Source organism: Schistocerca americana, chromosome 8, assembly GCF_021461395.2.
Source record: "Schistocerca americana isolate TAMUIC-IGC-003095 chromosome 8, iqSchAmer2.1, whole genome shotgun sequence".
Classification (NCBI taxonomy): domain Eukaryota; kingdom Metazoa; phylum Arthropoda; class Insecta; order Orthoptera; family Acrididae; genus Schistocerca; species Schistocerca americana.
The window spans coordinates 395,506,931-395,569,827 of NC_060126.1; the positions used below are offsets into that span (position 1 = coordinate 395,506,931).

General features: G+C 39.4%; 1 protein-coding gene across 2 annotated transcripts; it reads left to right on the forward strand.

Moving 5' to 3' along the window:
* The first annotated feature begins 918 nt into the window (after positions 1–918).
* LOC124544596 (prenylated Rab acceptor protein 1) lies at positions 919–53,956 on the forward strand. 2 transcript variants are annotated; one of them, XM_047123188.1, is made up of 4 exons: positions 919–1,113; positions 1,354–1,575; positions 27,706–27,908; positions 51,004–53,956. In XM_047123188.1, the coding sequence occupies exons 1-4, from the start codon at positions 1,046–1,048 to the stop codon at positions 51,105–51,107; spliced, it is 597 nt and encodes a 198-aa protein (XP_046979144.1). In that variant the 5' UTR covers positions 919–1,045; the 3' UTR covers positions 51,108–53,956. The 2 variants fall into 2 exon arrangements, with proteins under 2 accessions (XP_046979144.1, XP_046979145.1); XM_047123189.1 differs by having other exon boundaries at positions 959–1,113; positions 1,364–1,575.
* Positions 53,957–62,897: the final 8,941 nt, after the last annotated feature.

Consider the following 62,897-nt stretch of genomic DNA (forward strand, 5'->3'; position numbering starts at 1 on the left):
TTAATGACGTCACACACCATACCACCCTTACGTTATGGGTCAAAGCAGACGGGTGGAATCGTACGCTTCCGTTGACCCCTTTTACTTGAATGGGTCCCTTTCTGGCACAAGGCCCACTCGCTGTGAACTTCATTATACATGTCATTTACACTATCACAATATACTAATTGTCACCGAGGCCAAAACGAGACAGAATGGTATAATTACAGAACTTCATTTTACAAACTCCGATTGCTTATTTTATTTTAAGCTAATTCTCCTTATGCATAAGAATGATACTATTACATTATATTATGATCTGAAATGTTCAGTAACTTGTGAGAAAGTTCAAACGCACACCTAACAGACCTCAAGCAGACAGCATGTTATTATATGGCACTCCTACCGATTAAACTGTTTGTAAGTTTTAATGATTTCGGTTTCTGAATGTATTTGCCAACATGATCTGAATCGCGCTAAACTTCTTTGTATCAAATAGTGTATAGCCGGTCAATATAAAATAAAAATACAATTATCATTTGTGCTCACTTTCTCATTTTCTCTTCAGTTATGACTTACCTCCCCATCACGTGAAGAATATGCATACAGTAATCCTACTACACGGTACAATTTTAGTAACTCAACGCGTTGGTTTCATGGGATTATACTTCCCTTTGGATGATATCCGCTTTTAAGCATTTACTTGGGTGTCACCTAGCCGAAGAGTAGATTGACTAAAGTATTTGACTCGCCTTTCTATTACGTCCCATTGAAACACAGCTTTTCGTTGCAGAATAGTTAGAGTTTTTTTTTTTTTTTTTTTTTTTTTTCCTAAATAAATCTCTTGTCATCCGTGTGCTACGCCTTTTAGTCACTTAGCATTTGCGGTTTTGCGCAGCCGCCATAAAAACTGATTCGCATTTGTCTTAACTCTTGTAAACAATGGTACAAACATTACAACAGTACAAATAATATAAGCCCGAGACAGTCTGCCACATAAATCAACACTACTAAAGGCTTTTGTACGTAAATAGCGCATACGTTTTGTTTAGCTTCTGTCAGCAGTATGAACGAGATGGATATTGAGGTCAGCGGTTTAATTACGACTCAAGAGGAGAAACAGACGGGGAATAAGTACGTGAAAGACAATTTATTAATAAAATGTATGTTAAAATTATAATCAGACAGGTGACGAAATAATATTTTAGTTAAGAAGTGCAAGTTCTTGAGGAAATGTAAAATGCTGGCGGTATAATAAGGGTATGAGTGTAAAATACAGAATTCAGTGACGTGTTATAACAACAGAGCAATCACGAGAAATATATTTTCGTTCCGTTTCACGTCAAAAAATTATTGACAAGACTATGCAATCAGTATGTTCCAGTTGCCAGCCAACATTTTGTTATCCCCACCCGCTGCCCGTGAATGGTTCGGGAAGCGTAAGGAAACTGTTAGACCATGGATGGTTTTCATCAACACATCAAACTTCCAGGCCCCACGGAGCTTGCCGAGACTGACAAGGAGAATTGTGAAGAACATCGAGTATTTTCAAAGCAATTATCTGTTTGTATTCGTTGGTGTTGTCTTATACTGCCTGTAAGTAAATCGAGATATTCGTTTTAGCTACAGACCTTTTAATAATACATAGCTTTTGTACTGTACAATGTTAATCTTGCCCTAGTGTGTACCGAAGATAGCACATTTTTAACAGTTTTTTTGTGTGTGTGTGTGTGTGTGTGTGTGTGTGTGTGTGTGGTGGGGGGTAGCTTAGCACAGATGCCATTAAAAAAGGCCTACTTAGAAGCCATTAAAGCAGGTCTACTTAGAATACACCTGTTATATGTACAGGAGGGTGAGGCTTGAGTGGTCACCTAAAACAGCTCTGAAAGCTACCTGGAATACATAGCTTGGAAACCCATTCATGATGGAAGTATATTGGATCTAATGGCAACAAATAGACCTGCCCTACTTGACAATGCCCACATAAAAACTGGTATCAGTGATCATGAAGTTGTTGTGGCAACAATGATTACGAAAGTACAAAGGGCAACGAAAGCAAGCAGAAAGATATATGTGTTCAGTAAACTGGATCTAAAATGAATAGTGTCATATCTCAATAACGAATTTGAAACCTCCAGCGCAGGCCAGGAGCATGTAGAGGAACTATGGCTCAAGTTTAAAAGAATATTTGATCATGTTATGGATAGATATTTACCCAGAAGAATAGTTCGTAATGGGAGGGACCCTCCACAGTATACAGTCACTGTTAAGAAACTTCTAAAGGAACAGAGACTACTGCATAATAGGTGTAAAACAAAGCACAGAGCTTTAGATAGAGATATGGTGGAAAAAACGTGTTCGGTTGTCAAGATGATGTCAGTGAGTATTGTAGCAGAACATTATCAAATGATCTTTCACAAGAAATTCTGGTGTATGTAAAGGTTATTAGTGGCATCAAAGTTAGTGTCCAGCCTGTAGCAAAGGAGACAGGAACTGAAATTGAGTGTAGCAAAACAGAAGCTGAAATGCTTATCTCTGATTTCAAATGTCCCTTTACAAAGGAAAATCCAAATGAAATGCCCCACCTGAATCCTAGTGCCACTGAAGAGATGAATGAAATTGGTAGTAAGGTCAATAGTGTTGAGAAATAGCTGAAATCATTATAACTGACCAAAGGTCCAGGGCCCAGTGGAATCTCTTTCAGATTATATTCTGAATTTGCGGCCAAGTTAGCCCCTTTTTTAATTACAACCTGTCACAGATTCCTCAAACCAAAAAAACCATGCCCGTTAGTTGGAAGAAAGCACTGGTCACACCCCTCTGCATGGCGGGTAGTAGAAGTGATCCATAAAACTACTGTCCAATATGTTTGACATCAATTTGAGTCTTAGGACATATTCAATTTGAGTCTTAGGACATATTCTGAGCTCAAACATAATGAGGCATCTTGAACAGAATGGCCTCCTGTATGCCAACCGGCTTAGATTCTGAAAACATTGGTCATATGAAACCCAACTTGCACTAGTTAGTAACTTTTCTCACATGACATACTGAAAGTCTTGTATCCATACAGTCGGGTAGATGCAGTATTTCTTGATTTCCGAAAAGCATTTGCCTCAGTACCATACCTATCAAAAGTATGATCACGTTTGTTATCAAGTGAAACTCGTGATTACATTGAGGAGTTTTTGGCAGGGAGAGGGGCAGCATGTTATCTTGAATGGAGAGTCATTAACAGATGGGCAATTCCACAGTTACCGGTGTTACGTGTACACACCTTAAAATTGGGGGGTCGACAGAAGCGTCCGATCCCACGCGTCGGCTTTGACCCGTGACGTAAGGGTGTTGTCGTGTGTGACGTCATGACGGCGCGGAGTTTGGTTTGAGTGTGGCTGTCTCCAGTTCTGTTTTATCTTATTTTATTTACTTTTCTGATCTATTCGTTCTATCTCGTGATATTTTTTTTTTTTAATTTTAAAACACTTATTACTTATGTTAATTATCTGTTTCCTCCAATTTCTGTTTTAGTTTATTATATTTATCTTTGTGATCTGTTCGTTCTATCCCGTGAGATTTTTTTTTTAAAAGACAAAAAACACTAATCAGCTACTGAAGCATCTTTGTCTTATATGGGTTGCAGGGGTTACGACCCCTGGGGAGGTGGGTGGGTATTCATGCATGGCTGTCTTCACTTACACGTTGTAGCTACGCAAGGCGTCTAAATTTGTTTATATTTAGTTTGCCCCCCACCCAAAACACCCCATTTCCTGCGCTTGTCCCGTTAGTGTAATTAGGCTTCTTGTGGAAAGTGTGTGTGTTTGTTTTTGTTTCCGCCATATTTGTGACATCATGGGTCAAAGCAGACGGGCGGGATCGGACGCTTCTGTATTTCCAAATTGGGAAAAATAATGTAAGGAAAAATATTTATTGAATTTAATATTGAAAACTTTTAAGGCTTACGTTATATTTCATCTGAGAAATGTCGATACTGGAATTGTTTTATTGTTCTCCTGGTTATTAATCAAAAAAGTAGTGTTACGGGTGTTACCAAAAGTAGACCTGGCGCCTGTTATGAGTTAAGGAATTCTCTAATTTCTGCAAACTTGATGAAGCTTTTATTCTTGTAAAACAACTGTTAAAAGGTATTGCCCCAAATTTTGTTTTGAAATACACATTTTTATTTTTTTGGACATCATAACTCAGTATATATATATATTTTGCTTTTACGGGTGTTACATTAAATGTTACGGGTGTTACATAGATGCGTCAGATTTGATTCTTGAAGGAAGAAATTTACCTCTCACAATTGCATAAAAAGAAAAGAAGTATTGTAGTTTATTTGGAATAAAACTATGTACTTAAGAAAACATATTTGAAGGATAAAGCTGTTTATTACACAAAAAATTTTGTTACAATTTTATAGTTCAACTAGGCCAAAATATCGTTACTTAACATTTACCTCATTTTGTAGGCCTAATAAATTTATGACAAAAATGTTTTCTTATTATTGATTGGTTTAAAAACTTCATTTAATAATCTTTTTCAGCAACATCCAACTCAAAATTGAACTCTTAGTACAAACGGTTACCTTGTTGTTTGATTTCTGGTGTTGTTACCTTAGATAGTACTTGACTGAATTTCACAAAACAAACATCAGTTTCGTCTAGTTTAAAAAGTGTTTTACTTTTTCCTGCTAACTTCAGGAACATTATTTTCACATCCTCCTCTTCATCAACCTCACTCTGGCAAATTCCCAAGTAACGGTATTGAGTTTTGGATAGGGTTGGCATCTTTTTGTCACTTGGAATGTCAACCAAGACAAATAACCCAAATTTTAAATCTGACTTTTCAATTTTATTAGTTAGGCTTAACTCGCAAGCACTTCCAATATTGTCTTGTGATTCAGATAGTGAAACAGTCTCCTGATCAGAATCATCAGAACCGCACACTTCATAGAAGTTTAGGGTCAACAGAAACCTCCGATCTTACTCGTCGGCTTTGCCCCGTGACGTAAGCGTGTTGTGATGTGTGACGTCATTACGGCGCGGAGTTTGGTTTGTGATTGTGGCGTGTTTGTAGATGTCGTGGGGGTGTTTGTCGTGCCCTCTGGTGGTGTGTTCATGGTTTACGTTTGTTTGGTTTGTTGGGGTCAGTTTGCTGTTGCTCAGTGGTGAGTGCTGTGTTCGTGGTTTTGAAGCGGAATTTGTATTAGTGAGTTAACGGTTTTGTGTGATGGTTAATGTAATGGTAATTGCTGTACGTCGGGTGAGTTTGTTATTGAGTGTATTCGGTTGTGGTTTTTTGTTCAGGAATGGATATGAAAGATTCTGTTGAGCTATATAGGTCAAGGGAAGTGTTCGATCACAATTTATGGGATCGTGAGCTGCTGTAGTTGTATGTAGGTTAAGGGAAGTGTTTGTTTGCTTTGGTTAGTGGTGTTTTTTGAGTTTTGTATTGGGGGATGGGATCGGGAGATTCTGTTGAGCTATATAGGTCAAGGGAAGTGTTCGATCCCAATTTATTGGATCGTGAGCTGCTGTAGATGTAGGTTTAAGGGAAATGTTTGTTTGCTATGGTTTGTGGTTTTTTTTTGATTTTTGTATTGGTGGATGGGATCGGGAGATTCTGTTGAGCTATATAGGTCAAGGGAAGTGTTCGATCCTAATTTATGGGATCGGGAGCTGTTGTAGATGTATGTAGGTTTAAGGGAAGTGTTTTTTGAGTTTTGTATCGGGGGATGTGATCGGGAGGTTCTGTTGGGCTATATAGGTCAAGGGAAGTGTTCGATCCTAATTTATGGGATCGGGAGTTACTGTAGATCTATGTAGGTCAAGGGAAGTGTCTGATTCTGGATAAGAATGTGTTTTTTGGTATTTGGTCAGTTTCGTGATGTTGATTTTTTTCGTTGTTTTGCGTGGTTTTGTATGGCAGTCGGTGGCTACATTTGTGTATATTTAGTTTCTCCCCACCCAAAAACCCCCAATTTCCCACGCTTGTCCCGTTAGAGTCATTAGGCTTTTTGTGAAACCTGTGTATTTCAGTTTTTATGATACGTATGCGATGTTTTTATATCCGCCATATTGGAATTGTCGTTTATGGTCGTTTCCGCCATATTTGTGACGTCATGGGTCAAAGCCGACGGGTAAGATCGGACGCTTCTGTATTTCCGAAGTTTATGTATCTTTTGCATGTAATATTTTAACTATGTCCTCCTCACTAATAAATACTGACATCTTTGTCATTAATGACTCTGCTGTTTTTGAAGCCAGCAAATCAGTAGTGTTATAAGGCCGAAAGTGATGGCAGCCCTGGATTTCAGGAATTGCTTGTGAATTTTTCCACCTTTCATCCAAAATAGGAATGTTATGCTCCACTGTTATCTTATCAACCCATAGTACCTTAATTTTAGAAAAACTCATCAGAGTGTAGTCATAAAAGTCAATTGCGTTGTTGATAATAACTTTCCTAGATCTAACAGCTGTCCATATGCTCTTCTTGAGTGCCCTCCAATGCCATCCATGGCTCCTTTTCCATGTGAACTGGCAAAAAAATTCCACTCAACTGTCAATCCAAAGTCTCTCTCAAAATAACATAGCTTGGACAAAGTATATTTATTTTTGAACTGCCCAGCACAGTTGTCAGAAAATATAAAAACTCTTTTAACTTTAGAAAACGCTTTTTTAATCTCCGTTATAACAGTTTTAAGAAAAGTCCACACAAAATATTTTGTGTGTGAAAGGTCGTTACTGATGACTGCATAGGACCTGACTTCATGGTTTGCAAACTAAATGCAGAAAGTGCAAACAGTTACTTGTGAATGCGCCCAGTGTGCACTCTGTACCTTATCTTGTGAAATTAGAGCATAATTCTCTGCAAAGTCCATTTGAACAACACATTCTTCAACATCAAGGCTGTTTTTCTTTCCTTGGAAGAAATCACTCTGCTTTATCTTCACATAATAATGTTTTTTTAAACTGAGGCAATTTGTCAACCAGTGATGCTAAGGCATCATCGCAGCTCACTGAATGTTCACTAAGACAAGGACGATGTTTCACATCATTTGCCCATTGCTGCCAGACACTTTTTTGTTAAGTCAAAGTCTTCTGGAATAAATTTGCTCAATTTAATTTGACATTCCTGGCATGACCCAAAAACACAGTTTTGTTCTGTGAATTACAACTTAATTCGTTCAATAATTCCTTGTGATTGCTTGGAACAGATGGAATAGCTTTGCTCAAATACTCAAGTATGCTTATGAAATTGTAGGCTCTTATGAATGGCTAGAATTTGCCTCAATAAGCAGTTTACTGGGCCTATATAAAATTTAAAACTGAGGTTACCAATATTGTTGTTCTTGGAAAAGTTAGAATGGAAAACATAAACTATATGTAATCTAATGAATTTTGGGCTTAATTAACTTTTTAGGAGAACGTCAGTTGAGTCAGGTTAATGCCCCAATTAACTTTTATAATGTAGGTGTAGTGCTTAAACAAGTGTATGCAGAGGAATAAAAATTTTTGTTTTCATGCTTAAAACTGTTTTCATATGTAACAAACGTAGTTAAAAAACTTTTTTCATTCATAATAATACCCTTTGGTTATAATTTAAATGTAGGGCCTAGGCCTACTAAAGATGAAGGTGGCATTAAACCTTCCAATTCAAGTTACGGGTGTTACGCATGTGTTAAGTAACATCCGAAACAAAAATTAGTAACACCCGTAACAGCTCTAAGATTGTTAAATAAGATTTCAAAATGCCATGTAATGGTATGATATTGTAAAACATGTGCATAACCTCACTTTTACAGAAAGGTATTGTACAGAACAAATTTACTAGATTACAAATTAAACTTTTGTATCTTTTTTGTTACGGATGTTACAAGCTGCACATATATTATAAAACTAACAAATTAAAGAAATGCAAATAGCTTAGCTCAACAAAACGAATTATTATGAGCTATAACAATGTTGACTTCAATATTCTTTGCAACAATAGAACAATCGGCCATAGATAACACAACTAATACTCGTCTGGAAATAGCATAAAACGTACCTCTCTGTGGCACCATAGAGTAGTGCACTTTAAACACGTAGTGAAGGTAGAAATTTAATTTTTTCATAGTCATGATTATTTTGCAATGAACAAATGTACTTTTAACTTGACATTTTTAAGATTATACTTGAAATATTGTCTTTTTAATTTTTTTGTCACAAAGTCTCTTTAACATGGAATGACCCAGATGCAGGAGTAACTTCAGGTGCGCAAAGGAAGTGCATTTCAACACTTGCTGTTTGTGTTGTATATTAATAACCTTGTGGACAACATTAATAATAACCTCAGACTTTTTACAGGTGATGCAGTCATCTGTATTTAAGTATTGTCTGAATGAAGCTTTGTAAATATTGAGTTAGGCCTTGCTAAGATTTCAAAGTGGTGCAAAGACTGACAATGCATTTTAAGTGTTCAGAAATTTAAAATTGTGCACTTCACAAAACTAAAAAAGTGTAGTATCCTATGACTATAATTCAATGAGTCACAGTTGGGATTTGGCCAACTCATACAAATATCCGGGTGTAACACTTTGTAGGCATATGAAATGGAATGATGACATAGGCTCAGTTGTGAGTAAAGCTGGCGGTAGACTTGTGTTTGTTGGTGGAATACTGGGGAAGTGCAATCAGCCTACAAAGGAGATTGCTTACAAATCACTCATCTGATCCCTTCTAGACTATTGCTAAAATATGTGGAACCTTTGCAGATAGGGCTAACAAGGGACATTGAATGTATACAGAGAAGAGCAGCAAGAATGGTCACATGTTTGTTTGACCCATGGAAGAGTTTTACACTGATGCTCAAGAAATTGAAGTGGCAGGCAGTTAAAGATAAACATAAATTATCTCAAGAATGTCTACTAACAGAATTTCAAAAACCAACTTTAAATGATTACTCAAGGAATATGCTACAACCATCTATGTATCACTCACATGGCAATTGCGAGGATAAGATAGAATAATTACAGCACACACAGAGGCATTCAGATAATCATTCTTCCTGCACTCTGATCATGAATGGAATGGGAAGAATGCCTAATAAAGGGTACAGTGGGCCATACCTCTGCCATGCATGTGGGGTAGTGGTTTGCAGATTATGGGTGTAGATGTAAATGTAGACACTTTGTTTCATGAATCTGAAATCTATTTGAGGCAGATTTTTGGAGTTTGACATCTTTGGGTTAACCAGTTTGCACAGTAAGAGGAGTAAAGTAATTCTTTGCATGTTCAACATTTTGACTACCTGCCCACATTTACCCAATCACAGGATAAGTGTGATCACTGGCTGAAACTGCATGAGGTAAAAGCAGACAGCATGTTTTTGATACAAATGAGCCCAAATTTCTCCCAATAAGTTTTATTTATTCCTTTATAAGTGTCATAAACATCAAAATTAACCTTCGGGATATTTTTAACGAATAATGAACATGTCAAAATCAATATTAAACTTCAGCATCCTCCCTTGCCTTTGTATCCCAGTCGTTTTTGTGAAGGGTAGGTGACAGATAATATCAGACCTCTTCACTACTGACTCATCTGGGACAACAGGGAACACAAATTCTGAGCCTTTTTTCTGCAGATAGGTAACATACACTTGCCCTAACCCAGCTGTATTGCTAAGATGCCCAACATAATATAAAAAGTCTTCTTGGTGTTAAAATGATCCAAAACAAAATCATCAGACACCACTTCACCATCTGTCAACTTTTGTAAGGTTGGACTTCATCATCTCTTTCACAGCATCCCTCATCCTCAGATTCTGGCACAATGGATGAAAGGGTTTCTGGTTCACTGTCTGTATCATTACCAATTTTATTTTTTGCAGAAATGATCAATTCCTTCTTGCTTTGGAATTAAGTCTTCTTTAGTGATGTTGCTATTTTACCCACCACTGCTGCTTCCAACTTGTCTTCGACTAGAGTACTAGTGTAAACTGCAAGATTTCTTTTGCCTTGATGTTTATTGCCTCATAGCTTTTGGGAAAGGTCTTCAGCCTTCAAGAGTTGGAATTTCAGTTATGCTTGCACCTGAAGTGGAAGGTGAAGCATCACACAAAGTTGCAGGTTCCGCAGTAGGTAGGGTGACCAGCTCTCCCGTAATTCCTGGGATCTCCGAAATTATAGCAATTTTTTTTTTAATCCTTTTGCTTTCGGCTCTGTTATTGACTGCCTGTTTCTCCCATATATTTTGTCAGTGATTACTGTAATAAATATTAATCCTGCAAAGTATTGTCAATAGTTCAGATTCGCTGACTGACAGATCTGGAAAAGTTTTTGTATAATAATCGATACTATTCAACAGTTGTCTTTTTTCTGTTTTCACTTAACTAGGCTCTACTCATCTTTTTGAAGTAAACTTCTTTTACCACTCTTTGAACCTTTTCTTCGTCAATATTAGCTTTGCCAGCTTCATTGATATATGTCCTCACCATCTACAATATACATATTTTACTCGAAATCATTTATAAAAGTATGTTTATGAAACTGAATGTTGGCCTCTGTTCTTAATCGGAATTGGGGTAACAGTGGACACTGTTACCACTTACGCCTCTTCAACTGTCCACACTTGCCCCAAGGGTCATTTTGGATATGAAACGAAATTGTAGTGTCATATATGTTTGACATTGCATTGGGATCGATCTAAAGGCTATAATACTCTTGAAGAATTGAGTTGCCAAGTTTGATAGTAATTTTTTTTATTACTGTTACCAGTTTTGACATATTACACTTTCATCATCAGATCTTGTAACATTATTAGGTGTTCCTTCATTTAACGACACTGAAAGTCACGTAGTGATGTTGCATCACATTGCAATAAAAATGACAGGGATAATCAGAACGTCATAAATAAAATACTACAAAATTAAAACATACATGTTATGCTGATGCCCCAGCATACACTGTATTTTATTTGTAACATGCTGCTGATCTCTGCCGCTTTTTATTAAAGTTTGACACAACATTGCCATATGATTTCCAGTGTTGTAAAAAACATCTAATAATGTTATAAGATCCTATGATGAAGCATGGACCTGTCAAAACCAGTAATAGTAATAAAGAGAATTACTAGCGATCTTGGCAAAGTTGATTCTTCAAGAATAATACAGACGGTTGGAATGTATTACAGGGTGATTATAATTAAAGTTAAACTTTCAAACCATTGTAGAAATAATGCCACTGGTGAGAATGATGTCAAATTGCAACAGAATATTATTGGAGGAGGAGGGGCAGGAAAAGATATGGCAGAAGAAAAATAAATAGTTACAAAATGTAGCAATAGGTGGCACTGTAAGCATCATAATTTAATAGTGGTTGACTACAAATGACAAATGAATCGTACAACATGCCTAAGGTGTATGTTTGACATTAAACAAACTGTACTACTCAGTGTACAAGGGTGCACAGGTGTGATACTATTAGTTACATAAGCCCATCCACCACAGCAAGGTCATATCACATCAGATGGGAGAAATCGGTTTTCAATTGCCCTGAGGCCAAAAACTGCATAAAAAGTATCAATCAAAATCATATCAGATTATTAATTTCCGTGTGCTGGTGCAAAACATGTTAAATACGCTGTCCACCATTTTCTGCAGCATGTTGAAATCGAGAAACAACATGTTCCACAACTGATCGCAGTGTTTCTGGGGTCATGTTCAGAATGTGTTGCGCAGTGTGTGCCTTCAATGCAGCTAAGTTTGCAATCAGAACACTGAACACAACATCTTTCAGATTCCCCACAGCCAGAAGTCACACAGATTAAGATCAGGTGATCGGGACAGCCAGGCTGTAGGGAAATGGCAGCTAATAAGTCTAGCATTACCGAAATGGCACTTCAGCAGCTGCTTAACTGGATTTTCAATGTGCGGAGGTGTGCCATCTTGCATAAAAATGATCTCATTCACACATCCATGCTGTTGGAGAGTTGGAATGACATGGTTTGCTGTTGGAGAGTTGGAATGACATGGTTGTGCAAAAGACACTCATAGCGCTTACCTGTGACGATAAAGGTAACAGGACTGGAAGCACCTGTCTCTTCGAAAAAATATGGCCCTATGATAAATGATGCCGTAAATCCACACCACACAGTGACCTTTTCAGGATGAAGTGATACTGGTTGATTTGCATGTGGATTTTCCGTTGCCCATATTCAACAATTCTGTGTATTGACATATCCTGTCAGATGGAAGTGGACTTTGTCTGTCCACAAGATCTTCTATGGCCACTCAGTGTCCACTTCCGTGTGAGCAAGAAATTCTAAAGCAAAGGTCTCTCTTGCTGGCAGGTCAACAGGAAGCAATCCGTGTACATGGGTAATTTTGAATGGATAGCAAAGAAGGATGTTGCTTAGGATTTTACGCATCATGCTCACGGGTAGGTCTAATGTTCGGGCAATTCTCCGTGCACTACATGTTTGCACACCACCACTCACTCCTCCCGCACTGCTGTGGCCACTGCTTCCACTGACATCGAATCAATTTGTTTCCTCCCTCTACCAGGTTGCACACCAAAAGAACCCGTCTCTTCAAATTTCCGAATCATTTTCTCCAGACCCATGGCAGTCATCGAACCAACGCCTTTTTCAAACCCTTAAGTGTCCCGAACTTCTGCAGAGCGACATGTGCACAGTCATCATTCTTGTAATACAGATTTACAATCAGAGCACGATTCTGCATTGAGACAGTCATGGCGAACACCGCAGATGTGAAAAGAGGAAAAGCCATGTACCCGGCGTGTTTATATCAACTTCAATGGGTCGTGCGCGTGACAAGTGTTTTATTTATGTATTCTGACACATTCAGCACCATCTATTGATCAATTTTCGCTCTATTTTTTTCTCCTGCCATACGTTTTCCCCCCTTCTCCAATAATGTTCCATTGCAATTTGACACTATTCTGGCCAGTGGTGTTATTTCTACTGCATTTTGAAAGTTTAACTTTAATTATGTATATTTAGATGAAATGTTACACAAGAAACCAATAGGGTACTGTTTATAGATTCATAAACCACAACTTAAAATATTTTCTGTACTAATCTTTTGAAATAATCTTGAAATTTGTTTGCCATAAACTCGTAGACAAAAGGACTGAAATTGTATTTTAACTTCTCATGTTTGCAACCATAACTGGACTGGTGCAACATTTTGTCTAATTGTGTACTACAACCTGAGGAACTATCAACAGGATTATACAATTATTTCAAAGATTATTTCAGACTTATTCTGTGTCCACTCTCACTCCATGTTTACACTAGCCATGTTCTTCCCTATGTACGTTTACAGGAAATAGGGCCTACTTATGACAGGAATATGATAGAGAATCCCAACCCCAAATAAATCTAGGTTGTGGCAATAGTGTATCTGTAGCATGCATAGCCTAAGGTCTAGGTTAAATTGGAACGTGATAATTTAGTTGTGAGTTGATGAAGTCAATGAATGTAAATGCAAAATTCAGGTTGTGGTAACAAATTGATCTGTACTGATTTCACACTTATACTTGGCCACTGAACAGAGGATGCTGGGAGCAGAAGCTTGCAACTGGCTCATAGCACATTGGCTGATGAGACAAGTGCCACCTCCTTGAGCAACTAGTTTATAGTATATAAAAGAAATGAACATGTAATGGATTAATGCGTCGTAGAAGTTTTTATGAGTCGCTAGAAGGATCAGTTACAGCCTATTCACTCATTGTTGTAAATATTATTAACAGTCACTACACAAAACAGCATATATGGGATACTCTATATCCACAACAGCTACTTATTGTTATGGGGCATCATACTGTTGCATAGCTATGGTTGACACTGAGTGTAAACATTCCCAAGTGTCACGAAGTCAGCCAACTTGCACCAATTTTAAAGAGGACAAGTGAAAGTGTGCAGTCAGTAGCATTTCCTAATGTTTACATTCATGCCATATTTAACACATTTTGCTGTATATAACACTTTTTGTTACAAAAGCCTAAAACTGCAAATTAAATTTTAAAAAACAACTGTAAATTAGATACCGGACAAGTCTCCAACAAGTGTTTCGTTGTATGTTGCACAAATATATCATACATAAACAGGAAAAGTGCAATGGGTTCCACTAAGGAATTAGGCACTTCCTATGTTGACACATGTAATACTGTATTTTTATCATGTATGTCAGTTGGTACCTTATGGTAGATCTACATCTATATCCATCCTGTCTAAACCACTGTGAAATTCCATTAATGTATGATACGCAGGAAGAATGTGTTCCCTCCCATTCTCGCAGATGCTAATGGGAAGTTGTTGAATTACACTTAAGTAACTATTCCTCTATCTGTTTACACCCATTATATCCAACAATGATTGAAAAGAAGCTGCCAAGATGGGCACTCAGAAATGCAAATGAGATGTTGTAAATTAACTGGCTATGTTTCTTCTCTGACACAGCACTCAGAAATGGGTGGGCTCATTGATCCAAAGTACCACATATGAACACATTTCTAAATCTGTAGGCCTGTTGTGAAGGCCATCAATTACATTTTGAAGTGAAATTTTGCAGTTCTGCAATTTATTTATTTGTTCATTTATAAGCTGGTACGGGCTTGCAGCTGTATGCAGATTTATATGTGGACTAATTACAGACAGCCTAGTAACATTTTTGGTAGCAAGACCTCAACACTATTTAATCATTAATGAGAGCAATTATTCCACTAAATCAACGATGGTATGAGAGCTAATGGTGAGTATATATGTGTGATGTTTAATATGAAATGGAAATATCCAGAGCACCCATAATAGCAAAGCAACTGGAAATTTAGTGAAAGACACAGACACCACCAATTGGGATCCAGGATTTTGTCACTATAGATGTGTTGTTGGAAAGAGTAGTTCAGACCAGACCAGCAACTGGATTTTCCGTAATCTTTGACTCAACACTTGAAAACACCAGGTTTCATACCTTTCAAGATCTTAAGAGATCCTACTTATTCTCTTAACCCAAATCTGGCAGACAGAAGAATTTCTTCATTCATGGATGATTGCAATACTAGTACTTTTAAAACGTTGGATTGACCTCTATGCCTCAATGGTTATTGTAAGACTGCCCTCACTAGCTCCAGAGGAAAGAAATCATACTGGGTTGTGAACTGCCTGACCTCAGTAAATTCTTGAATTGAGACAGATCTTACATATTGTTCTGTTGCCACATTCTATACCATAAAAGTTTATCATGAATACGATCTATGGGCCAAGTTACTATGTAACTAACGTATGAACTGAGCAGTGTGGTGCAAATGTTAAGACACTGAACTTGCGTGTAGGAGGAGCAAATCCCCATCCAGATTTAGATTCTCAATAGTGTCCTTAAAAAGTAAGTGCTGAGATCATTGCTTTGAAAAGGACATGGTACATTTCCTTCTTCACTTTTATATAATCCATGCCTTTGCTTTCTTTTATTCCTTCAGATTTAGAAGTTATGTCTGACAGATCTCTACTGCTGCTGTCCCTCTGCTGGTTGAAAGAATATACAGTACACAGTGGATTCTAATATTCAACAGATTGTGTAGGCATGTAGGAAGAACAACAATGTTGTTCTAGCATGCGCTGGAGCTTACACTCCAGCTTTAGCACATTGTTATTTATCATCATCGCAGTGCGGGGTAGCTGTGCAGTCTGAGGCATCTTGTCACGGTTCATGCAGCTCCTCCCATCGGAGGTTCGAGTCCTCCCTCAGGCGTGGGTGTGTGTGTTGTCCTTAGCGTAAGTTAGTTTAATTTAGATTAAGTAGTGTGTAAGCCTAGGGACCGATGGCCTCAGCAGTTTGGTCCCATAGTCCTTACCACAAATTTCTAAATTTATTTACCATCATCAGTATCTAGATATGCTTTCCCATGCACACTGACTGTGCGCAGCTTATGGTGATGCAGCTGTTACCACACACATCTCACATTCTGAAGGAGTGGGGCTCACATTCAAGACCATCCACCCAGATTTATTTATTTTATGGTATTCCTAAATCACTTAAAGTGAATGCCAGGATAGTTCCTTTGAAAAGGACACTGTTGATGGCCTTACTTTTCCCTGACCTGGTTCTGCTTGTTCTCCATCTATAATGACTGCAATGTTGAACTGACATTAAACTCTAATCTTCCTTCTTTTCTTGGTGTGTGGCTAATCTATAATTCATATGTTTTGAAAATTGTGGACACTATTCTGAGTATGTTAAATTTTGAGAGATTTCTGAGCTGCTTATTTGCTTATAAGCTGATGTCACCATCACATCTAAGGTACTTTAACTTGAAACTTCCAGTAGTGTCTTATCCTCTGGTGTGTTGAGCAAACAACACAACTGCTCTTGGTTCACAAAGCCTTCATGCAGTGCTGGCTAGACAGTGGGTATCAGGTGTATAAAATGGTAATACTTACATAACATAAGATAATCAATTCTATTCACTGGGGATGTATTAGGCTGAACGTAGTAGCTTACAGGAGTAACCACACTGTCGGTCCCTGCTTAGCCAAGCAGCCTCAGCTGCCTCTGTAATATAAGTTCTGTCTGATTTGCAGTCACTTGTTATGTCTTGTAAAACCTCCTGTGGAAAAAATTTTCTCATTAAGTCAATATCCACATAAACATCTGATTTTCATACAAGTCAAGATCTAATGACAGTTTGCATCAAATCTCAGTACTCAGTGAGGAATGGAACTTACTGTCGCTCTTGATACTTTGGAAGCCTTACTTCTGCACTTATTAGGATATCGTTAAATTATTGTTTTTTAACTTATTATATTGACATTACAGTTATATGCCAATGTACATTGAAGTATCTGATGCTGCTTTTCCATTTTCACTTTGCAGCATCCTTGAAATCTGCTCACCTGATGAATTCCCCAATTATAACACATTATGAGGCTTTGGAGTTAATGATTTATATTGAAACTATGAAATTCCTCATTTTCTCCAACTGTCTATTATCTCTTGTCTGAATCAAGTACAAAAAGCAGCAAAGACCATTCAAGATTCCATCTTTGGCACAGAAAAAGGAAAGGAAATGCTACTCTGCAGGGTAACATATGTTGTAGAAATCTAAGGTCATGAATTGGGGGATACCACACCCAAGGCAGCCTCATTCATACCAGAGCACATTGTATCTTCCACGTAAATGCAATGACCTTACTATTGAGGCACTGGATCTTGGGTTGGTTGAAAGTAAGGGATATCAGGTTGCATTGGTAAAGCAGTTATCAGCTGTGACATTGCAAGCTGATTCCATCTTTGAAAAAATAACTCACGACATATGATGTCAGTGATCTCAAATTGGTTATAGGAATGTATTGTGGCTATGGCTAATGAATGACCCTGGTGATGAAGTGTGGCCCTATAGTCTTTGGGGAGGATCATCTACTGCTATGTGTCTGCACTATTAACTGTGTGACTGCACCAGCTGTCTAAAAATAGAATTTATCAGATGAGCAGCAAATACATATCCAAAGTTGGGCATATATTGCAAAAATAAATGAGGAAATTAGTTTAGGAAAATAAAAGGAAATCCAATGGAAACAAAGAAATAAACATAGTGAACACAGTTGTTAAGTTTGAATTCTGTACATCGTTAACTCAAAACTCACGAAAATATGATGGTCTTACATCAAGTAATTAAAAGCCTACGCCATGAATTTCCTCACTGAAGTAAAAGAAATAGAATTTCAGCTATGTGCAGTTAAAATTGCATGAATAAAGAGCAAGCTTTGGCAGATTACTCCGTCAAATAAGCTACCCTGAAAGCAGAACCAGTATCCAAATCTTGCCTATGCTTTTAATGTTAAAGTTCAGTAGAAATGTTGCTTGATCATCCACAGAAGTGCATCACAGAATGGAACTACCACTCACATACAGTCAAAGTCAGAGTCTTCCAGCCATGAAAACTTAAAAACCAGTGAGAAATGTCCAAGTCCCTACACACCACTCTAAATTTAATCACTAGACGAATTTTTAAAGTGAAACAGTGCACCTGACTTGCCACACACAAACTAAAATAATCTCTTGCTAAAAGCTTTATCAATTCAGCACCAACTGCTCCAAATGACTGCTTCACAACTTCTTAAAATTTTACCTTAGAACAGCTGTTATTAAAATTACATAGTTTTTCTTAACAATAATTGTTATTTTTGGGGGGAGCGGCGGCAGAGGTAGGAAGCAGTCAGTCCTCTTGTTCGATGAAGCCTGCAACAATTTCCCCTCTTGTAGTATTGGTTAAAAACAGTCTTGGTTGCAATTTTAGTTTTCTATTTTTCAACAGCGCGTTTTGCCTTATTTAGGCATCTTCAGGTTATCTTTTCTAGATGGACGCGAGAGGCACCAAGATCTGCATAACGCATTCCCGTTCACAGGAGCGAACAGGAACAAAAATAGCTTGTATATGCAACTTTTCGTGTATCCATGTCAGTTGCAGTTGATAATATTTGCATTGCAAATGCAAAGCTGCTCAGTTTTGCCAGGTATTCAATGTGTGTCTGCCAGCTCAAATTTTTATCTGCATTCAAACCTAAGAATTTGACTGAGTCAATTTCTTCTATATCTTGGTGGTTGTGTACAATCTTAATCTGTGACAGCCCTTTTTAGAGATGTCCTTCCTCTTCAACTGGACTGCCTATTGTGGTATTCTTATTGCAGTATCTACCACCACTGAGAACTTCAAATACACATCACAATTCTTAAGTACTTAAGTGTTCCACATTTTCCAATTTGATTTTTCCTGATGATTCATATAAACTTCAGCCTACTTGTCATCACCACTAAATTCTGGTCTGAGTCTACATCTGCCCCCGGGTGCACATTCCAATCCAATACCTTATTTCTCTGTTTGACTATGACGTGAACTGACAGTTATCTTTCTGTGTCTCTAGGCCTTTTCCAAGTATACCTACTGCTCTTCCGATTTGTGAATAGTGTAGTTGCTATTACTAGGAAATTTATTGCAGAACTCAATTTGTTTTCCTTCTCCCTTATTCCTACTACCAAGTCCATATTCTCACATAACACTGACTTCAGTTCCTTCCTCTCTAACAGTGTTCCAGTCCCCCGTAAGTATTGGATTATCATCTCCTTTTACATACTGAGTAGTTGTTCAATGCTCTCATATACTTTGTCTACATCTTCATCTTTTGGTTTGGTATGTGTACCTGAACTATTGTCATTAACATTGGTTTGCTGCTGATTCTGATGACAATAATTCTATCATTAAATTGTTTAAAGTAACTCACTCTCTGACATATCTTTCTATTCGTAACATACCCGATTCCTGTTATGTCCACCTCTGTAGTTGAGGGGTCAGCACAGCTGACTGGCACGTGGAGGACCTGGTTTTGATTCCTGGTACTGCCACGGACGTTTTTATCTTGGCAGGAGAACAGGAATAAGGTTCACTCAGCCTCATGAGCCCAATTAAGGAGCGGCTTGATCGAGAAGTCACAGAAATTGACAATGGCTGAGAGCTGACACCAGCCCCTCCATACTGCGTCCATTGAAGCTGTTAGCAGAGGATGATTTAGCAGTCAGTTGGTATTGATGGGCCTGTCAGGGCCTGTGGATGGAGTTTATGTTTACTTACATTTACTCCTGTTATACCATTTTCCGTTGCTGTTGATATTACCCTATATTCGTCTGACAATATGCCCTTATCTTCTTTTCGTTATGCTTCACTGATACCAACTATATCTAGACTGAGCCTTTGTATTTCCTTTTTCTTATTTTCTAGCCTTCCATGCCCCTCCACCTCCCCCCAATACCAGTTCACAATTTCTGTGGATACACATTGTCTTCATCCTAGTGGTTTCCATTGTCTCCTACATCCCCATATCACTTCTTTTCCCATCCCAGGAGCATGAGATTGTCCTGAACCTTTGCTCCTCCCACACTTTTGACAAGGCTGTTGGCAGTGCAGTGGAGTTTCCTCATGGCAAAAGTCCTTGGCTGCCATTGACTGTGATTAATATTCAAAATTTAAGCAGTGACAGGGATAGAACCCAGGATTTTTTGATTACTAATGAAAGGCGCTACCTGTAGATCACATTGACATATTAATAATATGCTTATTGAAATGAGTGCTTCCCCACACTGGTCACTTTCCAACCTTACTCAACATTTCATATTCACTGTACAGCTCACCTACTGTCAGACATATTGTTTATGATTGTATCACTTTTGGTTTATCAGTAGTGCAATTTTAAGGTAGTTATATAATCAGTGCTGATAAAAATTAATGTCAATTAAAACATAAAGTTTACACAGTGTTATGCAATGGTGTATTGAAATTGTGATATTCAAATGCATTATTTGATATCTTCATCCACTATTAAGTCAGTTGGATTCAGTTTCAGTATTTCCAGTTGAAATATTTTTGAGTAATATTTAGTTATTGGAAACAGACACAGACATCTTGTCTGTTGGTCATGTGTTTGTGAAGCTGACTTGGTCAGCTGCCACTGAGGTGAGCCTGTTGATATACCTGGACATCTATCTGTATTGTAGACTGCTTTCTGATACACAGATTCCTTCTCTAGAAAGAGAACCCACCAGTTTGAGTTTCTTGTTTCATGTGAACATTTTTACATGACTAACTGATGGAATGTAAGATCTTTGCACATGAGAGGTAAGCCCGTGATTTGGCTGGATACTTATCTCCTATTTTGTATGATAAAATGCAATGTATTAAGCTCCTTGTAAACTCTTCTTTTACTTCCTAGTTCCTACCCAGAATATTGGGAAAGCATACTACCTTTATCAGTTTAATTCTAACAGGCAGCCCATAAATAATTACCATTTTTGAGTTTTTTATACATTTTTTGCATTTATTTTTAGCACTGTCATTGATTTATTGTGCTACTTCTTTTTGATTAATTTACTTTATATGATACTTAGTGCTTGGATGCTAATGCTCACATTGCCATATACTCAGTCCTAATCATGTTAATCTTGCTGTAGAGTGAATGTAAGCCACAGAAATGGCATACTATTATTATTTGTGTGGAGTTCATTCTCTCTGTTCCACAGGACATACAGTGCATCTGTTAACTGCATTTATGTATGCGACTAATGATTGCCCATATGTCTATGTTTGTGTCTTATATGTTAGTTGGATGTGCATGGCTGATCATTTATAACCTCAGTATCAGTTGTGTTTTCTGTTTATTACAATCCTTGGTATTAGCAGGACTTATCAACAATCCCATTATACTTTCCTGTCTCCAGTTTGTTTGCTTTACAAATCCAGAATTTCTGAATATGGTTGTAACCATGTTGTTGTTGTTATTATTGTTGTGGTCTTCAGTTGGAAGGCTGATTTGACACAGCTGTGCACAGTATATCTGTGCAAGCCTCTTCATCTCTGCAAAAGTACTGCAGCCTACATCCATCAGAAGCTGCTTGGTTCCGTTCTAGGACTTATCACCCCCGGCCCCTCCTCCAACATATAATGTAAGGGGGGGGGGGGGGACAACAACAACAACAACCCTCATCATAAGCGAATTATCTGAATGGGATGGAAATTGCTAGACGTGATATGTGATGTACATGTATACAAAAACAAATTATGACAATTTCAGAAAAAATTGGATGATTTATTCAAGAGAAAGAGCCTCACAAACTGAGCAAGTCATTATTGCATTGGTCCACCTCTGACCCTTTCGTAAACAGTTATTTGGCTTGGTATTGATTAACAAAGATTTTCGTTGTCTTCCTGAGGAATATCATGCCACATTCTGCCCAGTTGGCATGTTAGCTCATCAAAATCCAGAGATGGTTGGAGGGCCCTGCCCATAATGCTCCAAACATGCCCGCCTGCACATGGCAAGAGTTTCTATTGCTTGTCTTCCTACTTGCCAAACCCTACCTTGGCCAGCAAGGTCATAGGATCTTTCCCCATGACAGTGTTTGGAGCATTATTGGGCAAGGTCCTCCAATCATCATGAGGATTTGATGATCTAATGTGGCAATTGGGCAGAATTTGGCATGATATCCCTCAGGAGGACATCCAGAAACTCTGTCAACCAGTGCTAAGCCAGATAACTGTTTGCATAAGGGCCAGAGGTGTATCAATACCTTATTGACTTGACCAATTTGTGAAGCTCTTTCTCATGAATACATCGTTCAATTTTTCTGAAATTGTAGTCATTTGTTTGTCTGTACATATACATCACATCTACTGATTTTGGTCCTGTTCGTATAATTTATTTGTGGTGTGTCTTTTTTTGTGTCTTTATTCAGGGATATGACAAAAACAATCATTCAAGTAAAAAAGTCTAGTAAACATGGTCTCTAAAATGCATGCCTTAAGAGCTATGAGTTTCACAGGAGTAAAGGTGAATAACTGCTCATATCTCTTAAAGTATGCATTTTAGAGCCCATGTTTACTGGACGTTTTTCATGTTTTGGTCCATACTACCACCTCTCAAAATATGGAAAGCAAAGAGCTTACAGTAGAAGAGATTTGCTTTACAGTATTGAAGATGAAGTTGTGCTCATAGCTTTGAAGGTACTCATTTTAGATGCCATGTTACTAGGCTTACAGTATTGAAGATGAAATTGTGCTCATAGCTCTGAAGGTACTCATTTTAGAGGCCATCTTACTAGGCGTTTTTGTTTCAAATGATCATTCCTGTTGTATCTCGCAGTGGTGACCATTCCTCTGGGGATGTGTATTTTGCACCAGTGGTTCACATGAAATGCCTGATATTGTAATGTAAATGAGAGCAAATGAAAGACTTAAAACAATATTAGTCATTGTGTGAGAACAGTGACTATCATAAATCATAATAATGATTCTATTAACATGCTTGAATGTTTGCAGATCATTTTCTTTTTATTTTGTTCAAGATATAAGTGATCTACAAACGTTTAATTAGAGGCATCCTATTTCGTATTCAGCTCAGTCTTTTGATGTTGTCCTTGGTATGTTATTTTATAAGTTACATTGAAATACCCCCCCTTTTTTTTACTACAAAGAGTAGTAGTTACAATGTCACTTTATTTTCCTTTAGTAACTTTTTCACAAGATTTTGTAATTTTAAAAGAGTGCAGCTTTATAATTTAAAAAAAATCAGAATAAGTGTGAGTATGACTCACTCACCGATGGTTCCATACAAACTTAATTTTTGTAGTTCATCCATCCTGGTCAAGCCAAAACTTAAAATTAAAATAAGAAAAGAAAAGAAAAGGTTCCTTTTGAATCAGATTTCACAAAACAATAGATATTAAATATTAAACCATTAAGGATGTTACTATGAAAGAAAAAAGTATGTGACCATCATTGTTTTGTCTCTGGAGGTTCTTCATCCATATTGGAAAATACATTTTCAGTTGTTTGGTCGGTTTTGACACTGTACGCCTCAGTCATTGGTTCTCTCAATTCTGACATAAAGAGTTAATTCTAACTTCTAGCATTTGAAACCACCTTATCTCAGTTGATTTCTACTTGTATGATATATTTTGATAATTGAAAGTCCAAAGTGGTAATTTAAATAATCAAAAAGAATAAAGGTAATAACTCATCATACTGTAGTAGTATGTGCGCAGCTGTGCATGTGCATGTACGTGTGTGAAGAGTGTCCAATTTATTGCCTTTACTCGAAGAGAGCAGGCCTTGCACTGCTGTAATAGATTGGCAAAAATATTAATTCATACCAGAAACAAAGAAGCAACACTGCTGTATAATTTTGTGATGTTATTTAACACAGTGTCGGGCAGATCGCATCATTTTTAAAAAGAAAAAAATAGCCAGGTTTGACTGTAATGTCCCACTGTGGGGTCCTGCCCACACTCATCTCTTATAGGGTGCCTAACGGATTCTGCTTTCTCAGATAGCTGTACAACAATGCCAGCAAATCACTTTAATGCTTCTTTTTATTACAATAAAGTATATTGACAACACTGAACTTTGGTCTACAAGAAAGTGCCGCAAGTGATTAGTGAAATGCAAACAATCAATGTCTTTCGCTATATACATTGTCCGTGCAAGTAATGGATATGGATCACAAGACACGGCTATCGTAGTGCTCTCTTCTAGTCCATGGTTTCTAGTGTCCATCTCCTACTGTCTGGCATCTACTGTCCGGCCGAGGCTGGCAGGAGCTGTGCTTATATTCTCTTCAGCTAGAGACAGCTCCTGCTGTGGTGCAGTCCTAGTAAGTGAACTATTGGCTGACATCATCTCACAGCCTTCTCTGCTCTTGCGTTTTTCATCTTTGTGCTGTCACTTGTCGTTATACCAGAACACCCACCAAAAATTAATTCATTAGAAATGATCACACCTTACAGTCAGCACATAAGATTCGTATAAAGATGTCAAGAGATAAAGCAGTTTGGATATATACACAAAGTAGTGCCATAAACAGTCAAAAACTGCTAATCTGTCCTCCTCCAGAGAAATCTAGAACGTCCATTCAAAAGTAAAAACTTACAAGAATAGACATTATTTCAACTAAATTCATTAAATTTTGTTTTGCTGATTCATGCACTGTACTGTCATGTATTGAATGTTTCATTGCCACAGTGTGTTTTTCTAATACAGGAATTATAGACTACAATGTTTTGTCAGTATCAAAGTTGCTAGAAATGTGACACTGGTGTGGTAGTCCCTCCAAGTGAACCTGGTAAACCTGCATCTGGATAGCTCAGCTCAGACTTGAACCCTTTGCTGTTAAGTATAAGGCAAGTGAAGAATGCTATCGAGAGAGATACTCATAACTACTCGCATATTATGCTGTTTATATTCCTTTCTAAGACATAAGGGCAGCTAGAGTAATATATTTAGTCAATCTCTGTTTTAATTCTGTAAAGATATATCCACAGAAAATATAGGTCTCAATACAGTTACCAGATAATACAATATTTAAACAATAAAATGTCATTCTTGGCATTTTATGAGACTTTGTGTAAACAATTGAGCATGCCTTTCACAGTATTCTTTTAGAGAAACTACTAAAGTCTTAAAGATGTAGCAGGATGTGCGTAATGATATGATAATATTTTGCAGCAGCAATAGGCTGAGCAATGGAGGGGACTGGGTGTTGGGAGGCACAGATATCTTTTAGTAGTCAACACAATTTTATTGTATATATACAGGGTCTCTCTCATAAGGGTTGTCAGGCGTTTAATCTCTAGTATCTTGGCAATTTTATTTCTGTGATGTGTAGCTGGGGTCAGACCAAACAAACACTACTCATCACTTCTTTCATATGACACCCAGTGTCAATGGAAGGTGTCAGTTTGTTTCCCATTACAAACAAAATTATTTTTAAAGCAGTGTTTTACAGGTTCATTTGATAGAGTGGTCCCAAATTAGTGTAGTGCAAAGTTTGTTTTATTGATAAGTACCATATGGTATGGACTGAAGACACTCTTTTTTTCTTCGAAAAATTGCCTCCAAAATTCAGGTGCATCTTATTCTCGAAATTAATATAAAATGTCCAGTGTTTGATTTAAAATTCCCAGCAGTCTTAAATATGGCCAAATATTTGATGTCACGAGAATCCTATCTCTGTCTGGCAACAATGGGTTCAACTGGCAGCAGCTGTGCACTGATGCAATGAACATGAGTTGAGGTGATTCACAAGCTTGCTAACACTACCTTCCTCCCACCCTGCCCTCATAAACTCAGAACACTGTCTAGCCTATGATGCATCATTGCAATCTGTGGTGCCAGTGGACTTGTGTTATTGGTAACAGTACAATATTTTTGTTAGTAGCTGGTTTCAAATGGAAAAAATAAAAGGTATTAGTTTGGTACAGGCTATAAATTGAAAGTAATAGCATAAGAAGAACATGGAAACAGAGCAGCTGAGCGGCATTTCGGACCTCCATCAACAGAAGAAACTACTCGCGATTGGTGGGCTAGTAAAGAAGAACTGAAAAAAATGAGGAAGACTTAATGTGCAAATAGAGGACTGAATGCAAAATAGCAAAAACTAGATGGTGATGTATTGAAATGGATTCAAGGATACTGTCAAAATGGCATTGGAATGAATACAAAAATGATTCAAATACATGCTTGTAAGCTAGTGCTACAGTGGAACTTAACAGACTTTAAAGGTGGAGTTGGTTGGTGCTACAGGTTCATGAAGTATTGTGGACTTACCGTGCGAACCAAAGTCAGAATATCTCAGAAAATACCACAAGAGTATGAAGAGAGAATATTATTTTTCCATTGCTCTATTATTCAACACTGAAAGAAAACCAGTGTGGAACTAAGCCATATAGCGAATATGGACAAAACGCCTCTGACATTTGATGTGCCGAGCAACAGAACTGTTGCCATAATAGGTGCTGAAACTGTAATTATAAAAGCAATTGGACATGAAAAAATGCACTACACTGTTGTCTTTGCATGTTGTGCTGACGGTGCTAAACTTAATCCAATGCTCATTGTCAAGTGCAAAACAAAGCCAAAACCTTCTGAAACACTGCCAGCTGTCATTGTTCACGTACATGGCAAGGGTTCTATGGATGAGCCTTGTATGAAATTATGGACTGATTGTGGGAGAGAAGGAAAGGTGCTTTATTGGATAAGAGTTCTCTTCTTGTGCTAGATCAGTTTAGTAGTCATTTGAAGAATTCTGTAAAAGAGATATTGAGACAGGGAAATACAGAGTTTGCTGTTATTCTGGGAGGACTTGCTTCACAATTGCAACCTCTTGATGTCTCGATAAATAAACCATTTGAAGTGTGTTTGAGAGAGTAAGGGAACAAAAGGGTGAAACCCAACATGAATTCATGTCGAAGGAAGCTTTAAAACAACCAACAATCAAACAAGTGTGTCAGTGGATAAAACAGTTGTGCTCTAGAGTGAGAGAAGACATTACTGTTAAACCTTTCAAGAAGTGCAGCATGAGTAATGCTCTTGGTGGCAGTTAAGACCATAAGAGGACGAAGAAGAAGAAGAAGAAGAAGAAAGTTCAGGTGACAATTTTTACGTACTTTAAAGGTCAGTTCGTTTTTGTAAATTCAGAATTTTTTTTTGTATGGCTTTGCAGTCTAACAATAAAAATGCTATTTTTTTAAAAAAAATATTGCTTAAAAATTAAGGTTCATCTTATAGTCTGTAGTGTCTTATGTTCTGTAAAATATGGTATTAACAGGGACAGTAAAACATGAAGAATGGGGAGTACTCCAGCAGGCTCAGCACCACCCTGGCCTGCACTGACTGCTGCTGCCATGCCCTAGCACTGCTCAGTCACTGCTGGAATACCGGCTATTCTTGGTGTTTTATTGTACTTGCGAAAATACACATAGTTAAGACAAGTATCATGTTATTCTAATTTGAGACCAGTCTGTTAAATGAGCTCATAAAATTCTGCTGTCAAAATCATTTTGTTTGTAACAGGAAACAAATCGATGCTTTCCATAAATAGTGGCTCTTGCATGAAAGACGTAATGAACAGTATATTTTGTCTGAGCTGATTCCAGCTGCACATTGCAGAAACAAAATTGCAAAAACCTGCCATGTAGGGTGTAACTAAATACTCTTTGCATGCTTGTAAGATAGGTTCCTTACACTAAAACATGATCCATGGAATAGGAAACTAACAAATTGTGATGCTGCATAAGTTCTTTGTCACATTTGCAATGTGCCAGGCCAGAAAGTCATGTTAGGATAATGTAAAGTTTGTAGCAGACCAAATAGAGAGATCAGTCTTTTTTTTCCATTGACAGCATTACATCACCATTGTTGTTGTTTGCTGTGGCAGCCAGCCTTGGAGCTGGTTATATCCTTCATCTACGACATGCTGAAGGGAAGAAGCTTACATTGTTGTCACATGAGATACCACTGGCACAACAGTATGGTGTTGTTGCCATTTGTTCCCTGCCTGTTTTCTACTTGGCAGGAGCTGGCGCTGCCCTTTTTTGGGTGCTGGGTAAGTTATTGTATTGCATCGGCATAGTGTTGTAGCAAAATATTTTGAAATTAGTTTCAACCAGTATCCATTAATGTAGTTGTACACTGAGCAAATATGATTATGCTGTAGTCTGTAATTTTAATTATGAGTGAAAATTGAGTGAGTTTACTTATTGAAAGACCTTTTTTAAAGTGAGTGAAACAGATATCAGCATTTTTAAAATCTTACCTCACATACTTTCAAACACTCTCCTTAAAATTGTATACATAAGTGCATTTACTGAAAAGCTTGAGTAAGTTGTTGAAGAATGCTGTAACCAGACAGTGTTAACTGTATAGTATCGAATAGTGTTTGTGGACGGTTTCTTTCATGTTTGTGATGAGAAGTAAATTTTGTGAGATGAGGTGTGGACTGGAAGAAGGATACAATAATGTATTGGTGGACTTTTCAAGAGATGCTTGTCATATTGAAGTACAGTGTCATATAGCTCTTCTTTGAGTACTTCTCCTGGAGTCTTGTAGAAACAGAACTTAGGATAACATACTCAGTCATACCAATCCATGATCACTATCTGTCTTACCTAACTGTGATTGCTGTTTACTCCCAATGAAGGTAGGTAGAGAGAGAGAGACAGAGAGAGAGATCAGGGAAGGTTTAAAGATTTAGGTGAATGAGTAGCACTTTATCTCAAGGTTCAGTTGGTAAATCCATTTTTTATTTCTGATCAGGATGCTGAATAATGATATTGACTTATTGGAATTAATCCTGTGTAACATCTGTTGGTAGAAGGAAGATTGAGGCTGATAGATTTCCTAGCACCAAGTCTTTTGTGGTTGTGTTAAACATTGTTTTACTCACTGACAACAAACTTGTCTGCTTGAACTTTGTCTGCAAAATCTTTGAAAGTGTGACCAATCTAATTTTGAGAGTACACTAAATGTGTTGGTGAGTGCAACAACTTTTTCATAATTTATAAAAGCAAAATGCATTTTATCCAGCATTTGCTGTATGTCAACACAGAAACAAACATTTTGCATTCAATACTTTCTTTTGACTGTGAATTCTTGTAAACAAGGAAAGATCATTGCCATTGAAGGACAAAAATCACCGAAAGCAATTCCTAGTCAGTATTCCCATGCAAATTCCCATTGATATTGAAAAAATAAATAAAATGCACAAAAGCTTCCTTTTATTTTCATAGTGGCTACGTAGTAAAGTGCCACACTAAAGCTTCAGAGGCCTTGGGTTTGATTCCCAATCAGTTTTCTGATTTTTATGTGTCATCTCTGATAATGTTTGTTAATATGAAAAATGACGAGTGGTTCGGAGACCATATTAAACTGTAGGTCTCCCCACAACTGGCTGAGTAAGTCAGTTGAAAGTTTGGAGGGTTGAAATTGCATACCACCTCCAGCAGGATCAAGCTCAGTGAAGTACTATGGTTTTCAAACCATCCTTATGGTTGATTACAGTTTTAACTTTAGTTACCAATATCAAGTGGAGGCCTTAAAAGCAGTTCTAAAAGTTATACATTGTTGCAATATCAAATTGCATAGTAGTGTCATATTGCCCTGTTTGAAAATGTGACACTGAATAAAGAGACAGTTATAGGGACTTTAAATTTTGTTTGTCCTTCCAACTGTTGAGAATTATTTTATTTATTGCATATTTAACAGCTTGGCGACTACTGGGGTGGTACCCATATCCCACATCAAATACAGGTTACACAAACATTTAGAACATGTTTTCACATTTGCGCATAGGATTAACGCTAGGCACAGGCCAATGAGGTATATAGATTGTGTCGTGGAGGGGTGAATAAGAGGCTGATTACCTTAGATGTTTATTCTCTTCAAAGTCATAATCAGCAGGAGCAGCAGAAAGAAAAATTTGGGATGTATGACAGAGTTCTGGTTTTTCACCACTGCTATTTAACTTTTATGTTGAAGAAGGAAGCCCTGTAAGAAATCAGAGAAGACTTTGGGAGATGAATAAAAGTGGAAGCAGTATAGATACTATAATTTTAAAAAAATCTTTCCCTGTTTCATAAATCTCAAAGCTACAGCTTTCCAGATCTGCACCCTCCTCTCCACAAATTGTTTCTGCTCTCTGGATAAGATTTTAACACATCATAGGCTCGTATTATATCCGAGGCAGGGTCACCTGTAAAAGCAGCCATGTCGTATACCAGTTCTGCTGTCTATACCAGTTCTGCTGCAGTTTCTGCACAGCATTTTGTGTGGGCATAACTACCACTAGCCGTCCACTTGAATGAATGGCCACTGCTTATCTTTGACCAAGAGCAGAGTAGGCCATCCAGTGGCAGGACACGCTGCTGAATACAACATGCTTGATTTTATTAGCTGCTCCAAAACCCTTGTCATCTAGATCCTTCCCCCCTCCTGCACCATTTTTGCTGAATTACATAGATGGGAGTTGTCCTTGTAGCTTATCCTTCATACCTATAATCAGTCTCCACCAACCCCCTGCCCTCTACATACATTCTCCCTACCCTAGGACCTTACCACGTCTCATCCCTTTTCTCTACTGTCTCCCCTCCTTGGTTCTGTCACCCAACACAGTCCAACCTTACTCTTCATTTTCAACATGTGCTGCATGAACTCAAAGGTGCTGGTACCTGTGTGTTGCATTCTTATCCTGTAAACCTGCTACATCCCATTGAACAGTCAGCCACTCTTCCCCAATTCTCCCTCCAGCTTCCTACCTCCCTTCTCCCCTTGCCTTCTCCACCCAGCCAGCATAACCCTTCACCCCCTAGAGAAGTGTGTGTGTGTGTGTGTGTGTGTTTGACACTACACTTCTGCTATTTTTGAGTTGTTAATTGAGATTATTCATGTGGTGTCATTAAATATGCCCTACGCTTGGAACAGAACTAGAAAACATTGGTTGGTTAAACTTCGAATTGTGTATTTGATATGTTAGGAATGCAGAATTAAAAACATAAGTAGCTTATTAATCTGTTTTATGTATTCTAGACTTTCTATCCCTTCAGTTATTCTCATCCGTTGCTCCTTCCATTGTTAAGTTAACTATATTTGGATGCAAGGATAGATGTCCCAGTAACTTGTTTATTTTTATCGTAAGGGTTTTCCATAGTTCTCTCCGCTCGCTCAGCATTTAATGTTGTTTCACTGCAAACAGCTTTCCTTGTTTTTGTCATCCTGTGTAGCCATGCTTCCTATTAGGAGAATTCCTTTACTTCTTGTGTTACCGTGTCATTGAAGTTATGCAAGTCACTGTTGTCCTGTCTACTACTCTTCTTTGCTTTGTTTACCCTTAAGGTGTATTCTGCACTAAGTGTGCTTTTCATTTCTCTCAATCACAATAAGTCTTTTAGGACTTCCCCCTCAGGGGTTCAGCATTCATTTGCTGAATACGGGCTTCGCGACCCCGGGGTTCCTGAGCTGGGGACTGGTAAGTGCCACCAGTCCTCTGTCACCGTAAGCTCTGGTCATACTTCAACAACCACCATGTGACACAGCAGTGGAATGTTGTATGTTTCAGAGAATGGGGGTCTTGGCTTCACCACCTGGACCGCAAGGAAGGTACAAACCTCTCCCAAAAAAAAAAAAAAAAAAAAAAACCCAACAACAACCACCCTCAAGGTGTGCTACGGGCTGAGGAGGTGAATGGCTGTTGAGGTAAAACAGTCTTTAGTGGGCAACCTCTGGGGGCACCTTCTGCCCCTCAGTTGTATCAGGGTTGCTCAGGCGTGCAGGGCTCTGCCTGGGTCGACGATTGTTTCCCAAGTGTCTTGTGGGATCTGTATGGAACTGTCTCATGAAACTACTACTCTTGATGGGATGGGTGTACCGTCAGGTAGCACCTACACCCACTCTTCAGTGAGAACTCGGTTGGTCAGTCCTCCCAAAAATTAGCCTCAGAGTAACAGTAACAGGGCATTAGTGTGTCATAACACTTTCGTTGTAATCAAGCGAAACGGGGGAAGCTTTGAGATGATATCCCCTTTCTATATTCACAAGGCATTGGAAGGTATTGCTGGGTCTCTGAAAAGTGACAAATGACTTCGTAAATGAACGCTTTGAGTTGAAATTGCTAATTCCAAACAAATATCTAAGCTTCTGGGATGTAAGACCTTAGGTGACTACCCAGTCGAGGCTGAATTGCATAACACCCTTAACTATAGTAAGGGCGTGGTTACCTGCTCCGATATAATGGAGGTGGACCCTGCGGAGTTACGTGAAGAATGGAAGAATGTGGGCATCACGGAGGTGCAGAATTATATGAGGAGAGTCAACGGCAAATTGGAAAAGTCGGCAACGTGTATTCTAATGTTTAGTATTCCTGAATTACCAGAACATATCCTTGCAGGCTATATCCACCTTATGTTCACCCATTTGTTCCTAACCCCATGCAATGCTACAAATGTCACAGATTTGGCCACACCATTATGGGATGTAACGGGAAGGCTACCTATGTCAATTGAGGAGGCTCCACTCAATAGTCAGGGACTTCGCGTAAACTTCCCCCTAAATGTGTAAACTCCTCTGGGGATCACCCCGTGTGTTGCAGAAAGTGTGGGGTTTACAATGAGGAAAAGAAAATACAAGAGTTGAAAGCAAAGAGACACATACCCTATGGTGAAGATAAAAAGGCTTACAAAGCCATGCAACCACTGGTTTTTGCTACTTCTTTTGCATCGGCCCTTAAGACATCAATTGCTAAGTGTGATGCCGCCACACAAACTCAGATCACAGATTCGAGTACGAGCACGTGCACTTGTCGATGTACCTGTGGGGGAAACGCTCCACTTGCAACTGATCGGAAGCCATCAGCAGTAGGCTTACCACCTAAGCCACATACCACTCCCCAACATCAGAAACCAACTAAGCCATCCCCGCAACCCAGGCAGCCGCCTCCTCCTGTCAGTAAAGACAAACGTCCTTTGAAGGTAGTTTTAAGTCCAAGAAAGTGGTAGGTAAACCTTCGGATCGACAATCTCTCTCACTTTCTGATGGCAGCTATGCTCTTGAGGATATGGACTTCCAATCGGAGGAACCAGAGAGCATGGAACTGGCTAATGTTCCCCATGACCTCCCCAGTAAATCACCGCTTCCTAGGGAGAAAGAAAAGAACCACCATCACTAACCAATGGCTTCCATAGGGACTTCTGTGTTGCAGTGTAATTTGAATGAATATCGCTCAATTTTGCAAGAATTGCAGCTGCTGGTACAGGACAAACCTTGCTGTATCTGCTTACAAGAGACGCATCTTAAAGTCACAGACTCACAGACATATCTGCATTACAGGATTACCACATACACAGGAAGGACGATACTACTGGAGACAGGGCTAAAGGTGGAGTGGCTATTTTCATTGATGACAGATTCCACTCCTCTCCTGTCCCTCTTACCATGACCATGCAACAATTTCTGTGAAAGTTCTCGCAGCCTTTACTATCACAGTGTGTTCGTTGTACCTACAACCCCCCTGACGCTTTGGATGCGAATGCGCTGGCAGACCTCTCCAGGCACTCCCATGCCCATTCCTCCTTGTGGCGGACTTCAGTGCCCACAATTTGCTGTGGGGCTCAGCTACTACTTGCTCCAGGGGTCAGATGATCGAGCGGTTGTCCATTCTGAGAATATCTGCCTTCTGAACGCAGATCGTATGACTAACTTTTCCACAGCTACAGGATCTTTTTCAGTTGTTGACCTTTGTTTTTGTTCCCCAGCTATTGCAGACTCAGTTCAGTGGGAAGTGGCTCCAGATTTACATTCTAGTCACCACTTCCAAGTGTGGATTCATCTGCCACCTAGGACAGTGGCCAGCAGGAGACCACACAGGTGGCTGATACAAAGGGCAAATTGGTTGCAGTACAGTCAACAGGCTATTTTTGAACTAATGGACTGTGCACAGGAGGGAGAGGCCCGTATCACTCATGAGATGCAAAAGGCTTCCACAGAGTCCATCCCCAAGTCTAGTAACCACCTCAGATGACATCCTGTACCTTGGTGGAATGACAACTGTCAATTGACAATCAGGGCCAGACCGACAGCTCTGCGGAACTTCAAACAGTGTCCAACTAAAGACAATCTTCATGCATTTAGGTGTGCAAGAGCACATGCTAGACAAGTGATCAAAGAACAGAAAAGGGCTTCCTGGAGAGAATTCACGACTTGCATGAATCGGTCCACTTCCACTGCACATGTTTGGGAATCAAGAAGACGGATTTCAGGCAAGGGTAGTCCACATCCCCTTACAGCCTTGCCAAATAATGGGGTCTTGGTGGACACGCCAGACGACATGGCTCATGTTTTAGCTGAACACTTCTTTACTGTTGCTAAGTCATCCAGACAAGCTCCTGCTGTTCAGGTATTCAGTCGGACTGCAGGGGGGAGGAAGCTCAATTTCTTCTCATGTAATGAAGAAGTCTACATTCATCATGTGGGAACTGGAATCAGCTTTATCTGCAGCCAGAGACACTGCTCCAGGGCCTGATGAGATCCATTATACCGTGCTTCGTCATCTGTGCCCTGAAGCGAAAGGTCAGCTCCTCTCTTGTTTCAATCAGATCTGGTTTGATAGACAGTACTCCATGACTTGGAAGGAGGCGATATTAATTCTATTCTGGAAATCAGGCAAGGACTGCACCCCTAACAGTTATCGGAGTATCGCCCTTATCAGTTGTATAGAAAATACTCTTGAACGCATGCTCAACTGCCGCCTTGTCTGGCTGCTCGAGTCCCGAGATCACCTGAGCCGCTCCCAGTGCGGTTTCAGGCACTACTGTTCCACTCTTGACAACTTAATTCTACTGGAGACAGCAATACAGCCGTCCTTCTTACGTTGAAACTATTTAGTTTGTGTGTTTTTTGTTTCCCAGCTATTGCAGACTCAGTTCAGTGGGAAGTGGCTCCAGATTTACATTCTAGTCACCACTTCCAAGTGTGGATTCATCTGCCACCTAGGACAGTGGCCAGCAGGAGACCACACAGGTGGCTGATACAAAGGGCAAATTGGTTGCAGTACAGTCAACAGGCTATTTTTGAACTAAAGGACTGTGCACAGGAGGGAGAGGCCCGTATCACTCATGAGATGCAAAAGGCTTCCACAGAGTCCATCCCCAAGTCTAGTGACCACCTCAGATGACATCCTGTACCTTGGTGGAATGACAACTGTCAATTGACAATCAGGGCCAGACCGACAGCTCTGCGGAACTTCAAACAGTGTCCAACTAAAGACAATCTTCATGCATTTAGGTGTGCAAGAGCACATGCTAGACAAGTGATCAAAGAACAGAAAAGGGCTTCCTGGAGAGAATTCACGACTTGCATGAATCGGTCCACTTCCACTGCACATGTTTGGGAATCAAGAAGACGGATTTCAGGCAAGGGTAGTCCACATGCCCTTACAGCCTTGTCAAATAATGGGGTCTTGGTGGACACGCCAGACGACATGGCTCATGTTTTAGCTGAACACTTCTTTACTGTTGCTAAGTCATCCAGACAAGCTCCTGCTGTTCAGGTATTCAGTCGGACTGCAGGGGGGAGGAAGCTCAATTTCTTCTCATGTAATGAAGAAGTCTACATTCATCATGTGGGAACTGGAATCAGCTTTATCTGCAGCCAGAGACACTGCTCCAGGGCCTGATGAGATCCATTATACCGTGCTTCGTCATCTGTGCCCTGAAGCGAAAGGTCAGCTCCTCTCTTGTTTCAATCAGATCTGGTTTGATAGACAGTACTCCATGACTTGGAAGGAGGCGATATTAATTCTATTCTGGAAACCAGGCAAGGACTGCACCCCTAACAGTTATCGGAGTATCGCCCTTATCAGTTGTATAGAAAATACTCTTGAACGCATGCTCAACTGCCGCCTTGTCTGGCTGCTCGAGTCCCGAGATCACCTGAGCTGCTCCCAGTGCGGTTTCAGGCACTACTGTTCCACTCTTGACAACTTAATTCTACTGGAGACAGCAATACAGCCGTCCTTCTTACGTTGAAACTATTTAGTTCGTGTGTTTTTTGACCTTGAAAAAGCATATGACACTACTTGGGGGTACAACATCCTTCGCCAAATTCATGAATGGGAACTATGTGGACACCTGCCGCTTCTGAGCCAATCCTTTCTCGAGGACTAGCGTTTTCATTATCACATTGGTAATGCCATGTCTGATTGCTTTGTTCAGGAGAATAGTGTGCCCCAGGGCAGTGTCCTCAGTGTCACATTGTTTGCCATCACTATCAATGGCATTTCCTCCGCAGTCAGGAGCCCTGTCAAATGCTCTTTGTTTGTGGGTGATTTTGCAGTCTTCTACTCTTCCTCTGACCTTACGACAACAAGAAGTCAGCTACGGCTGACCATTAGGAGGCTGGAAACCTGGGCCCAGACAACTGATTTTCGGTTCTCCCCTGAGAAGACTGTGTGTGTCAATTTTAATCGTGCCCATCAGAGTTTTAACCAACCAGAGCTTACAATGGGGGGGGGGGGGGGGGGGGGGGTGGTATTTTACATTTTCAGACACTGTGCACTTTTTGGGTTTATTATTTGACTCGAAATTAACATGGCTCCCACACCTGAAAGACCTAAGAACAAAGGGCTTCCAGCCCAGTTCAGAGTCTGTGTGCACAGGCTGATGAGCCACCACTCCAGATTCGGCGACGTATCCTTTAGGCTTGACAAGCACTGAAAATCTCATCATCATCTCAGTCTTTGGAACTTAGTTCAGTGATCCAACTCCCCTTCGAGTGACTGTTCAGGAATCGGCTCCAAGCGACCCAGTCATTTGGTATACATGCAATGGACTGTCGCATGGACTTGGAGCTCTCGGGCATGAAAATACACACCCAGGGATGGAATGCACTGCCGCCTTGCTGTCTTCAGAGGCCCAAAGTGATTTTAAGCTTGATACAGTACACGAAAACTTGTACTCCAGATCTGGTTTTTACAACTCTGTTTTTGTGTATTTTAAGTATGTACCATAGTTTTATTGTTATTTATACAGACGGAGAATGCTCTCGGTTGTTCTGTGGTTTTACCTGATAGGGTTTTTAAAGTGCATCTTCCAGAACAATTTACAACTTATGATGCGGAGTTATATGGCATTCTGATAGCACTGGAGAGGGTTCACAGACATCACCATATGAGTTTTCTTGTCCGTTCAGGCTCTCTTAGTGCACTGCAAGCACTTCACCAAATGTATCTGGTAGACCTGCTGATTCAGCTCATCCATGACCCCCTTACAGCAGCTCCAATGCCTTGGCAAGGAGGTGATCTTTTGCTGGGTACCTGGGCACATTGGGATACAGGGTAACGACATGGCTGACAAAGCTACCAAGGAAGCATGTTTGGATGGTGCTGTCCATCAATGTCCCATCCCGTTGCACACCATTATCTCATTTTCTGACAGATGCATCATCTGTCAGTGGGAGACTGAATGGTTGCAGGTGTCAGACAGCGAACTTGGCAGACTTCGTGTCAGCCTCGCCTCTGGAAGGAGGTTTTGCCTACCAGACTGCGCATCGGGCATAGCCCTTCCACACATGGCTTCCTCGTCCAGCAGGAGGATCCACCTTTCTGTGAAGTTTGTGGTATGCTGCTTTCAGTTCAGCATATTGTGGTTATTTGTGTCCTGTATACTGATATTAAGGAAGCACTGTCAGGCCTCATCCCTGAACTGGTGGGGAAGGGTGTAGTACATTACAAACTGCTTCGCATGTGGGGACAGCCTTCGTCCCCACCCATGAGATTTCATGTTGACTTTTCATCAGGGCACTGATGAACATGATGTCAAGTGCCCCCTCAACCCGAATAATCAGCATCATCATCATCTTTTAGGACTTCCTTACTTTTGACTAGAAGGGATATTTCATCTGAAAATATTAAACATCTACATCTGTATACATAATCCAATGAAAATAACCAATTTTTGAAAATAAAATGTAGTTGGCTAGATAAAAAATGTACTCAGCAAGTGGCGACAGGAGAAGATATACGAGGGCCGTTCAGAAAGTAACCTCCGGTTGATTTAAAAAAATACACCAAGTTAAATAAAAATATTTTAATATATACATCTTACAACTACATCTTTGCACTATTTTTCTACATAGTCTCCATAGCGATTGAGGCACTTATCGTATCTCTTCACAAGCTTTGAAATTCCTTCTGCATAAAAATCACCCGCTTGTGCCTGGAGCCAGCCTGTGACCGCATCTTTGAGCTCTTCGTCGTCATCAAACCGCTGTGACCCGAGCCATTTCTTCAAATGCATGAAGATGTGATAAGCACTTGGCGCCAGGTCTGGGCTGTAAGGCGGATGGTTGATAACGTCCCACTTGAAGGACTCAAGAAGGGCCGTTGTTCTGCGAGCAGAGTGAGGACGGGCGTTATCGTGCAAAAAAACGATACCGGAAGTCAGCATACCACGGCGTTTGTTCTGTATAGCCCGTCGTAACTTTTTTATTGTTTCACAGTACACGTCTTGATTAATGGTCGTACCACGTTCCATGAATTCAACCAACAACACCCCTTTGGCATCCCAAAACACCGTTGCCATCAGTTTTCTGGCAGAAAAATCTTGCGAGGCTTTTCTTGGTTTGGTAGGCGAATTTGAATGTGCCCACATCTTTGATTGTTCTTTTGTCTCAGGGTTCACGTACTTAATCCAGGTTTCGTCACCGGTCACGATTCTGTTTAACAATGGTTCTCCTTCGTCCTCATAACGTGACAGAAAGTCTAATGCAGAGGCCATTCTTTGAGTTTTGTGGTGGTCGGTAAGAATTTTGGGCACCCATCGTGAACAGAACTTACGGTAACCCAATCTTGCTGTCACTATCTCGTACAAGAGAGTCTTAGAAATCTGTGGAAAACCAGTAGACAACTCCGACATTGAGAAACGTCGATTTTCACGAACTTTTGCATCAACTGTCTGAACGAGTTCGTCAGTCACCAATGATGGTCTACCACTCCTCTCTTCATCATGAACGTTTTCTCGGCCACTTTTAAATAAACGTACCCATTCACGGACAACTCCTTCACTCATAACTCTTGGTCCGTACACGGCACAAAGCTCACGATGAATAGCTGCTGCAGAATATCCTTTGGCTGTAAAAAATATTATGACAGCACGCACTTCACATTTGGCGGGGTTTTCTATTGCAGCACACATTTCAAACTGCCACAGAAACTAAACTAGCGCAGGTACGACGTTCACTCGACCACGGCTTGATGCCGACTGACCTGTTGAGTGCGTGAACGCACAGATGGCGTCACTACTCCCCCCACAACCCGCACTGTGACCATTCGGAGGTTACTTTCTGAACCGCCCTCGTACATACAGCATAAGTAAATGTGCAAACTTTTGGAGCCAGTGGCTTCTTCTTCTGGCAGAAGGGTTGAAGGGAAAGGAAGAGGGATGAAGAAAAAGGACTGATGAGTTTTAGGAAATGAGGAGAGTTTGGAAAAGTTACCTAGAAGCCCAGATGGATGAATGGATGGAAAGGGTTGTATGGGCACACGACGGCGAGGTTGCAGCGCCCGCTCAGTAACTGATTCAGACGAGTGTCAAGAAAAGACTCAGAACAGTAAGATAAAACAGAATGTAAAACACAGGTAACAAGGTTGGAAAAATATGGGCCTACCCACACCGAAGTGTGGGACGAAGCATGCCACCAGCAGTAAAACACGGACAACACAGGAAGAAAGTGGTAGAGGGAGCTAAAACAATATAGTAGATGGAAGTGGCTGGCTGACGCAAGGAAAAAGGGAGGAGCCAGCCACTGTGCAATACACTAAAACCTCCAGCTTAAAAGTTTAGACCAGAGTCCAGACACATCACAAAACTTTAAAACCCTAGACACACACGTCTCATCATTAGCTAAAACACAGGGCAGATGCCCATCAACTTGTGCTTCTGCCCTTGCATCACGGTAAGCCCAGGTCACAGGAGACTTCGTGGATGGGTTGAGAAGGAAAGACTCTTTCCTTCTCAGCCTGTCCAGTAAGTCTCCCCTGACCCATGTTCTGGGCAACTTTCCTGAACTCTCCCCTTTCCAGACCCTCACCAGTCCTTTTTCTTTATCCCTCTTCTTTCCCCTCAACTCTTTTGACAGAAGAAGGTGTCACTGACTCCGAAAACTTGCACATTTATTTAAGTTTCATATATGTTTTTCTCCCACTGCTTTGTGAGTAGACTTTTTATCTATCCAGTTATACATATACTCTGCAAGCTGTCATATGGTGTACAGTGGAGTGTACCTTGTACCACTGTTTGTCGTATCCTTTCTTGTTCCACTCACAAATAGGATGAGGGAAAAATTACTGTCTATGTGCCTCTGTATGAGCCCCAGTTTCTCTTATCTTATCTTATCTTCATGGTCCTTATATAAAATGTATGTTGGCAGCAGTAGTATCGTTCACTGTCAAATGCTAGTTATCTAAATTTTCTCAATAGTGTTTCAGGAAAAGAACTTAGTCTTCCCTCTAGGGATTCTAATTTGAGTTTACGAAACATCCTCATAATATTCATGTGTTGATCGAACCTGCAGTTAACAAAACTAGCAGCATGTCTCTGAATTGCTTCAATGTCGCCCTTTAATCCAACCTGGTGGGGATCGCAAACACTTGAGCATCACTTAAGAATGAGTTGCACTAGTATTCTGTACGTGATCTCCTTTAGGAATACGGAATGTGCTTGTTGCCCTTCATCCATGGTTAACAGTATATCATGTGAGAGTAGGGCAACTGAATTTTGCACAAGTGATGCTTTTTAAATCCATGCTGATATGTGGTTTGGAGCTTTCCTGTCTCAAGGAAATTTGTTATGTATGAACTCAGAATATGTTCAAGAATTCTGCAGCAAATTGATGTTAAAGATATTGATCTGTAATTTTGTTGGCCTGTTCTTTAGCCTTCTTATATGCAGGAGTCACAGCATTACTATCCCTTTCCCTTGGACTTTCATTGCTCTTACAAAAATTGTATCCAACTCCTTTATTGCTTCTTTGACATAGATATTGAACAATAATTGTGACAAGCTCTATCCCTGCCATTAGACCTTATTAATGTTAACTTGTCTTCCCTGGTCTTTCACTTTTAATACTCATGTGTGGCTATTGTAGATTATTCATCTGTCTCTGTACATTAGATCCATTCATCTTAGAACTGCGAACATCTTCGTCCACATCACAGTTTCAAAACTTTCCTTGGGTCCACAGATTGCAGGAATATGTGTTGATTTTCCTTCAATACTAAGTGCAAGGTCAGAGTTGCATCTCTCGTACCTTTGCCATTTCTGAAAACAAACTGATCTTCATCCAGTAAGTCTTCAATATTATTCATATTATTCTGTATATTATTCAAGTCAGCAGTTTACAAGTGTTGCTTGTCAAACTGACCGTCCAGTAGTTTCACATTTACCTGGTTGTGGTATGTGACACTAACACTTTTCTGGAAATGCACAGTCATTCGTCAAAAAAATTCTTCTGGGCTATTGACCACATTGTCCATGTATAAAATTGTCCAGTGTTTTGGCCACTGTTGCAAATGTCCTTCTTAAGGGCCTTGAGCCACTAAGCACAAAGCTCTGAGGAAGGCTGTTATGTATTGACAACTCGGTAAACAGCCCAAAAGAATTTTAGTGACAGTGACAATGGCCACCTGAAACCTACGCTTACAGGTATGTCACCTGTTTAATGGAATTTTGACACCAACTGAAATAAGCACATAGTTCCACTGGTTTTGTAAATAAAGCCACCTTTTCTTGCTACAGCTTTATTTTTGCCTACAATGATACATTTGTTATTTTTTAGATTATCAGTTTACGTTGCATTTTTTATGTAAATAAGTAATTACTTTGTTGTCTGTGATCTGTGTTTCCTCTCATGTGATATGGAGATTACACTACCATTTTATTTCTGAATCATAAGCACAATTTTGTATTCTTAACTTTTTCATATTGTTCACCATGTTTCTCCTTCTTTTTTGTGGTGTACTATTATTCTTTTGCCACTAGATATAACTATTTGTCCAAACACTGTGCTTTTAACAACGTAAAGATTTTTAACTTCATTGTGTATTCCTCATCTTTGGTGTCAACCAATTCAAAAAACTCCAGTCACAACACAGTACCTTTACACACAACCAAGAAAAATATACACACAAATTCTACCCAAGATCAGTGAACCTTACAGACACACAATTAAACAGTAAAGAAAGACAGATGTTGGAGAAATGATTAAAATACAATGTAAATTCAGAAATAGATGAAGATTACATAGAAAATCTAATTATAGAAGCAGAAAGTTTTTTGGCAAGGGAAGATAGGAATGAAAACAATATATTGGACTAACTAGAGAACTAGTAAAAAAAGAAATCCTTAATATAATAACCAGTATAAAAACACAACACCACAAAACAACAAAAAACAGAATCTTAAACACCCAGGAAACTTAGGAGAAAACTTCAAAATGAAAATGTTATCATTTCAAAAGCAGACAAGGGGAACAAAATGGTACTAATAAACAAAGAACAATATATTGAAAAAAAACCCAAGAATTCATTATACCAAATAACATTATGAAATTCAAATCAGTCCCAACAAGCAGATTCCAGACAAAACTAAAAAAACAGTCTGAAAAATACAGAGATCATACTGGATTGTTGTGGTCTTCAGTCCAGAGATGGGTTTGATGCAGGTCTCCATGCTGCTATATCCTGTGCAAGTTTCTTCATCTCAGAGTATCTACTGCAACCGACATCCTTCTGAATCTGCTTAGTGTATTCATCTCTTGCGATTTTTACCCTCCCCACTTCTGTCCAATACTAAATTGGTGATTCCTTAATGCCTCAGAACGTGTCCCACCAATCGATCCCTTCTTTTACTCAGGTTGTCTCACAAATTCCTCTTCTCCCCAGTACTCTCCACTACCTCCTCATTAGTTTGTGATCTACCCATCTAATCTTCAGCATTCTTCTGTAACACCACATTTCAAAAGCTTCTATTCTCTTCTTGTCTAAACTATTTATCATCCATGTTTCACTTTCATACATGGCTACATTCCATACAAATAGTTTCAGAAAAGACTTTGTGACATTAAAATCTATACTCGATGTTAACAAATTTCTCTTCTTCAGAAACGCTTTCCTTGCCATAGCCAGTCTACATTTTATATCCTCCCTACTTCCACCATCTAACAACCCTACCACAACAAAGGTCAAAATTTTATAACGATTGTGGTGTTGCTTTGCTCACGCTGCTAAATACTGCATTTTCGGGCAACAACAGTCATATTATGTGGCAGGTGTCATTAGAGCACAGTTAATAGTCATTTCATGTAAGAATGAAAAAACTAGGCACTCATCTTTTTGTGTTTCCCACGCTGGTCTTGTCGTAAAATCATGGCTCAATCGTTGAAAATCGAGGTGGTTATGATTCCAAGCTAAGATGCAAAGAGGCCTAGGTTTTATTCTGCTATATTCAAAAGTTTTGTAGATGCGCTTCACAGATCATTCTTGAAGATTACACTTTTGCAGGACAATGGTGATGTTAAAAAAGCAATCAGCACTCCGAATTTAAGTTACACTTCCTTTTAATTGCAATATCATGTAAACACAAAGCATCGCTGCACAATACAAAGCATACTTGAAAACCTCTTCCTCACAGTCACTGTTAAAGTTCACATTTTATAAGCTGACTACGTTATGCGTCTTTCCAACATGACGTCCAACACTTGACTTTCTCAAGCTCCGACTCTCTAACAAGTTAACAACTATCTAACTAATAATCGCTTACGCGCCCAAAAATCAGAGTTACAAGTATGTCAAAGGTCATAGTGACAAAAAAAAGAATATACATAAGAATAATATCATTGCAATATAAACATATTGATGTATCACAAATGAAATAAAATCTGAATGTTGTCTCAGAAATATGTCAACTACTTTGCAGAAACCCAGTAGAATATTACTGGTGTCGAGAGGTTCAGGTGAGGTGCCGTAATGGTTGAATAATTCAAGTACCATTACAACCATCACTAGTTATTTTGCTCCCCATATAGCAAAACTCACTCCCTTCTCAACCACTGCTTCCCTTTCACGTCCCTCGACTCTTACAACTGCCATCTGGTTTCTGTACAAATTGTAAATAGCCTTTTGCTCCCTGTATTTTACCACTGCCACCTTCAGAATTTGAAAGAGAGTATTCCAGTCAACATTGTCAAAAGCTTTCTCTAAGTCTACAAATGCTAGAAACTAGGTTTGCCTTTCCTTAATCTGTCTTCTAAGATAAGTCGTAGGGTCAGTATTGCCTTGCGTGTTCCAACATTTCTATGGAATCCAAACTGATCTTCCCCAAGGTTGGCTTCTAGCAGTTTTTCCAATTGTCAGTAAAGAATTCGTGTTAGTATTTTGCACCTGTGACATTAAACTGATAGTTCGATAATTTTCACACCTTTCAACATCCTTTTCTTTGGGATTTGAATTATTATATTCTTCTTGAAGTCGGAGGGTATTTCGCCTGTCTCGTACATCTTGCTCACCAGATGGAAGAGTTTTCTCATGGCTGACTCTCCCAAGGCTATCAGTAGTTCTAATGGAATGTTGTCTACTTCCAGGGCCTTTTTTTGACTTAGGTTTCTCAGTGCTCTGTCAAATTCTTCACACAGTATCATATCTCCCATTTCATCTTCATCCACATCCTCTTCCAGTTCCATAATATTGCCCTCAGCTACATCACTCTTGTATAGCTCCTCTATATACTCTCTTCTTTGCTTAGGACTGGTTATCCATCTGAGCTCTTGATATTTGTAAAGGATCATACTGGATAACATAGAGAAAAGAGAGTTGACACAAATTAATCCCACCCCACCTGTCCTCTGAAGTCAACCAAAGATCCACAAACTGAATCTTCCTGTGAGACCAATACTGGATTTCAGAAAATTCCCCACTTACAAGCTTTCAGGAGACATCTTAAAATTACTGCCTGAAAATTTCAAAGTACAAGTAGACAGAACCATTAAAAACACTACACAGCTAATATAACAAATAAAAGATATAAATATCCCAGGCACAATAACACTCCTCTCATTTGATTTAGAAAGCATGTATTCCAACATACTAGTACCAGAAATGATAGAAATCATAGATAAGCACCTGAAAACTTATAGTTAACTCCATGATGAACAGATTATGGAAATACACGCATTAATAAAGCTCGTAAGAGAACAAAATTATTTCCAGTTCAATAACGAATTTTATTTACAAGAAGATTGATTACCAATGGTGTCCCCAATTTCAGGAGTCTTAGCAAATATTTTTATAAACTACGTTGAACAGACCATTTTCACAAAAATAGTAGCAAAAGAATACAACATATTATATTGGTTCAGGTACATGGATGACATCCTTTGCTTAATAGATGAACCACAAACAAAAATTGAAAAACTACATACTGACATCAGCAAGGTACATAAAAATATAAAATTCATTATTGAAAGAGAACAGAATAACCAAATTAACTTTCTGGATATAAAAATCAAAAAACAATACCACAAGCATATGTTTGAAATTTACCGTAAACCAACAGCAACATAATCATTCCCCAATCCTCGAACTACCCACACTCACAAAAGCAAGCAGCACTTCAACACATGCTCCATAGACCCAACACAGGCCACTCACTAAAGAAAACCACAAAAAAGAACTGGTCGTAATAATGCAGATAGCACAAAACAATGGTTACGATAGTAACATTGTCACAAAGCTAAACAACAAAATTAAAAGTAAAATAAAAGCAGCAGAACCAGACAGAAACATGCAGTACCATAACAACTACATAGAATAATCAGAAAAAGATTAAAGAAAACACTGTATGGTACACAATGCTATACAAATACAAATATAAAATCACCAACATTTTCAAAAGACAGGGAATAAAAATGGCATACACAACAGACAGTTCTTTCCAAAAATACACCCCAAAACTGACAAAAAACAGACACATACCAGAAAGCAGGTATATATCAACTACAGTGTAACACTTGAGAAGGCAGAAACATAAGACAAATAGGTAGAACATTTGATGTACGATACAAAGAACACATCAGAACCTGGAAGTATGGGACAAACCACTTCAAATTTGCAGAGCACCAACTAATGCTGGAAGAAAATTACCACACGCAGTAAAGGAAAGCAGAAAGGAAAACCCTGTTGAATGATCAAGTACACATGCCAAACAATTCATTGTTTACACTAATAGATAAAATAATGGAATAACACTCCCAAAGAGGATGGATATAGTAATAATAATAAAATAATAATAATACCATCCAGTATAACAACAACACCACCCAACACCTTTTCACTCACTTATCCATGAACCCCTCCACATAACACTGAAACCACAAGTAAAATCAGCTGTCACCAAAGCTTTCAACACTCTCTAACAGTTATTACATTCATATTCAACACTCTACAACTCAAACCACCAACACCCCAACACCCCCCCCCCCTCCACACCCCTTTCCACACACACACACACACACACACACACACACACACACACACACATACACACACAGAGGGGGGGAGAGAGAGAGAGAGAGAGAGAGATATCATGAATAGAAGTTGGTTTTGAACATACATATCGGTAGGCTGGCAACATGTAGGTAACAAACCAAAGAGAAGGAAACACACAATAAAGTTAAAAATCTTTACGTAGTTAAAAGCACAGTGTTTGAACAAATAGCTATATCTGCCAGCACACGACTGAATAATAGTACACCACAAAAAAGGAGAAACATGATGAACAGTATGAAAAAGTACAGAATACAGAATTGTGCTTATGTTTTGGAAATAAAATGGTAATGCGACCTTCAGACCAGATGAGAGGAAACACAGATCACAAAAAACTGTAAGTAATTACTTATTTACATAAAAAAATCTGACATGAACTGTTTGATAATCTAAAAATAACAAAACTTTATTGTTATAAATCCCACTGAATATGCCTTAGAGCAAGAAAAAGGTGAAACACATCTGGGAAAAATGAATTAAGTTGCAGGACAAAAAAAGCTGTTTTATTTAAAAAACAAGTATTTCTGTGCTTGCTGCGGAGGATGGCCATGCTAACAAACTTGTTAAGCAGATAGTTCCTCCACTCTCCAAAGGTTTCAATAACACCAAAGGTACACATTGACTGTTGCCAGCTTCTCCATAATATAGACCATCAGTCTACTCCTGCTACGTGTCTGCTTTTTCTTCTGCAATTAAGAAAGGTTTCCCATCTACACTTCATAATGAACACATTTACATTTTACTTCTTTGACTTTAAGCTTCCTGTAGGTGAAGCTAAGTTTTCCTACCATCATTTCTTTCTCAACGTATTTTACATGTTTCTATCATCCATTTTGATTTAGCTAGTTCATACTTCCTGTTCATTTCATTCCTAAGCAGCATTTATTGCCAGATTATTATGTCATTCTGAGCACTCTAGATTTTTCTTCTTTCATCTGTAAGCTCAAGTCTTTCCTGAGTTATTCACAGCATCGCCCCCCACCCCCACTTTATTTTTTCCCTCTTCTTTTGCTATGCCCATGGTGTCCTGTCTTGCCTTAATTATTTTGTTTTGTATTATATTCCACTTGGCTTATACTGATTTATTCTGGGTCATTTACTTAGACCATTCATCGTTGCATTCGAGAATTTGCACTATACTTCAATCTGCATCAAATTTTCAGTACTCCACTTCATTGTGTACTCATTTTTAATCATCCCCCTGAAATTCAGCCTCTTCACCATCACTGTGGATTTGTGATGTCCACTCTTGAGCATGCTTTTCAGCCCATAATTTGATTTCTAGATCTTTTTGTAATCATGATATTGTCTAGTTGATATCTTCCTGCACTTTCTTGTCTTTCTCATGTATACATTTTCCCTTTCCCTCGTGATTTTGGAAGAGACTATTTGCTACAACCTTTTGAAACCTATTATGTAAATTGAAGGTGAATAGGGAAGAACTAATATCAGCTGCATTGGGAGTTTATGGAATCAGCGGCAACAAGTGAAAATGTCTGCCAGACTGGGACCCAAACCCAGGACCTACCGCTTACAAGGCAGTTGTGTTAATCATTGTGCCGTCCAGACACAGTGTTCATCTCAAATGCACAGACAATTTTGGCACACTCCCCATTTAACTCATATTCCCATCTAGGAATACCTGTCCGAAGTCTCATTGCATGTCGTCCATGTTCGCAAATTTTAGATTCCCGCTGGAGGTTGAGCATAAATATGCAGCCACACTGAAGGTTGTGGATTCATTGTCCATCAAGGCAAATCAATTGTATGAATGAATGCTTGGTGTCTGTTCTTTCAGACATGTCCCAAAGAACAGACACCATGGGAAATCAGTTCTGAAACCTATTGCAGAGGTCTATAAGTCTCACTTCCTCTTCTTTCATTTTCAACTCATATTCTCCAGTAATTGCCCCTTCCATTCTTACACATTCTATAGCAGTCCTGTCACATAGAATTATCAAATATTCATTGCCAATCATGTTGTTCATCAGTTTCTACATTTCCTAATATATTCTCTCTATTTCCTCAGTGTCAGCTTGTGAAGTGGGCATGTAAACCTCTACAAATGTGGTTGCTGTCAACTTTGATTCAGCCCTCATAAAAATCATTCATACTTTGGGTTGCTCATCTTTATAGCTACACTTATATTCATAAGAATATCAACACCCATTACACTATTTACTAATGCTGCTATTATTACTTTTTACTCATCCAACCAGATTCCCATTTCACCTCACTGATCCCTAGAACCACTTTCCTTATGACATTGAAGTGTCTAACATTCTGCACAGCCTCACCTGAAGATCCAAACATGTGACTAGTATACCTCCAGAGCTTATACACTCCTGGAAATTGAAATAAGAACACCGTGAATTCATTGTCCCAGGAAGGGGAAACTTTATTGACACATTCCTGGGGTCAGATACATCACATGATCACACTGACAGAACCACAGGCACATAGACACAGGCAACAGAGCATGCACAATGTCGGCACTAGTACAGAGTATATCCACCTTTCGCAGCAATGCAGGCTGCTATTCTCCCATGGAGACGATCGTAGAGATGCTGGATGTAGTCCTGTGGAACGGCTTGCCATGCCATTTCCACCTGGCGCCTCAGTTGGACCAGCGTTCGTGCTGGACGTGCAGACTGCGTGAGACGACGCTTCATCCAGTCCCAAACATGCTCAATGGGGGACAGATCCGGAGATCTTGCTGGCCAGGGTAGTTGACTTACACCTTCTAGAGCACGTTGGGTGGCACGGGATACATGCGGACGTGCATTGTCCTGTTGGAACAGCAAGTTCCCTTGCCGGTCTAGGAATGGTAGAACGATGGGTTCGATGACGGTTTGGATGTACCGTGCACTATTCAGTGTCCCCTCGACGATCACCAGTGGTGTACGGCCAGTGTAGGAGATCGCTCCCCACACCATGATGCCGGGTGTTGGCCCTGTGTGCCTCGGTCGTATGCAGTCCTGATTGTGGCGCTCACCTGCACAGCGCCAAACACGCATACGACCATCATTGGCACCAAGGCAGAAGCGACTCTCATTGCTGAAGACGACACGTCTCCATTCGTCCCTCCATTCACGCCTGTCGCGACACCACTGGAGGCGGGCTGCACGATGTTGGGGCATGAGCGGAAGACGGCCTAACGGTGTGCGGGACCGTAGCCCAGCTTCATGGAGACGGTTGCGAATGGTCCTCGCCGATACCCCAGGAGCAACAGTGTCCCTAATTTGCTGGGAAGTGGCGGTGCGGTCCCCTACGGCACTGCGTAGGATCCTACGGTCTTGGCGTGCATCCGTGCGTCGCTGCGGTCCGGTCCCAGGTCGACGGGCATGTGCACCTTCCGCCGACCACTGGCGACAACATCGATATACTGTGGAGACCTCACGCCCCACGTGTTGAGCAATTCGGCGGTACGTCCACCCGGCCTCCCGCATGCCCACTATACGCCCTCGCTCAAAGTCCGTCAACTGCACATACGGTTCACGCCCACGCTGTCGCGGCATGCTACCAGTGTTAAAGACTGCGATGGAGCTCCGTATGCCACGGCAAACTGGCTGACACTGACGGCGGCGGTGCACAATTGCTGCGCAGCTAGCGCCATTCGACGGCCAACACCGCGGTTCCTGGTGTGTCCGCTGTGCCGTGCGTGTGATCATTGCTTGTATAGCCCTCTCGCAGTGTCCGGAGCAAGTATGGTGGGTCTGACACACCGGTGTCAATGTGTTCTTTTTTCCATTTCCAGGAGTGTATTTAATTTAAAATGTGAAAGGAATAATAACCAAGAGATTATTGTACAAGACTGCATGTTCTGTGGATACACTTTTTAGTTTTTAATGCAGCAGTTTCCATTGACTTGTTTCACCTGTTTGGATTGTTTCCTACCCCAAAGGCAAAAGAGTGGCCTGAGCCTTTGCCCTCTTTGTGGAAGTCATATGTAGAATGAGTGACTCTATATACCGGAAGCCTTCAGTCACCATAATTGACATTTTTATTCATAATCTTAGTAGTGTATGGAATCAGACCTGGGACATTGCACTTTTGGATTGGCAATAAAAGACACAAACCCCTAGATCATGTCCAGTACGTCTCTCCTAGTGCACCATTTAAAATTAAGTTTACTTTCAGATTACATGTTAGCTTCTTTCTACTTGAAGAAAACACGATGCCAAACAAATATTTGATTATGCAGTGATATCTGAAATCGCAAGAAATAATTAATTTTTATTAATTATGGTACTCACCTCCAAGTTCAGGCAATGTGCTAAATTGACTGCTACAGATTGAAGTATTCCAGTTAGTTAAAATGTGATTTTTATCAAGAGAATACAGAACTGTGAAGACAGGACATCCCACAATGGGAAAATGAAGATTAGATAATGCATCAGTGTAAAACGTTTAAAAATCATTTCCTGCCCTGAATACGCAAATTGTGATTTTGATATAGTGTGACGTGTTGCATATACCACTTTATAATAGCCTCATCTCTCAGTGCTAAATTATTTTCAACACAACATTTTATTTACATTTGTTTCTTCTTTTTCAGGTGCTTCCTTGGTAATAATTACTCTACACGCAGCTTGTTACAATATTGATGCTGTGTTGAGTCAGGATGAGAGCAGATTTGACCTTGTAATGGAAGAGGTCTGATCAAATATGTAGCACAGTATGTTCATACACACTGTTTATGTACATTGAACATAATATAATTTATGGATACTATTTCTGGTTACAGAAAAATGTAATATTTTTTGAGCATCTGATTTTATTTTATATATACATTTCAGTGTCAATACAAAGAATTTTCTACTAATATCGTAACAGGATTTCCAGAGTTATATTGATATAGGAGGAGGATGTGTATTCATATAGAATTGGACCGTAAAAAAACATGTTATGCAGATGCTAATTCTGACAGCAGTGGATGAATAGCTTATGCAAAGCAGTGCACAGTGATCATCACATCTTCATGGACTATCTAGATCTAGCTAGATAGATATATCACTCACATCTCAAAAATAGGGTTGGAGATGGGGGAGAAGAAGTAGTATAGGGAATTCTGCAGAACTGCAAATTTGTGACAATGATAATGTGACAGTGAGTCAGTCTTAATTTTCCAGTGCTGCACACTGCTCAAAGAAAGATCTTTGCATTACCATAGAAATCTGATTTTATGTTGGAATAAATCTTTACCAATAGTGACATATTATTCTCAAACAAGCCCTGAGAATAGAAAAAATAGTATTGGAACTAATTAGAAAATTTGATTCAATAGATAAAAAAATATAAAGGTTGTACATTTAACTTGATTTCTCGTGCATACAAACTTCACTCAGAATAACAAAATATAATAAAATAACTATCATACTGTGATTATCAAAGGTTTAAAAAGTTAGAAAAACATGAGAAGAGCTCCTGATTTGTGTTTATTACAATGAATGTCATAATACCTGTTCTGAAACATGAGATGGATTTTTGTAGGGTGACAACAAAAGAAATATGATCACAGAATGAGCAGAACAGATAATCTCCCACTATATCTGGTTAATAAATGCAAAATATGAATTTTAGGGAACGTGGAATAATGAACTGTGTGTTCAAACAGTGGAAAGTCCAGGAAGAAATAAAAACAGTTTGGAAAGGATAGAGTGATACTCACTACATAGAAGATGTGTTGAGTTGCAGACAGACACAAAGAAAAAGACTGTAGACAGGCACAAAGAAAATGAACGCTAGAAATATTTAGTTTTTGGACAACGTCCTCCTTCAGAAGTAGAAACACACACATTCACACAAAAACTCACATACACCCAGAGATAGTGGCTCTGTGTGTGTGTGTGTGTGTGTGTGTGTGTGTGTGTTTTTGCTGTATAAGTGGGTTGAGTCTTTGACCAAAAGCTGAAATATTTCTAGCTTTCTTTTTCATTGACTCACTTCTTCCGCTATGTGTGAGTAACAATATATTTTTTCCATATTGTTGAACTGTGTATTCAGATTTTATGGATGACAGATAAAATGTTCGATTAAAGAAAAGAAATTACTGAATGCAACTAAAATGAACAGTATTATACTACAAGACATTGTAGTTCCACAAATAAGAAAATTTTCTATAGAGGCCACTGATTGTGGTCCCAGAAGATCACCTTGTGTGGTAAACATATTGAAATATAAGTTATTCAAAATGTTGTGCTGCAGTGGAATACTGAAGAAATTATTTTAATTTGTAAAAAGAAATAAAAGGGGAGATGGAAGAAACTGTATTGAACATTCAGGCTGCATAAAGAACATACGAGGTTGACTAGCTGAGGCACGCAGTAATTGTGAATCTTATACTAGAGCATTGAGCAAGGAAGATAAGCATAGCAATGCGGAGGAGATTAATTCATGGTAATGAGATCAGCAAAGATAAGTCATGATGAATGCAGTAAAATAAAACAATCAATCAGTGAGAGTGGAAGAATAGAGGACTGCACAGTATTTTATTAACAATAATAAACATAATCATGCAGACGAGACACATGTGCATATTATTGTGAATGATGTACACATTTCAGTGTTAGAACTGAACATTAAAGGCATTAAGAAAACAATAGTATGAGGTTGATATGGCTGGGCTTGCTGTAGCAACACTAAAACATACAATTTTGTAGGAAGTGGTAGTCAGTCTTCTTGTGAAATATCATTATTTTCACATCATTTTCAATGCCATTTTATGGCAGTAATGGGGAACACAAAATGGAAATATTAAAATCTGTTTTCTATTCTTGCACCATATCATACAAAGATAGCAAAAAATTCAAATGTGCACAGTGGCTTGCATATCAAATCAACAGATAAATATTGTGAAGGTGAATGAATAAAATATATAAACTTTAAAAAGCTATACATTACTATTTTACATTTTCATAAGTCAATACTTTTGGAAATTCATTTTCTCTGTGATGTGATATAAATTGTCATGTGTCCAGAAATTTTATTTCAGAATTCTATTTTCCTTTTAAGAAGTCCATGCTATTATTAAAATAAGTTTATCAAGCTTTTTTAACATGTGTTTCTGATAATCATGATTGATGAAACATTGGTTTATGTGAAACTCCTAAAATCACTCAACTAAAAACTTGGATAGACAGTCAATACCTGTGATATTGTTGAAATTGGTTTAATAAAATCCTAACCCAGTCATACCTCCTGCAGTTCTCTGTATAAATTTATATTAGTTAATGAAGATGAGATTAGACATACAATGACATATCATGTGGCCAGTCATTTCCCTCAGAATCCTAAAGCTATTTACAAAATCTCAAATGTGAAAAGACAAATACATTTTTTTTTTACCTGTGCTAATTTATTTTATAAATCGGAGTGCGTAAAATGTAAATAGGTTGCCCAAATACAATTCAAACCATGTCTATTTATGAAGATTTTGTATATAAATTTTATTTGTGTGCTGTGTATTCTTTCATATAAATATTTTAAAATAAAGTACCATACTAACTTCCTGTGTCAGTTGTTGCCTCTGGACTTCCTTATCTTTCTTTACTTTTCAATGAGTGTTACCAAATTACTTCAGGTTCTTGCACACTATTCCTGTTGTGCTTGCTTCTCCTACTGTGTTTTTCTCACTCTTCTTCATGCCTTGCATTGATTCTTTTATGCTGATGTATATGTTGCCTCATTTTATAGGCTAACTTTCATGATAAGTATTGAATGAGGATGTAAAATGTACACTAATGACTATCAATGCTACTATACTTGTGTTATTCTGCAGCGTATGCTTTTGAATAACATAATAAGATAAAGTTGTCACCAACCTGAAGGTTGGCTTGAATATTGCGCTGTTTTATTAGACCTAGTCCTATTGGCGGTGGCATGACCTCGCTTTTCTCTGACCTTTGAAATTACTTACCTAGCCATTTTCAGGGCAGCCTACAGTTTAACATACTCTTGGAACCTTGCACAACATACATACATATGTACATGCCATAAGAATGAAGGCTTACTTCAGAATTTCCTTACAGTCTAATTCAGAAGAATTATTTTATTTTCAGTTTATTTTCAATTTCTGGATTTTCAGATGCCCTCCATTTGTTTGGGGGCCACCTGTTCGAAGATCTATTCGCCAAAAATATGCTGCATCCCAAAAAAGTTCGGTGCGCAAACTGTAAATTTTTTAAGTTTTTTTCCAGCCACACAACCAAGCAGTAGAGGCGACTGTCACAGATGTGCTAATCAAGTAAGTAACTGGGCAGTTTTGTTGAGATTATATCAAGACACTCTGGACAGGCAGCTATTTTTACAAGGTCCTTTACAAATTTATGGTGATAGTTACACAAATCAACAAACAACTGTATCCTCTGGGTTGTGTGTGGTATTGGAAAATTTTAAATTGTATCTGTAAGACAAATATCAGTCTGTGCATCATATTCACTACCAAAGTGTCCCAGATAGGTAGCTTGAGTTTGAGCAAAGTGGCACCTATCCGTGTTCAGCATCAAACATTCTGACCATAATCTGTTAAATACATCCTCCAACTATCTCACATACTCCAATATATCCTTTTGTGTAATCTATTATGTCATCCAAATGCACGATACAGTTCTATGCTTTAACCCTCTTAAAATTCCATCCAGTAACTGCTGAAAGGTGTCGGATGCATTTTTTTAAACCAAATGGGATCTGTTTATACTGATAATGTCTGCATGGTGCTGTAAATGCTGTCTTTGGTCTATCCTCAAATGCTACTTCTAACTGATAATAGTCACTTTTGAATTCCACTATAATAAAATAATGACACTGACCCAAATTATCCAAAGGTTTCTGTAATATTAAGGACTGGATTAGCTTCTGCAACAGTCTGTGCAGTCAGAAACCTACAATCACAGTAAAACCTATATTTTCTCATTCCATCCAAAAATTTCTTAGGGACAATACAGGGTGACTCAAAAAGAATACCACAACTTTAAAAATGTGTATTTAATGAAAGAAACATAATATAACCTTCTGTTATACATCATTACAAAGAGTATTTAAAAAGGTTTTTTTTTTTTTTCACTCAAAAACAAGTTCAGAGATGTTCAATATGGCCCCCTCCAGACACACGAGCAATAGCAACCCGATACTCCAACTCGTTCCACACTCTCTGTAGCATATCAGGCGTAACAGTTTGCATAGCTGCTGTTATTTCTCGTTTCAAATCATCAATGGTGGCTGGGAGAGGTGGCCGAAACACCATATCCTTAACATACCCCCATAAGAAAAAATCGCAGGGGGTAAGATCAGGGCTTCTTGAAGGCCAGTGATGAAGTGCTCTGTCACGGGCTGCCTGGCGGCCGATCCATCACCTTGGATAGTTGACGTTCAGGTAGTTACAGACAGATAAGTGCCAATGTGGTGGCACTCCATCCTGCTGAAATATGAATTGTTGTGCTTCTTGTTCGAGCTGAGGGAACAGCCAATTCTCTAACATCTCCAGATACTGTAGTCCAGTTACAGTAGCACCTTCGAAGAAAAAGGGACCAAAAATTTTATTGGCTGAAATGGCGAACAAATGTACAACTAAATGAAACTTTATAGCTCCCTTAATTCGCCGACAGATAGTGCTTAGCTCTGCCTTTTGTCGTTGCAGAGTTTTAAATTCCTAAAGTTGTGGTATTCTTTTTGAATCACCCTGTAATTTTATTTGTGCTCCAGGGACTGTCACTAGGTTCTGTGATCCCATCTCATAGTAGTTGTTCAGTGAACTCCTGTATTAACAGCTGTAAATGTCTCAGTACATGATACATTTTTCTATAAATCATTGTACTATCCCCTGTTGGTATAAAGTGCTGAGTTACCGGAGTTGCTGCTAACCACGCATCTATACAAAACAAGTTGCTATTTCTTCCATAGCTGTGTGATCACTCCACGTTCTCGCTGCATCGAAAGTTTGCTTATGGTTTATATCCAGACTCAACCTATCGAATTCTTCTTCCTTTAATACTTCTTTAGTGGCTGGAATTATACCTTTTGGTGGACCAATGCCACCTCTGCCAAAATTATCTACACTAACTGGAACCATATATTCCCCATCAACATTACTCTTGTGCACTAAGCTTCTATGCACAGAACTGTGTGAACCATCTAATACTTCACTGCTTGAGAGTGATTCAACCACATACAAAGCCCCACAAGGCAGATCAGTACCCACTGAAATCCACACTACTTTCCCCATTTCTTTTGGTCAATCTTTAACAAACTTGTCTGCAGTTTAGTTGGCATCACCTTCATGACAGATGAGCCTTGCGCTATGGCCTCATTTGCATCTGTATCACGAAGTGAAACAAAGTTTCACTAAGTTCAATCATACGTCACCAAAGATAAATCCTAGCATGATGTTTGTAAAGAAAATCTAGCCTGAAAATCACTGACTATCCTTCACACACACATATGGTAAAACTTCCATTTGTTCCATAAACTTAGTTGTCCCAAGAGTAAACTCAAGTATCATCATACCAAACAACTCCACACCATTATTGCCAACACCATGTAACTTCTAACGTGATGGCCTAAGTATGCTTCTGCTCAGCAGGTCCAGACACATAACAGACATTGCACCCTGGTGTCTACAAGAAACCTCTTTGTACACCACTCACTAAGTAGCATTCTGTGTGTGCTCTATCCTGTGCAGTGTTATGATCTGTTGGGGTTGCTTTCCAATAGTCAAAGATTCCGATTTGAATTTGACGGATGCATAACCAAAGGTGCTTCCCACATTCCCTCTTGACAATTTCCTGCTCAGTGGCCCACATCCACACACGAGTAACACACTGGTTGCCCACAGTTCCTACATGTGGCCCTTATGAGCACACCTATAACCTTTGACATCCAAAGCTTTAGGGCAAAATGTATCGCCTCCAATTGTGCTGCAATTCTAAGAGCTACTGTTAAATCTTTAGGATTCTCAATGCAAAGTCTTTGTGACATTTCTGTGAGCATTAGATTTTTCATCTACATCTACATTTATACTTCGCAAGCCACCCAACGGTGTGTGGCGGAGGGCACTTTACGTGCCACTGTCATTACCTTCCTTTCCTGTTCCAGTTGCGTATGGTTCGCGGGAAGAACGACTGTCTGAAAGCCTCCGTGCGCGCTCGAATCTCTCTAATTTTACATTCGTGATCTCCTCGGGAGGTATAAGTAGGGGGAAGCAATATATTCGATACCTCATCCAGAAACGCACCCTCTCGAAACCTGGCGAGCAAGCTACACCGCGATGCAGAGCGCCTCTCTTGCAGAGTCTGCCACTTGAGTTTATTAAACATCTCCGTAACGCTATCACGGTTACCAAATAACCCAGTGACGAAACGCGCCGCTCTTCTTTGGATCTTCTCTATCTCCTCCGTCAACCCGACCTGGTACGGATCCCACACTGATGAGCAACACTCAAGTATAGGTCGAACGAGTGTTTTGTAAGCCACCTCCTTTGTTGATGGACTACATTTTCTAAGCACTCTCCCAATGAATCTCAACCTGGTACCCGCCTTACCAACAATTAATTTTATATGATCATTCCACTTCAAATCGTTCCGCACGCATACTCCCAGATATTTTACAGAAGTAACTGCTACCAGTGTTTGTTCCGCTATCATATAATCATACAATAAAGGATCCTTCTTTCTATGTATTCGTTCCGCACGCATACTCCCAGATATTTTACAGAAGTAACTGCTACCAGTGTTTGTTCCGCTATCATATAATCATACAATAAAGGATCCTTCTTTCTATGTATTCGCAATACATTACATTTGTCTATGTTAAGGGTCAGTTGCCACTCCCTGCACCAAGTGCCTATCTGCTGCAGATCTTCCTGCATTTCGCTACAATTTTCTAATGCTGCAACTTCTCTGTATACTACAGCATCATCCGCGAAAAGCCGCATGGAACTTCCGACACTATCTACTATGTCATTTATATATATTTTTCTGTGTGTATTCAGTGCAAGAAAAATCTAATGCTCCATTTTCTGCTTCCTGCAGTACTTCTTCATTGGCCTCTGCATTCTCGGTAGGCACATACATCTGCGCATTGCCCGTCTGAAAAAAACTGCTGTTGACTTGTTATATTTCAAAGACAAAGTACTGAGCTTCTCATGAAAAATTCGGGGGCTATTTGGTTTTTGGTAATGCTGGCATAGTCCACCGACCCAACTGCTGAAACGAATATGCTTTACTGAGGATCATGATACAGCACTTATATCCTGGCTTTACCTATTAAACCCAAGGTAGCCACACGAAGGGTTACTTCATGCGACCAACTGCTTATTGCAGGAACAGCTGTAATGTTGTTAATGAATATTGACACATCTTCTGTTATTTTACCCAAAACAGGACTAATAAGTGCAGTTATACAGACAGATCAAAAGAAGTAGAAAAAATGGTTCAAATGGCTCTGAGCACTATGGGACTGAACATCTATGGTCATCAGTCCCCTAGAACTTAGAACTACTTAAACCTAACTAACCCAAGGACATCACACAACACCCAGTCATCACGAGGCAGAGAAAATCCCTGACCCCGCCGAGAATCGAACCTGGGAACCCGGGCATGGGAAGCGAGAATGCTACCGCATGACCACGAGCTGCGGACAAAAGAAGTAGAATCCATCCACAACTCTGCCTTATTTTTCCCTGACTCTGGTTGAATCTAACTGGCTTCCAAAGCCTCAAATGTATGAAAGAGTTCCTCATGCTAATGCTCCTGCTCCTCATGGGAATTTTCATTAGTAGCAGGAGCAGAAGTATGTGTTTCTACCATTTTGCATACTTTCTGTCAATACCAGAAACACAAATAACTAACTAGTGCACTCAGTATTCATAAAAAACTTATAAATTAATTTGTCTGCTGTGTCCTCATCCATCTACACACTGAACAATTGTGAGACAAATGATCAACCCTTCCACCGTGTAAAACGGCGGCTGCTACAGTCCTAGCGCACAGCAATCAGTGTCCTGTAAGACTGCAAAACTAACACTTTACTGGTACTAGATTATCAGATATACTGTCACCCTTAAACAGTGGTAGGCCCATGGGTTCATGTGGCTTCACAAATGTAACTTTAAACACGATATATCCAGCACATACAAATTAACTCTTAACAACTGAGAAGAAATATTGAATCAAACATAAACAGTGACACTCACTGCACACGTTGTTTGCCGAGCCAATACTGCTGAATTGAAGATTTGCCAAGTATCATTGCCCATACATAATGACCAAAATACGCAATCCTACTACAAGACACTAAAACACAACATTTGGGTCTGGAGAATTACCCAGTAATCACTTCTCTCACAAAACTGTAGCATTTGGATGCTGGACTCAACACAACACATTGTTTCGGGAATTGTGACAACCATTTACTGACACTGATTGTAACGATCCAGCCTATTCCAGGCAACTATGTGTCAGAATGAGTGAGAGAAATGGTGGTGGAGAGGACAGATTCATGTGGGGAATGCAGTGAAACAGTGGTAGTACTGGAAGTTGTGTATGCAAGCAGCCTTATACAGCACTCCATCTAGTCATCACACTGTGTGTGTGTGTGCGCGTGCGCGCGCGCGCCATTATGTACTCATCTCATGCCATGCACTTAGGTGCGATAGCTGACACAAGGTGCGCTGACAGTGGTTAGCCAGACACCAGTTCCATATATTGGTGAAGTTTACCCAAATCCCGCTGCTGTCCCACCACAAGTATGGCAAGTCTCATGCCAGAACTTGACGAGCTAATCAGCATGCAAAAGCTCATCATTCTCTTCAATTTGAGACACAGCCAGAATAGTGGCCCAACTGAATGCTTTGAGCAGCAACAGTGTGTGACCAGGCTTGAAGTAACATTTTGTAAGACAGAGCAGTTGCATGCCTCTGAGAAACTCTCGTGTTGTAGATTTAACTGGGTCCAGTAACCCGTGCTCAAGGCAGAGTGAGGTGAGAAAAGTGGACAGGACAAGTGTAAGGCAAACTTACTCATCCCCCCCCCCCTTCCTCCCCACCCACCCAGCAGGACTACATCAGAAGTATAGCTAGGATATAAGTAATGGAGCTTAGTGGCTCAAAACATTCAGTGATGCCAGCATTCTGTCTGCATCTTGAAGTGGAGAGAGTGACAGGTTTATAAGTTTCAGAGAAACCGTGGCTAATCTCTGGTGATAAAGATCTGCTGGCTGTCTGCCTGCTGATTAAATCATCAAGTTCCGGTACGAGACTCGCCATACCTGTGGTGGAGATACCTACGGGACTTGCAAAAACTTCACTGATGTGGTGCGCTAGTGTCCAGTCAGCTACTGCTCTCTGAGAGACTTCAGCTGACAGACTGCAAGCTGTATAAAATCCTGGTGGGGGAGGTGCACCCTTGCAGCCTCCTAGATTCGAGGGGGGAGGGGGGGGGGGGGGGCGACCGGGGCATCAGAACATCTTAAGTCGGCTGTTGCACACAAGTACATGACATGGGGCAACAAGTGCACGCGGGCGTTCGTAGCTGGAGAAGCTTGGGACAACGGCTGTCACTGAGGGGGGGGCATCAATGTATTCAGGAATCGGCTGTGATGCGTGCACGCAGTGCCGTCCTGAGACTGTTGTGTTGTATAAGGCTAACTGCTCACCCTGGCCTAATCTGTTCCCTTCTTCACCATTTCTCTTGCCCGTCCTGATGTGTGGCGGGGTCTTTACAAATACTGTAGAAGAGTTCTGGTATCCTCAATACATAATCCAGGACAGATGAATCTAAGCACAACTTGTCTGCTGTTGCACTATACCCTTCTGTGTACCTTGGTAACATCATCTTGGGGAATGAGTGAAAGTTTATATCCTCGTTAGTTATTCTATCTATCCATCTAATTCTGAACATTCCTCTGCAGCACTATAGGTAAGAAATTTCTGTTCTCACCTTGTCTGAACTGCTTATCACCAATGTTTCATTTCCGTAAGAGGTTACACTCCATACAGAAAAAAACTTCTTAAGGCCTGAATTCATATTTATTGTTAACATTTTTTTCTTTTTCAGAAACTCTTTTCTTGCTGTTACCAATATGCATTTTATATCCTCTCTAATTTGGCCGTCATCAGTTATTCTTTCTCTCAAGCAGCAAAACTCATTGCCTTCCTTTAGTGTCACATTTCTGTTATTTAATTCACCTACATTCCATTACTCTTGCTTTACTTTTACTGATATTCACCTTCTAACAACTTTTAAAGACACTATCAATTCAGTTCAACTACCAGTCTCACTACTGTCTTCATTCTTAAAAATAATTGAATCGATCATGAAAGAGAGGATAATGAGTTACATGAATAAAAGTACAATATTGGACATTAGAGTTCAGAAAAGTGGTACCTGAAGCTTTCGAGAAGGGTGTCTGTGTTACAAGCTTATTCTTAGACTTGTCCAAGTCTTTTTGACACTGTTGCCCATAAAATACTACTAAGAAAGCTAGAAGCAGTAGGTATAAGAATAATAGTGAATTGGTGGTTACAGTCTTAACTGGAAAACAGAGTGCAAAAGGTAGAGTTAATTCACAGATGATGACAAATTTGTGTTAAAACAATTGTCAGACAAGAAACATATAAACATAGGTGTTCCTCGGTATAGTTTTCTGGGTCAAATTCTGTTCTCAATATATATTGATGACTTTCCAGACAGTATAAGAGATGGAGAAAGAATTCTAGTTTCAGGTGAAAGCAACATCTATGTCACGGATAAAACACCGGAGCTGCCACTGCAGAAAGCAAATGAAACCTCAACAATCTTTATGATGGACAGTACGTAATAAATTAATGTTGAACGTAAAAAAAAGAACAGAAGATATTTCATTATAAAGAAGGGAGGACAATTCTATCAAATTAAGCATAGATTATTAATCTATAGATTGCATGCCAAACACAAAGTTTTTAGGAATGAACATTGATTGTCAGCTAACATAGAATGAGCACATAAAGATACTGGCAAAAAGAATATCATTGGCATGGGATGCCTTAGGGTTTTAGTATCAGTTTGTGGTCTGTACTATGCCTATATGCATTTAATTCTTAGCTGTGGAATTCTTTTCTGAGGTTCAAAAAAACAAAACATGGACACAGTTTTTAAACTGCAGAAAAGTGTCATAAGAATAATGGCTAGAAGTACTAATCAGGTTCATTGTAAAGAACTATTTAAAAAATTGGGCATCCTTGCAGCACAGAGTGAGTACATCTACCAATCTCCAATCTGAATATAATAGAGGGAAACATTCCACGTAGGCCTTTTAATATGTCTGCTTGTGTCTGTATATGTGTGGATGGATATGTGTGTGTGCGCGAGTGTATACCTGTCCTTTTTTTCCCCCTAAGGTAAGTCTTTCCGCTCCCGGGATTGGAATGACTCCTTACCCTCTCCCTTAAAACCCACATCCTTTCGTCTTTCCCTCTCC

Bases quoted from the DNA above. Each gene is read 5' to 3' on its own strand.
- LOC124544596 (XM_047123188.1), top strand. From the start codon at position 1,046: ATGAACGAGATGGATATTGAGGTCAGCGGTTTAATTACGACTCAAGAG. The intron at 1,114-1,353 runs GTACGTGAAAGA...CTATGCAATCAG, and splicing joins GAGAAACAGACGGGGAATAA to TATGTTCCAGTTGCCAGCCA. The intron at 27,909-51,003 runs GTAAGTTATTGT...CTTCTTTTTCAG, and splicing joins TGCCCTTTTTTGGGTGCTGG to GTGCTTCCTTGGTAATAATT.